Below are 72,089 nucleotides of genomic sequence, written 5' to 3' on the forward strand. Positions count from 1 at the left end.
ATTCCGAGGCTTATTATAGGGATACGTAACAAGCTGTTTTTTACGGTGATGGGTTGTTAGCCCTTCGCCCAACCCCCAAGCTGGAGGACCACCCCTTATCGGCTGTCCACGACTGCTTATTCAATATATTCGCAGCTACCCTCCATATCTGGAGGCCGTCTCCTCTATCCGCAACCTGAGGACGCGCCATGCCGTGGTGATAGGGACCCACAATACATGGTCTATTAACTGTAAGATAAGAATTATAACAGAAATGTAAATAACTATAACCCTAATATACTTTCCAAATTAGATTCTCTACTGTACTGGATATTCAATAATAATAATAATAATAATAATAATAATAATAATAATAATAATAATAATAATAATAAAAATAATAATAATAATAATAATAATAATAATAATAATAATGTTTTATTTTCGCTGGCAGAGTTAAGGCCATAAGGCCTTCTCTTCCACTCAACCAGCCTTAATCAATATAATACATAAATTTAAATTACAAATATTTACACTACACTTAAAAGGTTCTCCAGCAATATTCTTCACTACACATTTATTTAAATTTAGATAAATCTATAAGGTAAAGTAGTAACTTAATTTATGAGCTAATTTAATTCAATGAATTATAATTAATTTAATGTTTGAGATAGCTAGTAAAATGATGAAAATTAATTTAATATAAGCTTACTAGGACTATGTTGCAGGGAGAATATATATATTTCTAGTTCTATAATGAGGATATTAATGTAATTGCCATTAGAGATTTTGTAAATCTATTTAGAGAAATTAATGATACCGGTAATAATAATAAGAATGAACAGATGTTAGTTTCATTATAAGTAACAAATATTAATCAGCAATTCATCTGTTAAGTAAGAATTTACGTAATTTTGACCTAAATGAAGTTATTGTCCAACAACCCCTTATATCACTCGGAAGCGAGTTCCAATTTCTAGCAACTGAAACTGTATAGGATGAAGAATATAACGATGTCTTGTGGTAGGGTATAATGAGTAAATTGTTATGATGAGATTATGATGTTATGAGCATTAGGTAAGAAGAAACCATAACTCTGCAAATTAATATGGAAATAAACATCTACGTAAAAGTAATGTTTGTAAGTAGAGTCAATAGGCATTCATTACGCGTCTTAACTTTCACAGTATGGATAACAAAGAATTGGAACAAACCTGGAACATTTTCTAGAGAAAATCCACTCAGTTTGCTTATGTAAGCAATGTATAGGTGTCAGAGAACATAATGGATGTTTATTTTTCATTGTGTACGTACAGTTATTTATCGTCCACTGCTGTTTAGTAATGGTTAGTATGTCTGACTGTGAAACGAGCGGGCCCGAGTTCAATTAATATCGATTGGAATAAGTTGTATGATTCAGGGTTTTCCACTTTTATCCGAGGTTCCTCTCAACTAATTGAGGCTGAATTCCTGGGTAACTTCCGGCGTTGGATCTCGAACTCACTTCGCCATCATTTATGCAAATGTCCGGGTTAAGTTCACTGTGCAGCGTGCTGTATTCGTACAAGAGCGCGGCAAGCATCATTCACAGCAGGAGTGGTAAGCACAATAAGCCTCGGGCTGCAATGCAAGCTCTCCGGCCCCTCTTCTAAGTGAATTGTGTGCAAATAACTTATCGTAGAATATATCAAACAACTTGAATTATGATTTTCATTGTAGCATCCACAGCGTGTGTGATAAAATATTATAGAAAAAGAAGCTCAGGTGGAACTACTGGAGAGCTGAAAACATTAAATTTGTCAAAACAATTGTCTACGATGGGAACGTAAAAGAAAAGCATAGCGAAGTATTGTCATGGAAACCCCCCTGGAAGGAAAGTTGATGGGGAAACGCACACAAGTAAAGTTGGTTGTAATTTAGCAAGCGGCTCACACTGACCTCGTGCTGGTGTCGGCGAAGGAGTAGACGCGTGGCAAGGGGAAGCCGTTGAAGGTGCCGGCCAGGCTGACGGTGTAGGCGCCGAAGTTGGGGAAGACGAGCCAGTCGCCCACGTGCATCTTGGGCAGCTCCACCTGCTGCAGTATCTGGTCCGTGGGGTCGCAGGTCGGGCCCCACAGGGAGCAGGGCAGCAGTGGACCGCAGCTCTGCAACCATTAGCATGTGCTGCCACCACCTTCATGTTCATCACCAATCTCGCGATCATTATCGTTACTGTAGTTCTGTGATCAATTTCACGATTATTTTTCTTGAACGTCATCGCTGCATCGTCAATCTGATCTCGTTGTCTCATGGGTCGGAAAGAAGGAGAGCGCTTCCAATTTCGCAATTATAAATTTGTCTGTATGGCCTAATTACTAAGATTTTTCTAATGCTGTGGATCTGAAGGAGAATGGATTTAGTAAAGTGCAGAATTATGACTCCAAGAGACACTTACTTACTTACTTACTTACTTACAAATGGCTTTTAAGGAACCCGAAGGTTCATTGCCTCCCTCACATAAGCCCGCCATCGGTCCCTATCCTGTGCAAGATTAATCCAGTCTCTATCATCATATCCCACCTCCCTCAAATCCATTTTAATATTATCCTCCCATCTACGTCTCGGCCTCCCCAAAGGTCTTTTTCCCTCCGGTCTCCCAACTAACACTCTATATGCATTTCTGGATTCGCCCATACGTGCTACATGCCCTGCCCATCTCAAACGTCTGGATTTAATGTTCCTAATTATGTCAGGTGAAGAATACAATGCGTGCAGTTCTGCGTTGTGTAACTTTCTCCATTCTCCTGTAACTTAATCCCGCTTAGCCCCAAATATTTTCCTAAGCACCTTATTCTCAAACACCCTTAACCTATGTTCCTCTCTCAGAGTGAGAGTCCAAGTTTCACAACCATACAGAACAACCGGTAATATAACTGTTTTATAAATTCTAACTTTCAGATTTTTGGACAGCAGACTGGATGATAAGAGCTTCTCAAACGAATAATAACACGCATTTCCCATATTTATTCTGCGTTTAATTTCCTCCCGAGTGTCATTTATATTTGTTACTGTTGCTCCAAGATATTTGAATTTTTCTACCCCTTCGAAGGATAAATCTCCAATTTTTATACTTGCATTTCGTACAATATTCTCGTCACGAGACATAATCATATACTTTGTCTTTTCGGGATTTACTTCCAAACCGATCGCTTTACTTGCTTCAAGTAAAATTTCCGTGTTTTCCTGAATCGTTTGTGGATTTTCTCCTAACATATTCACGTCATCCGCATAGACAAGAAGCTGATGTAACCCGTTCGATTCCAATCCCTGCCTGTTATCCTGAACTTTCCTAATGGCATATTCTAAAGCGAAGTTAAAAAGTAAAGGTGATAGTGCATCTCCCTGCTTTAGCCCGCAGTGAATTGGAAAAGGATCAGATAGAAACTGACCTATACTGACTCTGCTGTATGTTTCACTGAGACACATTTTAATTAATCGAACTAGTTTCTTGGGAATACCAAATTCAATAAGAATATCATATAATACTTCCCTCTTAACCGAGTCATATGCCTTTTTGAAATCTATGAATAACTGATGTACTGTACCCTTATACTCCCATTTTTTCTCCATTATCTGTCGAATACAAAAAATCTGATCAATAGTCGATCTATTACGCCTAAAACCGCACTGATGATCCCCAATAATTACATCTACGTACGGAGTTAATCTTCTCAAAAGAATATTGGACAACATTTTGTACGACGTCAACAAAAGTGATATTCCTCGAAAGTTACCACAGTTTGTTTTGTCCCCCTTCTTAAAAATAGGTACAATTATGGACTCCTTCCATTGTTCTGGTACAATTTCCTTTTCCCAAATAGCAAGTACAAGTTTATAAATTTCGCTATATAATGCACTTCCTCCCTCTTGTATTAATTCTGCTGGAATTTGATCGATACCTGGAGACTTGTACTTTTTCAGATTTTCTATCGCAATTTCGACTTCTGAAAGCGTGGGTTCGGGTATAAATGGCTCAGCAGTTTGTATTTCAATTTCGTCCTGATCATTTCTATTTGGCCTATGTACATTTAGTAGTTGCGCAAAATAGTTTTTCCATCCGTTTAGGACTGATGGAGAGTCTGCAAGCAAGTCACCATTCTCATCCTTGATCACGTTTAACCTTGGCTGATATCCGTTCTTAAATTCCTTTATACCCTTATATAAATCTATAATGTTTTTATTCTAACTATTTGTTTCTACCTCATTCAGTTTTTCCTTCAAGTAACCTCTCTTTTTATTCCTAAGTGTACGACTTGCTTCCCGTCTTTCATTGAAATAATTATCTCTCTTCTCCTCAACTGGATCCTGTAAGAATTTTTATTTTGCCTGTTTCCTTCTTTCTACTACCATGCAACAATCTTCATGAAACCACGGTTTGTTTTTCTTAGTTTCATAATAACCTATGCACACCCTTCAGAATTTAAAGAGATTGTTAATCCAAGAACAGCACTGCGAAATAGAGGACAGAGCACCCGTTGCAGAGATAACGTAGTCAGTATCCGTAAGTCATTGGCTAAACACGTGGAAAATTTAGAAGAAGACTTGTGAATATTCTACTTAACACCTCAACTTTTCCGAAGTACTTACTGATTCCATCATCAGGGAAACAGATGCCACTTAATGGGTCACCTACTCTTTTGGTCCGTTATCCCTGGCTACTGCAAACAACTGAGCAATTCTAATAATCTATTTCTTCTCTTATTTAACGCTGGCCATCAACTAACTACTGACTGAAGTACAACACCAGAAAAAATTGGAAATACGAGTATGTGCATACTGACCAAGGAGAAAACTTGAATATGCTGCAAGCTCATAATAATTTTGAAGGAGAAAAGTTCACACACTTACGTGGTCTATACCGAATGATTTTGGAGAGAGTTCTTCAAATGTATAAGCTAAAATTTTGAAAACCTTTTTAACTTTTTATTTTATTTTATGCTATTCCTTGTTTTGTTCAAGTGATAAAGGTTTTAAATTGCGTTTTAAAAAATCGGCCATTCATTTGAATAACATATCTTACAACTCGTGCGAGAGGATATTGTGCTACTTGTGGAAGATCATCGTGACTTTACTTGACACCGGCAATAACATCCATTATGCGAACGAGGAGTTCTTCTGTACTCTTAACCGCCCATCCATTTCACAAACAAACATCTAAGGGATTGAGATCTGGAAATCTTGTTTGCCAAGAAAGGACACTGCCACAACCAATTCAGTGATTGGGAAATTTGATAATGAGTTGAGCCGTCACATGATTTCATGATACCACATCACATATTGATCGAGAAACGGAGTTGAAAATTTGTGTCCACAATACCATGAGGGTTTTAATGTTTGGGGGACGAGAAATTATTGTTATGTGTATTACTGATTCCTTTATGGGTGAATGTATCTTCAGCAGAGAATAGTATAGAGCAATTCCACGTGTAACTGACTGACATTTACAGTACACTTTCACAGCAAAATGTCTGCCTAACTTGTATAATGGGTTGAAATTAGACTGTGTCACCGCAGGATTTGATAAATCAATCCAAAAACCTTTTTGTACCTTTGTTTTTCATGGATTAAGTTAAATTATGAAGATAAGAAATATTTATGTTATGGGAAACTTGTCCAATACAAAAATGTCCAAAGTGCAAAATGTCCAATACAAAAATGACCAAAGTGCAAGATGTCCAATACAAAAATGTCCAAAGTCCAAAATGTCCAATGTGTAAAATGTCGAAAGTGCAAAATGTCCAATGTGTAAAATGTCCAAAGCAATAATGTCCAATACAAAAATATCCAAAGTTTGAAATGTCGAAAGTGTAAAATGTCCAATACAAAAATGTTCAAAATTTAAAATGTACAAAGTGGAAAATGTCCAATGTGTAAATTGTCCAAAGAATAATGTCCAATACAAAAATGTCCGAAGTCCAAAATGACCAATGTGTAATATGTCCAAAGCAATAATGTCCAAAGTGCAAAATGTCCAATGTGTTAAATGTGCAAAGCAATAATAGCCAATACAAATGCATTATTCTTTAAGCAATAATATTATATTAAACACTCAATATACAACATATAAAACTCCAATACAAAAATGTCCAAAGTGTGAATTGTCTAATACAAAAATGTCCAAAGTTTAAAATGTTAAAAGTGCAAAATGTCTAAAGCAATAGTGTCCAACACAAAACTCTCCGAAGAAAAATGCATTATTCTTTAAGCAATAATATTATATTAAACACTCAATATACAACATATAAAACTCCAATACAAAAATGTCCAAAGTGTGAATTGTCTAATACAAAAATGTCCAAAGTTTAAAATGTTAAAAGTGCAAAATGTCTAAAGCAATAGTGTCCAACACAAAACTCTCCGAAGAAAAATGCATTATTCTTTAAGCAATAATATTATATTAAACACTCAATACATAACATATAAAACTCCAATACAAAAATGTCCAAAGTGTGAATTGTCTAATACAAAAATGTCCAAAGCGCAAAATGTCCAATACGAAAATGTCCAATACAAAAATGCCCAAAATGCAAGCTCTGCTTTAGGCAATAATATGATATTAAAGACACAATACAAAACACACAATACTCCAATACAAAAATGTCCAAGCAAAAATTGTCCAAATAAAGACACGTGAGACGTAACTTGTATTGAATAATTTCGAGGGAAAAATCGTTTCGGGGCCGGACATCGAACCGGGGCCTTTGGTTAAACGTACCGAACCAATTGGATTGGTGTCTGGTAGAGTTCCCGCGTAGCTCAGTTGGTAGAGCGTTGGTACGTTTAACCAAATGTCCCGGGTTCGATGCCCGGCCCCGGAACGATTTTTCCCTCGAAATGATTCAAATCAACAATACAGGGTGTTATACCTGAAAGCTTGATTTGCGTAACTTATATTTCATAACAATCGGCTCAGCCATGCTCGAGTGAATAAGAAACGTAGTAGCCTGTCGTGAAATGAGATTTTAATAATAAAGTACAATTAAAAAATGTTCAAATACAATAAAACCATTTTCAATGCAAAACTGTTCGAAATGAAAATTTAAGGTATACTAGGCCTACTTAAATACTAGCAACAATCAAATTCATCACCAGCTCTGAATTGAAATTCCTGAGGCAATTCCTGAACAATTGAACAAATTAATTTTTAATTCTCGGAAAACAGTTGCAGTTACACATTTTAAATCTCTAATAGTGATGGGTCCAACCGGCTCTTAGGCGCGAGCTAGCTCGTTGCCTCGCGCTCCCAAAAGAGAGTCGTTCAGAAGAGTCAGTTCGTTCGCGAGCTGGTTGATAGCTCCCTCGTTCGCGAGCTGGCTGCCAGCTCGTTCGTTCACGAGAGGCTAGTCAGCTCGCGAACGACGTCGTTCAAGAGCTGGTTGCGTAACATATCGGAACTGTGAATAACAGTGTAATCTATGACATTAGGAGTCAGAAGGATGACAGGGACAATCGTATTATGTTAAACAAAGTAGATGAAAGAACAAAGCCTGCAACATAAACGTTATACAGTTTTATACGTATGTATTTCTACACACATATGAGCCGAGCCCCTACCACGCCGTAGCGGAGAACTGAGAAATATGTTCCCAAATAGAAGCAGTAGAAAGCCGCCATTTGTTAGGTAGAAAACGCGCGGGATTTCGAAACCGCTATTTGAATGCGTGTTATATTGCGTATCCGAAAGCCAAATGTTTTTGTTTAAAGGAACAATACTTCCTTTGCGAGATACCTTTAATACCGTGTTTCTACTGTCAGCAGAGTTGGTAGGTTTTCTGCGAGGGAAATCGGGATCAGAAGCTAACCTAAGACATTAGACTTATCAACAATTTAGCCTATCGTAAGATTTATAGAAGTTTTCTGCACAGTGTTCACGTGCTTTTTAATGTAATAGGCCTATTCACCTCCGTGAGAAACTCTAAAATACGAAGGACACGCAGTACAGTGAACACTATAACAATTTTTTTTCGTTTACTGACCGCGAATAGCCTATGTTTTAACAATTTGCTAATAAATTAATTTTGGAACCGGTACTGCAACAGTTTCACTATCTGACGGTGAATCCATGTTTAAACATAGTTCACTAAACTATAAAACGCAGCAATTGTATGTCTCTGTTATTAGTGTAAAGTACGATATCAAAACGCTATCTTTCTTGCCAGTCAACGCACTTGAAATACACAATGTTTACTAATTGCGAGAACAGCGACTAGGGACCGGAACGGAATAATCAACAATGCTGTAGAACTAGAAGAAGTATTATTTTGCGAGTTTAGTTGCCTTACGGCAATCAGCTGGGCTACCTCATAGACTTCCTAAATATCCGCAGGTTATCTCTATGTTTACAATGTTACCATTTGAGTCAATATATAAATAAAAATTCGGATAATAGGAAATACAGACTAATTTGTTTAAATATGTTCAAGGCTAATATCTGTAAAATCGGGATTTTTGTCAATCCCGACTGCCTTTAAACGGGACTCAACCAGGAATTTGGGAGAATCCCGCCTAAATTGGGATACTCGACAACCCTGGCTGTCAGACATAGGTACTGTGTTCAGACTTGCATCATTTTCATAGGAACTCTGAATGTGAACATTGATAACCACGGTTAATAAAATAATTAATATGTTAACTTTTTAATTCAATCTGCAGGTTAAACTGCTGTATGAAGTCAAAAAAGTAGTAGTAATAATAGCAGTAGCAGCAATAGCATAAGAATATGTTTCATTAATCCGTAACTAAGACAGGAATTACTTTCAAATAGTTATATTAAAAAAAAACATATTTTTATAATTTATCTAGTTTCTGTATGTTTAAGTTCGGTGAATAATTTTATTATTCATGTATGCACTGAAACAACAGCTGTTTGAAGAAAATGGATGATATAGAGTGAGTGAAGGACAATAACAGAGTATAATAACGTAGTTTGAAAGGTAACTACTATCTTCGAAATGAGTTGAACGCACTGAATGATTCAATGTAGGGTAGAAATTCTCTCTGCGGATTGCACCTATCCACTTTCGGTTAAGGGAATCTTTACTCAGAGGAAACTTGAAGCATAAAAAGTCACATGGCAGGTACAATAGTTTGTCTTCTGTAACACAATATGGAAGAAAAAATCGTCGTAGAAATTAAGGATTAACTAACCAGTGAAATATAACATTTCTTCTTTCTTTATCGTTACATCCGTGTGCATTGCTGCAATTAAAAGCAGCACACGAAAGAACCATACTTATTCAGCTCTACCAAACAAATGGCCGCTCGTCGATTGTTCAATTTGGGAATATAACACTAGCGCCAGTGAGCGGTCTAGCTGATATCAGCTGATACAAAGCCGCGTAATGTTAGTTCCACATCCGTCCGCTACTGGCGTATGGCGCGGTCTCACATTCTCTGTCTTTCTCAAAGTAACTGCAGATGTCACGTGATGATGCATTGAATGCCATTGGTTATTCGAGAGCGGGAGTCGTGAGATGAGCTGTGAGCTGGTTGAGAGTTGCGAGCTGAAGGAGCTGGAAGTGCCTCGCGAACGACCAGCTAGCACGTTACCATCTCCAAGGAGAGAGTCGTTCAAAAGAGTCAGTTCGTTCGTGAACGACCCATCACTAATTTCTAATAGTATTAGTTGACTTTGGACCTTAGCAGAGTAAGGTTAGCAGTGAAGTCTCAAAAAGGCCCATCATTACTGCATTACCGTGGATATTTGTATCACAAACATTCTCATTATAACAACAAAATGTACTGGCGTTGTACACAAAGGAATGATGCAATGCACGCTGCACAAGTGATATATAAATCGTGAGGATCCAGAAGTGCGACACGCAATAATAGATGTTACGGCTCTACCATTTGTGCCTCTAGACGACGTGGAACAAACATTTCTCCAGTTATATGATGATCTACCAGATGCAGTTCTTGAGTTTGCCGATTACTTTGATCACACATGGACATTTTAAACTTTGGATATTTTTGTATTGGACATTTTGCACTTTGGTCATTTTTGTATTGGACATTTTGCACTTTGGACATTTTTGTATTGGACATTTTGCACTTTGGACATTTTTGTATTGGACATTTTGCACTTTGGACATTTTTGTATTGGACATTTTGCACTTTGGACATTTTACACTTTGGACATTTTTGCTTCGGACATTTTCATTTGGACATTATGACTGCGGCTCACTGTTGCACATAGTAAGACCTTCATTTGGACTAACCGCTGTACATTGTAAACACATTCCCTCTTTACAGAACTGTCAATTCAGCTTACTTTGCGCAGGGGTCTGGGTTCGATGCTCTTGTAACTGGGTCTGTTGAAGCTGCCGTGCAGTCCGTCGTTGAGGTAGTACATGGCAGATGTCTCTGCAGTCGCGTCTCGCAATGAGTGGATTTGTGCAGCCAAGGTGAAAGCGGAAGCTACGAAGTAGCGGCCCGGCTCGGCGATGATGAGCACGTCTTGGTCCGGAAAATGCTGCGCGAGGCCTGAGTTCACGGCCCGGGCGAACTGCACAAAAGGAGAAACGTGGAACCAAAGAGTTTGTAATACTTACTAGAGACACATACCCGTGAGTGGCAGGCAAGAAAAATGTCACAAATTGAATAAGCTAGCATCCGCCATTAAAGGGAGTGTTTGCGGCGCAAAATTCGAAAACAGTACCACAATACATTGATGTAGCCTGGTGATAGACACTGTTTTAAACATCTTTTACAAAGGATTAGTCGTGATGAAATAAACATGAATGGCAGAGGAGCGCTAGATTTATTAAAGTATTATAATGGTTCATCTTTGGCGATATTCTAAAAAATAAATTAAATCACCCATATACACTCGGGATAAGTATGTGAAATAGTGAATAATGGCAATGTCAGCATTAATTTTCAGTATTACTAGTATTGTTTTAAGGACATAATAATGGATATTTACTGTAATATTTCAAGTGATCTATATTTCAGTCCTTTCATGCAAAGGAAGAGGAAGGTATATGGTGCTTAGAAAATATTTAGTGGTGAAATATGAGATCATAAAAATCCTGGAAACAGATTTAAAATATAATGAGAATAAATTTTACCATAAAACAATCTATTCATTGTGTAGTTGATGACCACCAAGTTAGAGGCCAGTACAGACTTTTTAATACAATTAGTAGCGGTAATAGTAGGCCTAGAAGTAGTGGTAATAGTAGGCCTAGTAGTAGTGGTAATAGTAGGCCTAGTAGTAGTGGTAATAATAGACCTAGTAGTACCGGTAGTGGTAATAGTAGGCCTAGTATTAGTGGTAACAATAGGCCTAGTTTTTGTGGTAATGGTAGGCCTAGTAGTAGTGGTAATAATAGGCCTAGTAGTAGTGGTAATAGTAGGCCTAGTACTAGTGGTAATAGTAGGCCTAGTAGTAGTGGTAATAATAGGCCTAGGAGTAGTGGTAATAGTAGGCCTAGTAGTAATGGTAATAGTAGGTGCAGTAGTAGTAGGTCTAGTTTTTGTGGTAATAGTAGGTCTAGTTTTTGTGGCAATACTAGGCCTAGTAGTAATGGCAATAGTAGGCCTAGTAGTGGTAATAGTAGACCTAGTAGTAGTGGTAATAATAGGCCTAGTAGTAGTGGTAATAGTAGGCCTAGTATTAGTGGTAATAGTAGGCCTAGTTTTTGTGGTAATGGTAGGCCTAGTAGTAGTGGTAATAGTAGGCCTAGTATTAGTGGTAATAGTAGGCCTAGTTTTTGTGGTAATGGTAGGCCTAGTAGTAGTGGTAATAATAGGCCTAGTTTTGGTGGTATTAGTAGGCCTAGTAGTAGTGAGATCTAGTTAGTAGTAGTGGTAATAATAGACCTAGTAGTAGTGGTAATAGTAGGCATAGTAGTAGTAGTCATAGTAGACCTAGTAGTAGTGGTAATAATAGGCCTAACTAGGCCATCAGCTATATTTTCACTAATTACTTTGCATTTAATACAACCAAAAACTAGGAGTACATACTGTACAATACGGAAATTACATGATTAATTCATTTATTGTGAAACAAAACAGTTTTAGACAGATATAGTCTGAGGATATTCTTATGCACTCTGCTATTATAATCCACTGTAATATGATGGCACCTAACCGTTACAGACATTGTTGAAACCAACCTTGTAAACCTGATTAATTTGTTTCTGGAAAAACTTCATCCAAGAAATATTCCAACATTCTGTAAACACATTCAAAGGAGGAACTGCATTTGGAACATTCTTCCAAATATTAAGAGATGCATGCTTTCCTGGGCATCCTACAATAGTAGCTATGTTCGAACAATTATTTGCGGCGCAGTATTTCACCATTTTCTTATTATTTCCCTTCAAGTGTACTTATATTTATTCGCACTCCTCAATAAGCACGAACTGCTTGCACTCCCGGCGAAGCATCAACTCCCTTTAATGGCGGCCGAACAGCGGTTCAATTTTGTACACGAAACTAGCGCCGTTGGTGTCTCTAGTTATATATTACAAACTCTTTGCGTGGAACACGTTAAACTCTGAATTTCATATCTAGTTCACTCTTGGAGTGAGTTAGTGGGGTTTAAAAAGGGCGCGTCAGATATTATGGCTATTTGGGTCCTTGTCTAAAATCCTTCACAAAACAGAAACACATACAATAATAAGTATGCTTAAAAGAAATATAAAACTTTCTCACGGATAAAACGAGGCAAACAAACTCAGTTTCAACAAGATGATGCAGAAAAATCATAAACATGAGCAATTCTCAGACCCTAGTTAGTATTTAAAATGAAACAAAAATAATAAAACAAATGCCACCACAAATAAATTATCTGGCGCATTTCTAAAATGCTTGGATGTAAAAGTCCAAATGTCAATTTTGTTAAAAACATATACTAAACAACACATGTAACCTCTGGATGTAAAGGGTCCGGAGGATAAGTAAAACGTGCCATTAAAAAAATAAATCACCCTGTCAAGTCCTGTATTCAATAAAAAATCTCACAACTGCATTATTACAATTAAAATCATTTCCAAGAGCGTCACGTAGATTCGGCTGAATTCCATATTGCCGACGGTCACGGTCATATTTTCTCCAATGCAATAAAAAATGTTCCACCGTAACTGGAACTGGAACACATATCACACTCTGGCTGAGGCTCGCCACGTAGGAGATGGCCATGTGTCAGATGACAGTGGCCAATCTTTAACCGGGTGAGTAAAATATCTTTGTGTTGTGACGCTCTTGTGGACGAATCCCAAACTCGAACAGTATTCTTTATTATTCCTAATTCTTTCCCTCTTGTGCAGACGATTTTCCTTCCCATTGCCACCATAATGTATGTTTCAGGTAATTTTGAATATCTTGCCACCTCTCACGCCAATACACCTCAGATCCATTTATAGCACCGTCCCTTGCTGCAGCATCCGCTCCCTCGTTACTAGGAATGCCAACATGACCCGGAGTCCACACTACTCCATTCTCATACTCAGAGGTTAGGAGAGTGTGGAAAAATTCCTGGGTTCTCAACACAAGCGGATCATCAGAATTCAGACGCTGCAGGGACTCAACGGCGCTTAAAGAGTCGGAGCAGATAAGGAATCTGCCCCGGGGTTGTCTAATTAAAACAATAAAACTGTATAAAAAGCATATAATTCTGCGGTAAAAACACTGGTGTACTGGCGTAATTTATATTTAAATATCTGTCCATTCGCAACAAAGGAACAACCAACACAATCATTTACTCGGGATCGGTCAGTAAAAACTAATGGATAATTTGGGAACTGTGATAAAAGTTCACTAAACGACAGTAGCGGACGGTGGATTTGAAAGTTGGGGAGGCCAAGACGTGAATGATGAGAATATAAAAATATAAGGCCTGTGACGTACCTCATTACCAAGCACAGAAGCTATAGGTTTTAAGATATTAAAATCAGGTTTTCCAATATATGTTTTAGGATTTTAAATCTTATGTTTAGAAATTTATATGATTTTACGGGAAAAAAAAAAATAAAAATAAGCAACATACTATTAATCTATTACAACGGCTTGGTAAAGATTGCCTCTCTTTAGGACACTCCAAGTCCTAACCTATGAATTAGGTCTTTTTAGGTCATATTGAATTTAAGAATGTTACGCTTTGCTACATAAAACGAATAAGAAAAGCAATATTTCGAGAGTAAGTAGATAGCAACAAAATTGATTCGAACCTAAGAATCCGGGGCTTGCTCATTACTATTACATAGCCTAATTTTACAGCAAATTAACTCGATGTTCCTCTTTCTTCTCAAACCGATCAAATAGGTCACAACATACTGAATAACTGCTACTAGAAGAAGCTGGAGACAAATCTGCATTTGTTTCTAACTATCAATATATTTAAAATACTGTATAAGTAAATACATCTCGTAACACAAAAGAATAAAGTAACAAGAACACCCGCAAACAAGAGAAAATCTAACAACATGAATTAAAACTTTTGCGCAGGGAGAGAAAACTGACAACATGTGACTCAATTTTCTAAAACCAAGAAGAGAGAAAGAGAGAGAGAGAGCTTCCCAATACAGCCGAAACCGGCCGTGACTATAAGCAGTACAGTGTCAGCGGTGGGTAGGACGTCTCCAAATCGGCTCCCCTCGCGCGTTGTATCACTCTTCTAACCAGCTATATTACTGGTTGAACTGCTGTTGTCATGGTTACCGGGGAGTAGCGTTATTTAGCCGACTCCTCTCTCTCGCTCTCGCATAGACACTGCAGGCTGCTAGATGTTGACTATACAGGTTACAGCGCTATCTGTTATTTTTCAGTACGAATTATTTGTACTATCTACAGTATAGCCAGTGGGCATCTACAACCGAATGTGATCGACTTTACGTAACTTACATCTTAGTCGTAGTGAACAGTAAAATATAAAAGGAAAAATGTTCATCATTTACTGTAACTTGTCTGTGATCTTAATTCAGCTGGAATTATTACTGTCATATTGTGTTCTGGTAAAATATTAGGGGAGGCACGGCCTCCCTTGCCTCCCCTGAAAATCCGCCGCTGCTAAACGAAGTCCATAAACAAAAGCTGGCGTAAAATTATTAAAACTTCGGCTGAGACTTACATAATACATGGGACGTCGCATAATCCACGGTGGAGTGGTCGTGTATTCCAGAGTGCGAAATATTGGCAGGTGGATGTGGAGGTCGGAGAGCAGTTCACGAAACCGCACACCTGCTAGAGGAAGTCTCCGTGGATCTTCAATGTATCGGCCATAAATAGACGAATGAAGAAAGGAATCGTAAGAATTGTGGTCGGGCTGTGAGCGGAACTTACCGCATATGAGCACAACTCATTACGTCCCCGATACAGTGATGGCTTACCCGCTTCGCAATACAGGCTCCCTAACCGACTTGTTCGGGATGCCCTGGATCGAGTCGTATCCCATGATGATGGATAGTGTGTAAGAGATGTAACAACGATTTATTTGCTCAGCCATAAATAAAACAGCCGTAATTCAAATTTGACCGGATATGAGCACGCTAAATACGTAAAAACACTATGTGGTCTGCACCCCAGCGAACCCCTAACAAGAAGCGTAAAATCTGTATCGGCTTCTCAAGTGACGTATATGCATCTACCACGTTAATTTATAATCAAAGATAAGGCCCAAAAACCTCGCAGTGTCTGTATATTGCAATTCCACTCCATTAAGATGCAGTTCAGGGTCCGGATGCAGTCCACGAAGGTTATAGAAGTGGACACACTACGTTTTTAGAGTGGAGAATTTAAAGCCATTACGAACAGCCCATTCTGACAGCACGTTGATGACTGTCGACCGATGGATGGAATATATCGGGAGCTGTAATATAAACTGAAGTCATCACCGTATAACAAAGAAAATACTCGGTCACCCACACAGTGGGCAATTCAATTGATCGCAATGCAGAATAGAAGGACGCTTAATACAGACCTCTGCGGATCGCCGTTTTCTTGAAGATGTTCGTTAGAAAGTGTGTTGCCTACTCTAACTCGGAAATACCGCTCTGCCATGAACTTCGCAGTGAACGTTGGTAGAAGTCCCCAATCATGCAGAGTTTGCAGAATGCCTTTTCGCCATGTGGTATCGCAAGGCTTTTCTAAATCAAAGAAGACCGCCACAAGATGTTCCTTCTTGAGGAAAGCATCTCTAATGGCGGTCTTCAGCCGAACAAGACGGTCTGCGGCGGATCTGTGCTTACGAACACCACACTGGGTATTAGTTAATCGCTTTTCCGATTCGAGCAGTCAAATCGGGCGATTGCTTATCATTATTTCAATAACTTTGCATACGCAGCTGTTGAGACGATTTGGCCTATAACTGCCAGATAAAGAAGAACCCTTTCCCAGTTTCTGGATTGGGATTGCAATGGCGGAACGCCATGCAGATGGGAATACACCCTTAGTCCAGATTCTGTTGTATATTGATCGAAGAAAGAATTTTCCAGGTGGGGAAATATGGCGAAGCATGCGGTTATGGATGTTGCCAGGGCGAGGGGACGTGTCAGGGGATGTGTCTTGTGCCTCCTCCAGCTCCTCGGATGTGAACGGTGCATTGTAGTCTGCAGTGGTTCCTGATTTAAAATTTAGGTTCCGTTTCTCTGCAACATGTTTGATTTTCAGAAATTCCGGTTCATAATTGAGTTGGTTATTTGTGTAAAAGTGGTAGCAAATATTTCAGCAATTTCTATGAGAATGGTGGTCGTTACGCCATTCTACAGAAGGCCCGGAATTACAGAACTACGTTTCCGCATTATTCGATTTACTTTGTCCCATTCGATATTAGCTTGACATTTTTATTTTCAATGAATTAACGTTTCAACTGGACAAAATTTTCTTGGGTCGGATGGCGCTCAAATTGGCGTAAGACACGTCTGCGGTCTCGGATTGCTTGTCTGCAGGCATCCGTATACCAGGGGACAGAGAAGCGTTTTGGCCTGCAGGACGACCGGGGGATAGATAATTCCGCTGAGTTTATAACCACATTTGAGGAATGTTCTTCTACGGAGTCCACACTTTCATGTCAAGTATTATCGAATTATATGGCTCCGAAAATCCGACCCAGTCCGCCTTTTTATAACCCAGTTTGGAGAGCGAGATTCCGCAGGACGTAAAGCGGACACACGCATTCGGATGGGTAGTGGTCACTGCCATGTAGGTCGTGAATCACAGACCATTCGAAATGCGTGGACAAAACTGGACTACAAACGGAGATATCTATCATGGAGTATGTACCGTAAGCAAAGGAGAGTTGTGTTTCTTCCCCTGAATTCAGGGTAATTAGATTAAGAGTGGTACATATGTCTGCTATTTTATTTCCTCTGTCATCATCGGAATTTGAATCCCAATTGCAATGTGATGCATTGGATTCCAGATAAGAAGCAGGTACCTGAGACAGCACCGGTTGAATTTCGTTTACTGTGAAAGGAGTATCCTGGGGGCATGTACATACAGACTATTGAAAACTGAATTCTGGTGAGAGTTATTGTTGCGCCTATGCATTGATGAGAAGTGGTAATATTGATGACAGTTGAAAATATGCTTTGGTGGAGTAGGGTTGCACAACCTCTGTTGGCACGAATACCGGCAAGCTGAACGTACCGGTGAACGTACTAGCCCGAAATACTCGGGGAATATTCAGGCCGGAGGTGTCTCCCCTGAAGACATAAAATAGCAGGGTTCTCATGATCAATTGTTGTAGTTCCTTATATCTGCTGCGTACACAGTTGGCATTCCACTTTACAATATCAGTCAACAAGAGGAGCTAAATCATGGTGGTTTTACAGGGGATCTCTTCTTATCTTTTCTATGATTTGATGCCTTTGACTAAGGCTCCTTAGCCCTCGACCTTGGGGGCTCACTCGCGGATCGTCGCACAACTGATCGTGATCTGAATCGAGCACGGGTTCGAGAGCGTGATGTCGACCCGTCACCCGGACAAGGAGTGCGACAACGCGGCGTTCTACCAGGCCTCCAGTCATTGTCTGTCATGACGGTAGTGATCTTTTTTGCAACCTAAAGCCTGATATCAAGGCCACACGTGTCGTCTGACTCTGCAGTTTGAGTGGCAACACACACATACGTCTGGGAAGCGATCTCAATTCACTTCCCAGGTGGAAACGTCAAATTAGTCTTCCTTTCTTTAATATTGAGGCATACGACTTTTCCGTAACCTTTCTTTGCTCATCTAAAATAAGCTTACGCTCCCCGAAAAACGTAATATTTTCTCGCACTCGGAACTCTTGAATAACGTTCTCTACCATTTATTTCGGCAATTTTTAGAATTAGCGGCGTGGTTCCCAGGACAATTGACAGTGCTCGGCGCCGACACATGGGGAATCACCATGCTCAGCAGCGCCGCACTTTGCACATATGATGTTGTTAGTGCAACGTTTTTTTCGTATGTCCGAACCGTTGGCACTTAAAGCACCGCATTGATTTCGGCATATACACACGAACTGGGCCATACTAGTTCCCGACAAGGATGTATTCTGGTAGGACAGGCTTTTCGAAGGCCAAAAAGACAGTGCTCAGGGGAACTGTCTGTCCGTCCCGCTTACGTAATAAACGGAAAGCCTTGGACACGACTGCTCCGCCAGATCTAGTTGGATCTCTTCATCAGACATTTCGTCCAGAGAATCCGTATGAACTACTCCCCGCGTAGTTTTCAGTGAGGAGTGCCGTTCGACTTTAATATGGTAAGATCCCAGCAACTTCGCTTTCAACAGCGTCTCACTCCGTTGCGTAGTCGAGTTGCATTTCTGACCTTCCCAACGAGTCCGTCGAGTGCGCGTCTCACGTAAAAAGGACTGATGTTCTTCACAGTCTTTTCTGTTCCGTCTAAGGTGATACTAATAAACTTTGGAGGCGGCACTTCAAGAGTTACTTTCTCAGGGTCAAATTCCATTGCAATGTTCGACATATAACCACTAGTCTATTCCTGTCTTTTTATTGTGATTTTTTTCTGAGGGAGTGGGAGAAGAGCGCGAGGACATTTAAAGTGGCTCCCTCTACGGAATCGTCGGTGTCAGTCTGCCACCGGGGGGCGAAAGAAAGAGACATCTAAAACTTCTTCGCGGTCTGTGCCGGCTATGAGGACCCCCCACAGCCCTATCTCAAGCAACCCACCTCATGCAAGTTACCCTCAAAGAGGACACTACATACATAATGGCAAGTCTTACACCAGAGTCGTGTCGCAGTTTTATGCCCCTGCCGCGGGAATAACCGCCCGTGGCTCCCCACTCTGCACTGAATACAAGTGCCGGACTACTCGGCTAACTGCTACCTCGCCCACCAAAGCCGGAGCAATCCGAGACCGGGCAGCTCCAGAGGACTTGTGGTTGATTACACTGCGACACGCATTTATCAGCGGTAACGCGTCGGAGAGATTGTGCGCTCCGGCGAGCAGAGTCGGTCACCGGGACGTCTAAATCGCTCCGGGCCCCATTGGGGCTATACATGAGTGTACTTGACCTCTGGTCCGGGCTTGGCACCTAAACTTGCATATAGGGGCAGTATGAAGGGTTCACTATTGTTTCGTACGACTATCCTTTCTCAAGGTTTTATCACTTCATTTTGAAGAAATTTATCAAAAGAAATGAGTATAATAATATGTTCTCAAGTTAGCAAAACAGGTAACACATTGCGATGCATCTACCAGACAGACAACACAAAAAAATTAATCATCAACACAACATAAAATGAGAGAAATCCGTTTCCTTATTAAGATAAAATTGTCACAATTGCATGAATTCGTTGAATGTCCATCAAACCGCATGAAAACATAAGTTCTCCAATTTAATTAGTGTTGTAAATTTATACTATTGAACATTATTTTATTGAGATTGCTGCACCTTCAATCATAGATTTAAACAAGATTTTATTTGTCTTTCTACTACAAATAATTAGGAAAATACGCAATGTTTTCTTTCCTCTAATGAAAATTTTGTCTTACGTGAAAATTTACGTTTTGATTATTTTCTCCCCATATCTGTTTCCATTGTTGATGTATATAGAATTGGTGATTTGTTCTGCGTAGGTGGGTGTATTGTGATTTGGTTGAAGCGTTATGATAGGCCTACTGTATGTCAAAAATATACGTAGAATTCATATTTGTGTACAAAAGAACGTCGAATGTGAATGCCATTTCATAAAAAGATATAAAAGGAAAAAGAAAAGGGGAAATGCTCTTGAAAAAGATAGATAGTCAAAAGCTATCATTATAGTGGATGACGTATCCAGTGAATTTAAGGGTAGGGAGTTCTAGAAGTCAAAGAACTAAGTCAGACTGCTGAGGTATTGGTCGATCGAACTTGACAGTCTGGAGTTGTCTGAGATGAAGTGCAAAGGAGCCAGATTCGCTGGTAAAGAGAGCCCGTAAAGAGTGACTTTATGTAGCTTCATCTCATCCAGTTTTCTGAAGTTCTTCTCATATTTATTTTTAATTTCCTCTTCTGTCTACGTATTATTTGTTTCTGATGATTCCTCAATTTTCTCATCTTCTTTTCTCATCTTGGAACCCGGCATTCCGTGAGGAAGCATGTAACCGGCCCGCAGAATTGCTTGCTGCACTCGCCTGTTATTTCAATTTTGTGTGTTTATGAACCTACATAATCTATTTGTTACTGACGTGAGCCTATGAACTAGTGGGCCTATCATTTATAAACTCACAGATCATTTATTTCCTCATTCGAATGTAAAGCATTCGTTCCTTCGCTTGTATCTCATATCTTATCAATAGTTACCTGGTGCAGTGAAGTCCCCTCGTCCCCGGGGAAGCCGCCCCCGATATCCAGCACGCGCATGCGCCATCCCTGGCGCCGCCCTTCCTCGAACACGTGCCTGGCGGCCTCTATGCCGCTCTCGTAGGCGAGCGGGCTGCGGGAGTCTGAGCCCAGGTGGAAGGAGACGCCCACCACGCGGAGCCCGAGAGCGCGGGCGGCCCTCAGCAGGAGCGGCGCCTCCTGCGGCGAACAGCCGAACTTGTGGGAGAACACGACGCGGCAGTCCGTCGGGGCGCAGCGCAGCCGCAGCAGCAGCCTGCACAGCCTCCCGGCATATTATTAGTTATCTCTCATAATTTCTTACTACCTACCAAATTTTGTCGTCATTCGGATTCCGGAACATTCCATCGAACGCCTTTCACCCACTATCATTTTGAGCACTTTCTTGGTTCAACGACATTTCGTCCATAGATATATCGGTCACTCACAACGGCGTCCAAAAGAATGTTAGTACGCGTGCATTTCGTCCAATTTTTTGCCCGAATCATTATACTAATATGGATGATCAATTGTTTCGTGTACTGTATTCAATGTTTCTAAGATTCACATAACCATAATTATTGTAAAACAATAAAAAGATAATGGAAAACTAATTTCCACGGCAATTAATGCTTATTAAAGTCTTCAAAATTGTTCGTTGTGAGTCCTGACACAAATCACGAACACGAAACGTGACAAGGATATATTCCGTTTAAATAACAATGTAAGCGGTTCCATTCCGGAGCAGAAATTTAACGAAGTTCTATGGGCGATGTGGGAACAAAGAAATTTGCAATGCACGTTTTAGAACATCTAGAAAATATTCTGATTTTAAGCTTAGGTAGACGCTGGCTGGTTGTCTCAACAATCAAAGGAGCCACGGCAACATCCAAATGAGCCTGCAACTGTTTTTTAATCAGTTCAGTCGAAGTATTTAGGTGTACGAAGTTGTAAATCTGCTTCATTTGAACGTTTACCTGCGTGTTGTGAACAGAGCACAGAACCGAAACAGTATTCCTGTTCCAAAATCGTTGCAAAATTGTTATGATTCTGCCTCCCTCTACTTACACAAACTCTGGGTGGCCAGTAGTTGTTAAAATATGAGGATGGAAATGACGATCCTAATAGAATCTTAATAATCTATACTTCTGTAAGTGTAAGACATCTATACAAACGTATATCCGTGTTTTGGCGACGCGATGTTTAAGACAGTGACTGTTGTATGAGTAAAATTCTATACATTGCGTCTGAGATCCTATTATGCATTGTCGGTAATGAGAAATTATTCCAGTATACTTCAGAATTTAAAAGCAGTGGCACATGGGATGGGCTCAAATTTAAGAACAAAATTTATCGTCCTGGTCTCAATCAGTCCGATAAATGGCGCTGAAAGATATTTTGAAAACTGCTTTGCCGAAGATTGCCGTTCCATAGTGAGGAGGGTATTTGACGTCACGCACTAAATTTTGATCGCAGAGAATCTTTTCTGAATGGTGATGTCATATGCCTTGTTATTCGAAGCCCTCTGGTTCTTCTCCTTATATGTTTAAAAATGTGGAAGCGGTTTCTGCTCAGTTATAGGGTGAAAACAGATTAAACGTAACGCTTCCGTTCCTGCTTTGTGCATGATGTCGTACTGATGAGAGGCGTGGCAAAGAGGTGGGCCGTTTTAAACTTTAAGACTGACCTGAAATACGCTAACGTCGTACGTATACAACAGTGTTATATTACATTATCTACAAACGTGGACAAATTATTAGCAAAATTGAAGATTTTTACAATATATTTTTACAAAATTTAACTCTTCAATTTGGACTACATTGGATATTTTTGCATATTAGCAAAACTGAAGGTTTTTATTATATATTTTTACAAAATTCGATTCTTCAATTTGGAATACAGTTGACATTTTGGGTATTTTCATATTATTAGCAAAACTGAAGATTTTTATGTTATAGTTTTACAAAATTTGACTCTTCAATTTAGACTGTAGTTGACATTTTTGCTAATTTATAAATTATTAGCAAAATTTAAGATTTTTATCATATATTTTTACAAAATTTAACTCTTCAATTGAAACTAAAGTTGACATTTTTGCATATTTCTGTCTATTGTAATGATAGAAATACGCAAAATTGTCAACCGTAATCTAAATTGAAAAGTCAAGTTTTGTGAACAGAATTATCATAAAAATCGTCAATGTTGTTAATAATTTGTCCACGTCTGTAGAATAAACCATACTGCACAGGAGCGGAACCTTGCTCCTCAAGAGTGTCATGACACGTGATCCCACTCTAGTATGACCAGCAGGAGTACTTGGTTTCTGCGCACTTAAATATATTTGTTAGCGGGCTATAGTAGACTGCTGTCATGATCTTCAAGACAACATATGTAAGGGCCCGCATAGGAGAGCGATACCTCCAAGATTGTAGAACGTCTACGACTAAGTTATCAACTGACTTCAGTGCACATATAATTACGTAGAAAATTGGCACACATTCCATTGCAATATCTGCAAATTTTTAGAAAATATACAAAATGATCGGGAAGATAACTAAATAGCAATTGCGCGTTAGAGTTCCTGCAAATATCAGAAAACGTATAGAAAAAATAATATAGATTGGAGAAATTGTTGATCACTTTAAGACATACAGAGTGTCCCGAATTGATGTATACACATTTTGAAACACTATTTCTGAGCAACGAGATGAGACAGAAATACTATTTTTGCGGTTTTGTATTCCTTAAGCCCGTGCACGTTCAAAATGGCCCCCTTCCGCCACAGTACACTCACAACAACGACATTCAATAGAGCGACATACCAACTGGATTGTTGCTAATGGAGAATCGTTACAGTAATGTTCAATCTGCCCTGTCAGCTCGTGCAGTGTTTGTGGTTTTCTGGCGTATACTGTGTCCTTTAGAGCTCCTCATAGGTTGAGGTCTGTAGGGGTTAAATCCGGAGATCGAGGCGAGAAGTCCTCAGCACTTCCTCTTCGTCCTATCCATCTCTGATTGAGTGTGCGACCGAGAAAATGCCTCACATTGACATGAAAGTGAGCTGGAGCCCCGTCTTGTTGAAAGTAAAACCCATTTTCATTCTCAAAGAGGCCATTAAGACATAGAATTGCGTTTTCCAACATCTGCAGGTATTTCTCACCCGTGACAGATCCTTCGAAGAAGTACGGCCCAATTATTGCTTTGGAAGACAGACCACATCACAATGTTACTCCTCGAAGATTGACGGCCTTTTCTTGAATAATGTGCAGGTTTTCGTTAGCTCAGTACACACAATTGTGCTGGTTAATTGTGCCATTAAGGTTAAATGTGGCTTCATCTGAGCAAACAATTTTCCCATTAATCAGACATGTTCAAGAACCAATCACAAAATTCCAGTCGCCTGTCTCATTTAATAGTAATAATAATAATAATAATAATAATAATAATAATAATAATAATAATGATTTATTTTAGCTGGCAGAGTTAAGGCCGTAAGGCCTTCTCTTCCACTCAACCAGCTCAACTCATTTAGTGAGTGGACAAATCTTGCAAAATGTAAGGCTTTCATTTTTGAGCTCGCAAAATTGGATGAACATTGGATTTGCTGATACCAATGTCATGAGGGCATTGCCTCATTGACTTCTTTGGGGATTGTGCAAAAGCCTGCATGACTGCATCAACACTCTCGTTATCGGTGGAACTTCTCTTTCTTCCGCACCTCACTTTCAACACATCTTGCACCGTTCCGTCGACTTCAAACTTGTCTAGGATTCTTGTGGTAGTTCCTTGTTGGTGGTTGTGTTCCAAATTAAACCTTCCACCGTCGTTGAACCTCAACTACATTCTCCACTTTCCAATAACGTTTCAGTATCCACTTACGTTCATCGAACGATAATTGCTCAGCGATGTTTGTTTATAAACATGAACATGTTTCCATGCTTTCCACTGCCTCCTGAAGCATAAATCGCAAAAATCGTAGTTCTACCCGATTTCTATGCTGTGAAGTAGTAATTCAAAGAGGGTATGCATGAATTTGAGACACTCCGTATAAAGATGAAAAATAACGTTGATATAGCCTATATTTGAGAGCATTGAGCTGTACTATTAAATTGTATTCAGAAACAGAAGTTTTTTTTTATTTTATTGGGTTATTTTACGACGCTGTATCAACATCTCAGGTTATTTAGCGTCTGAATGATATGAAGGTGATAATGCCGGTGAAATGAGTCCGATGTCCAGCACCGAAAGTTACCCAGCATTTGCTCGTATTGGGTTGAGGGAAAACCCCGGAAAAAACCTCAACCAGGTAACTTGCCCCGACCGGGATTCGAACCCGGGCCACCTGGTTTCGCGGCCAGACGCTCTGACCGTTACTCCACAGGTGTGGACGAAACAGAAGTAGATCAGCAAGAACAGTAATGTCAGTACTACAGAAATTGTACGACAAAGAAATGTATCCGACTGCAATAAGCTTTTGTAATTAGTCACATAATTAAATTATATGCAGTAACCTATTGGCATAATTTAATCATTGATTATAGTTCACGTTAACACTTTGTTTGTTAAAAAACATAAAATTGTTAAAAAAAAAGGTATATACCTTGGACAGACTTCCCGTTTCGACGTGATGTTACGTCTTCATCAGTGTCTCCTGAACTACTGGTGATCATGAATTCTGCTATGTGCATTTGTCAGTTGTAGGGGTGGGAGTGTGTTGCTCTTATGGTGGAGGCTGGTTATGACGTATCATGACATCTAATAATGTGTTTCAATACCCACACATTATTCGATGTCATACTTGGCCCCTTACCCCGTAATTCGCTCCCCTCCGTGTCATACAGCGTCTCCATATAAGATTCGTTTGTGTTGTGTTCGAAGGAAAGACTTACTTGGCGGTCGGGAATATGCTGTGGACCTTCTTCAGCTCGGCCTCGTTGTCAAAAGTCATGAGCTCCACGCCCTTGATCCTGGCGTGGCGCAAGTGGCCGGCAGCCTTCGTCGTGTTAGAGAATATCACGTTGCTAGGCGACACGCCTACAGACAGCACTTGCTGAATCTCGGCCTGCAAATCCACGTTAAGGAATAGTTGAATCAGTCGAAATTATTTGTAGATTTATTCGCTGCGCGTGCTTTAATTTTCGTTGTCAGAAACCCGAAACAAAATTAATTTTTCAGGAATTTGGCGTATCAAATCTAGAACAAATTTATAAACAAACATTGCTGATTTACTTCCATAAAAACCACAATAAATTTAAATTTGATCCTCATGAATACCAGACGAGACAAAACTACAGTTTCTTTCTAAATACTCCCAAATGCCACACAACTGCTGGATTAAAACACAGCAGAAATTTTGGACCCAAAATACATAATACATTAATTAGAGGTTACCCTGAGCTAAGTACACTTAACACACATTGATTTAAGAAACAAATCAGATTAATTATTTAATTGTTTAAGCTAATTGAGTTAAAAATTGTTACTCTAATATTCATGTACTTTTGTATTTTCTATTTGTATATAGACCCTGTTATTACATACTGTATGTATTTTACCATTTATTAATGTGATTGTGCTCAATGAACTCTCGTAATTTTGTGATATATTTTGTATAACTGATCTGAACTGCGCCCGAGCACGAGCTCCTGCTCTTTCGGGCTGCAATGCCTAATGTAGCTCAAGTGTATAGTATTAAATAAATATTATTATTATTATTATTATTATTATTATTATCATTATTATTATTATTATTATTATTATTATTATTATCTACTTCTTAACGTAAACGATGAATTTAGACTCTGCTGTAGAAATGTTAATATCCTTTTTTCAGAACCATACATTAACAGTGATTTATTCTCACAGTATCACGATTGGATTTCTTTATAAGTTTGTCATTGTTTAAGGCCACGAGCAGACCAAGTAATGTAATGTGTGACGTAAAATGTAATGTGAACCGAATTTGAATGCCATAGAAAATTGTTACGCTGAAAGTAAGCGAACATTCCGTGGTACAGTTACCATTCCCATTTCTGTCTTCGCGGTCTTGTATCACAGACGCAGTGTGAACTAACCGACGAAGCAGTTGTTAGTTGGAAACAAGAATTTATAAAGAAAGGAGGTAATTCTGAATTTATATTGCGTTTGATATCACTAACTCGACAATACAAAAGTATTTCATTACATCATTGTTGTTAATTCAATGATATCGATTGAACTAAATATAGTGAATATGCCAATGATATGTATAGCTTCCGTTGTTTGTAGAGTGACACATAGCAGGCTGTTTCTAACTAAGATTAATTAAAATTGGTGTTACATGATGTCATTAGAAAAATACCCTGACTGCGTTCTTTAAGCTTCAGTAACTGCCTACTCTTTCTTTGTAGAGTCCATAAAGATCATGTTTTCTTCGTCTGTAGTGATCATATGGATAATGTTTTCATATTTCCAAAGAAGTTCACAGATAATGCACTTCGCACATACATTCTTTAAACTTCAATATTTGCTTATTATTCACTTGCAGTGATCATAAGGATAATGTTTTCCTATTTCCAAAGAGATTAACAGATAATGCTACTTCGCACATACGTTCTTTAATCATTCTCGACGACATTCCTATTTTCCACAGCTTGTCCAACAATGCTTTACGTTCTATCGAATCGAATGCTTTTTTAAAGTCTACAAATGCGCAATACAGTTTTCCCCTCTTCTTCTGTATTTCTTTTAGCCTTAATCTGTCCAAAACAAATATGTTATCTGTTATACTGTAACCCTCTCCGAAACCAGCCTGACAGAGAGCCTATCATATTGAGGTATCCACTTCCTCAGTCTCCCATGTATAATTTTGCAGTAAATGTAAGTAGACACTTCATTATTAAGTATTTTAGTTCTGTTATTGTTTTATTACATAGGGCAAGCAGTAACCAATGTGATTACATGAGGTGGAGTCATGAATTGCGTTCATTAGAGGCGTAATGGTATAAGAAATTTGGCGTGGGTCGTTTTCGACTCTATGGGCACATAGGGAACCTTTCGTACATTTTGCTAAATTTTCTAATAATATTATTACTGATAATTATTGTGAGCAGATTTTCTTTACTTTCATATTCTCTATGAAAATTTACGAAACTTTTACGATTTATAAATACGTGAAGTAATTTTTTAGGAAAATTGCTATCCCGCTAACACAGCTAATAAGCAAACATTCTGATGAGGGCAGATAAAAAAGTTATTTTTTTCTTCCATCCTGTTAATAATGTCAAAAGAAGTGCTTATACAAATTTTGGCCACTCGACCGCAATTACGAGACCGTCCAGAAAATGATAATCTCTGGGGCCCTTTGCAGAGAAAAAGGACAATTGCATGGAAAGATTTATTGAAGCAGATACAGCAATTGTTGCGCCATTTGTCAACATATCCCCCACTGGAATTGAGACATCTGTCATACTATGGGATCAATTTTTGTATCTTTGTGTCGTAGAAGTCAGCCGCTTGGGATCGGAAGCAGCGTTTGACAGCTGTTTACACGTCTCTCTCGATCCCATAATAACAAATATCTCAATTCCGGTGGGAAATATGTTGTAATATAGCGCAACAATTGCTTTGTCTGTTCCAATAATTTTTTCCAATGAAAGCATATATTGTATTTTTAACGACCCCTGGCGAATTTATTAATTTTTTACGGCCCTCGTAATTGCGGTCGAGTAGCCAAAATTTAAAAACACTTGTTTTGACATTATTAACATGATGAAAGAAATTAATTAACTTTTTTAACTGCCTGCGTCAGAATGTCTTCTTGTAAGACGTTTGTTTCCCCTTACTTTAGAGATAATTACGACATCTCACAAAAAGAGTCTTACCACTTTCGAAATACTGGAAGAACTTGAGACAGTATCTTCTCAGGAAAATGTTTCAAATTTTGATGTGGTTCTATAACCTCATGAAGATGACGGTAATGAAACTGGAGGTGATTCGGTTGACGAAGATTGTAACAATCTCTGTGCCATCGCCAACTTGAGGCTCCAGCTGAACTTTTTGTCAATAAGGAGTCTGTAGTTTGCAATGAATTTGTTCATTACAAAGATTGCGGAAATGAGAACGTGGTAGAAATACAACTGTCTTCCTGGGCCTCCTCTGTAGAAACATAAGAGATAATTGGAGGGAAGCGTAAAAAAGTGGGCCTTGTCAAGATTCCTCCTCCTTCCTGAAGTGCTGCTGATGACTCAATGAAGAATGAAGTCTTCTGCCTTATAATATGTTGAACAAACCTTCTTTTGTCGCTCATCAGAAATGTTTTCAGTGCACTTAAATCCACACAAATTACAATTTAGAGGTTTTAGGATTATTAGCATCTTGTTATTTTTTTATTTTATATTTCAAGACATCCCTACGTTAATTTTTTCGCATTGCGTTTCAATTTGCTTGGATTTCTTTTTCTCCATCTACTTCCACTTTCTTGAGTTGGTTCCCCAAGTGCCGCATATTTTTCATTGTCTTCTGAATACTCAGAGGTAGGATGTTAATGAGAATCTAAATCTGCAAAATAACTTCCGAATGCATTATCAGTTTTCTCCAATACATCTCTTTCACTTATGACTGATGAGGTTCCTCCTGGTAAATGATAATTTTTTTTATTGCATCCTGATTAATAATTCTTGTTATAGTAAAGTAAATCATCATGTTTATTCTAGATGTTATGCATTATTTAATTTATTTTGCCTTTCTGCAGTCCCACTCATTCAAGACGAGCAATTCCATACTTCTGGCTACACACTTCTCACAGTTCTATTGTCAGATCATATCAATTTTAATTTATTAATGAAACATTTCTAATATAAATTGGAATATCCACAATAAAATGTTTAATATTTATTCCCTTGTTATTAGGTGGTTTACGTTTAGAATTTATTGTTTTGGTATTTTTTAATGTTACAATATGTTATTTAACCTTCAGACTACCAAGCAGGGTCAGAAGAGACCCCAAAGCAATTCTTTTTATTATTTTCATGTGAAAACGGTGTCTGTGCACATTCATACTCCTTGTTATTGTCAGATTTGTTTATTGCGTCATGTCTGTCATGTTGGTTACGTAAGTATTCCATCCCTGAGAGAATAATATTTATTTTTATTCAGTGGGGTCACTGTTGACCCCTCTTGGTAGTTTGTGTTGTACAAAACTTTTGTCATCTGTTTATTTTCTTTGCCCATTGTTGTTGTTGGTAAGCCTTTAAGGCATCTCAAATCGTTTGTTCATTGGTCCATTGCTGTTGGGAATTTGTCTTTACTTTTAGTTCAGTAGGTTATTGGTTTAGATTGAGTTGTACACGATTACTCTTCTCGATACACAAAAATGTCAGGAAGGAATATATATATATATATAAATCCATGGCGCTACAGCCCTTTGCAGAGCAAAAACCGACCAGCCTGCTGCTGGTCTCACGTCCACATGCCGAAGCAGAGGTGGACGATCATCCAACCAGAATGGAGGTATCATGTGGTTAGCACGATGATCCCCCCAGCCGTTATAGCTGGTTTGCGAAACTGGATTTTCACTACCTATCGTAGTTCCCCAAGTGCATCACGATGCTGGGTGGGTACTGGTCCCATACACTGGCCGAAATTTCATGAGAAAATTTCTTCCCCCATGAGGACTCGAACCAGCGCGCATTCCATAACGCGAGTCCTAGCCGGGATGCCTTAATGGACCTACTGGATCCCAAAACAAGATTTAAAAATGATTAGATACAGCATAAAAATAACAACTTCACGTCAAAATGTTAAAGTAATTATAGTAATTATTTGTCTTGACTATCATGTATATTTTAAGAATAGTCACTTACTAGCAATCGCTTCAGCATTTTTCTGCATAGCTAGCTGCAATAATTTTCTTCCTCTTGTCATATAATAGTTCATGTTTATGAGAAAAACATATGCAATCAATGTTAATCACTAGCATAGATCACTGTGTATAGGCTAAAATCATTCTGCCTGCAGCCTACATATATCCTGAAAGTGATATTGAGGTGTACAGGCAAAAGGTATTAAGCGCACCTAATACTCTTTTTCTGTCAACATTTTGTTTGTAATGGACTTAATAATTTGTGAAGGTTTCATTACTAAGAAACTGTAAGAGTGAAGACGTAATTCGTTTTCCTAGTAGGCAAAGCACAATTTGTTATACAATAACTCATTTTTCGCATTTTTGGACTTAATATCTTTTCCTTGTAAGCCCACGAAATAGTGTCAGATAAAAATATCATACATTTGCCTATAAATGGTTTTTAGAGAGCCGGAGGTTCATTTCCGCCCTCACATAAGCCCCGTCATCGACCCCTATCCTGAGCAGGATTAATCCAATTGCTAACATCATATCTCATCTCCCTCAGATCAATTTTGATATCATCCTCCCTTCTACGTCTCAGCTTCTCCAATGGTCTTCTTCCTTCACACCCCCAACTAACAATCTACCGTATTGGTCCGAATATAAGCCGCACTTTTTATTCAAATTTCAAACTCGAAAAGTTGGGGTGCGGCTTATTTGCGCGGCCGATAAATTTAAACTTGAAATGTGGCGCATGTTGCTACCGGTAATTTTATCATTTTGAAATGGAGCAACAATGCCACGCGCTCGTGTTTGAAATTGTCAGCAGTCGTATGGTATATGACGCAACAATGTACCAGTCTTCATATTACAGTGATCGTACTCTTTTGTATGATAGGACAGATTAAAACAGTTTGTACGTAGCTACGGGTTCAGCCATGAGCGGAAACGTAGAAAGAAAAGCTTCAACAAGCTTGGGAATTCGGCGCAGTTATGACGCTAGTTTCAAACTTGCAGTTATTCGTCATGCTAGGAGTACGTCTAATAGAGAAGCCGGCAAAAAGTTTAGTGTGGATGAGTCTAATGTGCGCTGGATGGCAGTGAGGACGACGTACTTTGAGCGGAGAGTGATGAACGAAGTGACAGTGATGAAACAAATACCGGTACCGGTAGTAGTGAAGTCAGCAGTGACATTGGAGAAGACGGTGATTAGTTGTACCGGTATTTTTGGTGATTTACCCACGTAATACCATAAATGAAGAAAAAGTGTTTAAATAGTGTAAACAGTTTTGTAACTGGATAATGTGACAGGTAAATTTCACTGCACTCAATTTTCCTTTTTTTCTCATTCTGCACTCAATTTTTCTTTTTTTTTTCTCCTTTCCCCCTAAAATTAAGGGTGCGGCTTATACTCGGGTGCGGCTTACACTCGGGCCAATACGGTATATGAATTTCTGGATTCACCCATACGTGCAACATGGCCTATAATTTACAAGTTTTGACAACTGATGTCAATTAAACTAATCATTTCTGATGTACAGGTAAGGTAATATGAAATAATTGTCTCTTAATTTCTACTGTAGTCGTTTCACCGACTCATGCACTGCCTGTGTTTTGACCGTACTAAGTTGTGTAATTTTATTGCATATGTCGCTCATTAAATACAACAACGTCATATCTCAAAAATCACCATTTTCGTGTTATTCACATGGTTCAGTTTGTTTTCTTGTAGTCTTTCAACTGCAAGAACGTCACACCTGAATTTTGATTACTTCGCCTCCAGAGAACAGTAGTGTCATTCTTGTGCCAAGGCAGTTCCGTTTCTTGTTAGCAGCAATGTTGTATTATTTCAGTTGTGCGAATGATGCTGCGCAAGAATGGTGTTGCCTTGAAATTCAGAAGTGTCTTATTGTGTTAGATGAAATTTCGAACAAAACTGAGGAAATTTTTTTTTTATACACTATATTTTCATATTCCGATGTTAGTTTTTGATTTTGTGCCCTTTAAAAGTATGATATTAAAACGAAGATAACTGTGTATTACTATATTATTCCCATAATAAACTAATACTTATCATTATTTATATATCTTCTCTGAACATATAAATAAAAATAAATATTGAAAATTTCTTACAATATGGTGCATGGAGCATTTTATATCAAACGATATAAAGTTTTATAAAATTATTAATATTTACAGAACTATTGTACTTAGAAAGTTGAAACTTGGTATGTCCATTACTAATAACATACTTAGTATCCATGATCAATTTCAAACAAAGCGGATAAATTTTGTGGATTCTGAAATATTCACCTCTGCCTCCCCTTAAAAGAAGTAACTATGATTATTTATACATGAATAACGCATTATTAAGACTTATGACACTGCTCAGCAAACACACTAACTAAATTCGCGACGGTATTATTCTGAAATATGACATTCTTGATCTGAAGAATCAGTTTTCTAAGTGTACTATTTCATCTTATGACGTTATTGTCAGTGAACCTCCTTATGTACCTCGACTATCCATGATGTATTAAAAGGAAATGTGTCGGTGTTATTGCGAAGGGTAGTTCGAAAGTGTAAAAGTACCTTGGCTTATTTGTAGTTGTGTCACTGTTGTCAGAAAAGTATTATCATCATTTTGATATAAGTTACTTTACTTCACACAGTCCCCAGTGATTTTATTTTGCTTTTTTTTTTTTCTTGTTTTTTTTTTTTTTTTTCGTACAGGTTATGATATTTTCTCGAGGGATAATGTTAGTTTTATTAGTTATGACAGAAAACGAGCGAAATGCTGATAATACGTCTGATAGTCCGAATCAATGCTTGGTTGAAGAACAGCATTCAGTTGTCGTGGAAAATGGGCCTGCTAAGCAAATGCAGTCGGAGGGATTTGGTTTGCAAATTTTTTAGTATTAAAATTATTATGATTTTTCAAAGTCAAGTTTATTCGAAAATGTTGTTGGATCGAGACTTTGGTTATAATAATGTTTTAAGGTAATACTACCACTAATCAAAACAAACCAGCCCTTGGTCATACTGAACATTGGGTAGCGGGAGGGGCGATTGAATATTAGTGAAATCATAATTCGACAATTCTATTTTTTATTTTTCCTACAGATAATCTGGTTTCCAACATTCCACCTCCTGTCACTACTGTAAATAATTCTTGTTCACAAATGTCCAGGTCTTCATCCTGCATGAATATTTATCGTTTAATTCTTCGTCATCCTTTGACGATACAGCTTCTGAGGTCTTTGACGAATCTTTGGATGATGTTACTTACGAACCAAAAAGTGACGGAGAAGTAGGAAGTAGTAGTAGCAGTGAGGATAACAGTCGTACTCGAATGCAGGAAAAAACTATTTCTACGTTGTTAAACAGTTCTGTGTACTCGAATTCAGTACCATGAACAGTTCAAAAAAAGTATCCAAGATGTGTCCATTATGGTAAGACCCGTGAGAAAAGGCATAAAACGCAAAAGGAACGTTGACCAGTGGAAATTGAATATTCTGAAAAAAAAATTCAGAAATAGTGGACGAGCATATGAAACGCATTCAAAAATAAAATTATAAGAGAACAAAGAAAAATTAAACCACTATGTACACAGACTGCAAACTTCAGTGTTCGAACGTGTTTACAGATGAAGAGAAACTTCAGTTATTTTCAAAACATTGGTCTCTAGGGGACATCAACAAGCAAAGGGAATACATTAACAATTCAGTGGAAGCTATTGTTCCACGACATCCTTATAACCGTGTTGGGGGCACGAGGAGTCAACGACAACATAATACTTTCTATTTCAGAAAAAATAATCATAAAATCAGAGTCTGTACGGTATTTTTCAAAAATAGCCTAGATATTAATGACCGTCCAATTCGGGCAGTTAAAAAAACGGAATAAGGTAGCTGGCACAGGTATTGAACCGAACCTTAGAGGGAAACACGAGAAACGTCGAACTCTCGAGCCAGCTATACATGAAGGGATTCGAAAGCACATAGAATCGATTCCAAAAATAAAGAGCCATTAAAGTGATAAAGAATTCTCCATGTTCCATATTCTATAAATTATCATATAAGGATAACTTCGAAGAAGTAACTGTAATAAAAAACAACAAACTTCCTGACAATCTTACCTTCAAACCTGCATTCTACATTAAACCAGGATTAGCTTCAAAGAAGAAAGAGGATCTTATGGAATTACTGAAAAAGAATTACATTTTTAAATTCTATTCCTAATTCTATACCAATATGTAACGGGCCCGTAACTTAATCAGACAAAACTTTTCGAGATAGTGATAATAGTTATGTCTGGGTTTTAGTTTCTTGCTTATTCCTCGAAATTTACGAGATGGATTTGAAGAGAATTTAACCATTTATGTTACGAATGGAAAGTATGTTAAAGCAAAGGAAATACTTCAGTTTTTCATTATACATAGTTCTGATTACTTTTCAGTAGCATTTAAATGTTTAATTGAATCCTGTATACTAATTGAATCCTGTTTAATTGAATCAGGATCTCACTTTGTTTAAGTTATGTACTTATCCTTTCATTTTCTTACTGTACCGGTATTTCAAGTAGATAATTCCGTTATGACGCAAAAATATTATTGTTTTCTTCACTGTTAAGAATGGCGCATTTTCCGTTATGACGCAAACTTTAATTGTTAATTGTGTTATTTTTACTGACGACACTGTCACATTTTGAGTTATGTCACTGTATGAAGATAATTTTTGTAGCAAGGATGTCACAAGTTGTAATGTTAGTAAATAAACAGCTCTAAAAATATGCATATTGTTTTTTTTAATTAATTCTATGTTTCTATATTAAAAACAATAAGTTCCTTCATCCAAATATATCCCTGCCATATTTTAAAAGCATTTCTTACTATAGTTACAGAGAAATGAAATCTTTAAATTGCTCTCCTGAAAAATCGTAATTTTTTAGATATGACGTTGTTCTATTTAATGAGCGATGTATGGACAAGAATTGGAATAAAGCTTGTTACCATGGATGCGCAGTCGAATCCCACTCCCAGGGCTGCTAACGTCTGCAAAACTGCGGGCGATGAGTTGCACTTAACAGCTGTCCGACCATAGAACAAAACAATTGTGACGATTACACGACTACTTAGCAAATACATAAATTTGTTAAGCTTGTAAATTGTTTTATCTACCTATTTTGACGGAGTTAAAACCATCAGACCTTGTCTTTCACTCATTGTGAAAGAAAAAAATTAAGATATGTACAAAAGTGCTTACATTACATTCAAGTAATTTACATTCAGTGTAATATTGATATATTAATTGATTGATTTATTTATTTATATTTATTTACTTATTTATTTATTCATTTACTTTTAATCTGGCGGTGTTAAGGCCATCCGGCCTTCTCAACCACAACACCAGAATACAAATAGGCATATAGGGGAGAGTTGGGTAGTATCGGACATCGGGTAATATCGGACAGTGCGTTTCTTTCATCTACCACCATATGGTAGATATGGTTACGTTTCTCTATGCGACATCACAGAAACGTAGCCATGTCAATCAGGTACTATCATCGTGTGGTAGATGAAAGAAACTCACTGTCCGATATTACCCGATGTCCGATACTACTCGACTCTCCCCTACACGAAACAAATGCAGAGAGAAAAAGGAAATAAGAAATAGAAGTAAAATTATAGACACAAATACAAAAATCACAAATACAAAAATAATTATATATATATATATATATATATATATATATATATAAGAGTCCACACCTGTAGAGTAACGGTCAGCACGTCTGGCCGCGAAACCAGGTGGCCCGGGTTCGAATCCCGGTCGGGGCAAGTTACCTGGTTGAGTTTTTTTCCGGGGTTTTCCCTCAACCCTACACGAGCAAATGCTGGGTAACTTTCGGTGCTGGACCCCGGACTCATTTCACCGGCATTATCACCTTCATTTCATTCAGACGCTAAATAACCTAGTTGTTGATACAGCGTCGTAAAATAACCCAATAAAATAAAAAATGAAAATATATAAGATGGTTATAATTAAACTGACGGTGTTCAGCGTGGCACAAGACGGAGTCTAATGACCGTAGGGGTGAGAAAAATTGTAGATATTTTAATTAACCAATGCGCTCGCGAATTATACAAAAATAATTAGTTCCAAGTCTCGCCACCGGGTGTAATTATGGCGCTGTAAGCGTGTTGATATTGTTCAAAAGATAACCATAAACCCAGGAGGTATAATCATCAATAGAACGGCACAATATATGGCATATGCAGACGATATTGTTATCTTATCACGCAATGTAAGTACAATGGATGAAATACTCAAACAAATAGAAGCTGAAGCAATCAAAGCCGGTCTGGAAATTAACAGTGATAAAACTAAATACATGTATAATATGAATAATGACAATTCTAATAAGATTAATTTAAATGATACTGGTTTTGATAGAGTCTCCTGTTTTAAGTATCTGGGTTCCATGGTGAAAGACAATAATGATGTTATGACTGATATAAAAGAGCTGGAAATCGAGGTTTTTGGGCATTGAATAAAACTATGAAGTCTAGGTGTATCTCAAGAAAAGCTAAAATAAGAATATATAAAACTATTATTAAACCAATAGTAGTATATGGAAGTGAAACCTGGACTCTATCTGAAAGGGCAATTAAGATCTTAAATGCCTAGGAACGGAAAGTATTACGGAAAATCTTTGGGCCTACTTATGAGCAAGGGTTTTGGCGAATTAAAACAAATGCTGAGTTATATGAATTATATAAAGATAACAACATTGTTGTTGACATAAAACTCAGAAGGTTAGAGTGGCTGGGACACGTAGCCAGGATGGAGAACAATCGCACACCCAAAGCTCTACTAGATGCATTACCAGTAGGAAGAAGGAAAGTCGGACGACCTAAATTGAGATGGCTGGATGACATTCAGGCTGACCTAACAAAAGTTGGAATTAGAAGATGGAGAACACGAGCATTAGACAGGAGTGATTGGTCGGATGTTCTGAGGGAGGCTAAGGCTAAACTATAAGGGCCGTAATGCCAATGATGATGATGATGAAGCGTGTTGATTGCGTTAGTGAAGTGAATATTCGTTGAAAATTTAGAAGGTTAAACTTTTCCTTGTGAAACGCAATGGCTATTGAGAAGACAGACCGTGCACTGCTAGTGAAGTTTTTTACCAGAATAGCAACGCTGAATATCGCCGACAGAAACAGTTGGGAAGAGGCCAATGTTAATTAATGGGCTGCCACTTTGTAACAATGCCATATTGTATTGTTTGCCCAGAGAAAATACAGCACGGCGTTATTACAAAATGGTATACGTGAGTGAGTGTTTTCGTAAAATACTGGTAGCATACAGTATAGTATAGTCTAGTATAGTATAGTAATAATTATAGTAATAGTAATATTCATAGTCATACTCATGGTTATAGTTACAGTTACATTTACAGTTATTAGTATAGTAATAGTTTAGTATAGTATAGTAACCTATAGTGTATAGTGTATAGTATACAGTATAGGCCTAGTGTACTGTGTGGTATAATACAGGCTACAGTATAGTATAGTATAGAATAGTATAGTATAGTATATTATAGTATCCTATAGTGTATAATGTTTAGTATATAGTATAGGCCTAGTGTACTGTGTGGTATAGTATAGCATACAGTACAGTATAGTATAGTATAGTATAGTAAATATAATAGTAATAGTAATAGTGATAGTCATAGTCATAGTTATGGTTATAGTTACAGTTACAGTAATTATTATAGTAATAGTATAGTATAGTATAGTATAGTAGCCTATAGTGTATAGTGTATAGTATATAGTATAGGCCTAGTGTACTGTGTGGTATAGTATAGCATAGAGTATACTATAGTATAGCAATTATAATAGTAACAGTAATAGTAATAGTCATAGTCATAGTCATATTTATGGTTATAGGTGCAATTACAATTACAGTAATTAGTATAGTAATAGTATAGTATAATAGCCTATAGTGTATAGTTTATTGTCTATAGTATAGTCCTAGTGTACTGTGTGGTATAGTATAGCATACAGTATTGTATATTATAGTATAGTTTAGTACAGTATAGTAATAATAATAATAATAATAGAAATAGTCATAGTCATAGTCACAGTCATAGTCATAGTTATGGTTATGGTTATAGTTACAGTTACCGTAATTTGTATAGTAATAGTATAGTAAAGTAAAGTAGCCTATAGTGTATAGAGTATAGTATATAGTACAGGCCTAGTGTACGTGTGGTATATTATAGCATACAGTATAATATAGTATAGTATGGTATATTCTAGTATAGTAGAGCAATAATAATAGTAATAGTAATAGTCATAGTCATAGTCTTAGTTATGGATATATTTATGGTTACAGTAATTAGTATAGTAATAGTATAGTATAATATATTTGACTATAGTGTATAGTCTATATTATATATAGGCCTAGTGTACTGTGTGGTATAGTATAGCATACAGTATGGTACAGTGTAGTATAGAAAAGTCTAGTATAGTATAGTAATAATAATAGTAATAGCAATAGTATTAATAATAGTCATAGTTATGCTTTTAGTTACAGTTACAGGTACAGAAATTAGTATAGTTATAGTATAGTATAATATATTAGCCTATAGTGTATAGTGTATACTAAATAGTATAGGCCTATTGTACTGTGTGGTACAGTATAGGATACAGTATATTATAGTATAGTATAGTATAGTATTCTATAGTGTATAATGTATAGTATATAGTATAGCCCTAGGGTACTGTGTGGTATAGTATAGCATACCGTACAGTACAGTATAGTATAGTATAGTATAGTATAGTAATAATAATAGTAATAGTAATAGTCATAGTCATAGTCATAGTCATAGTTATGGTTATAGTTACAGTTACAGTTACAGTAATTAGTATAGTAATGGTATAGTATAGTAGAATATAGTGTATATTATACAATATAGGCCTAGTGTACTGTGTAGTATAGTATAGCAAACAGTATATTGTAGTATAGTATAGTATTATAATAATAATATTAATGGTAATAATATCGGCCATGTGTATTGTGTGGTATAGTATAGCATATAGTGTAGTATAGTGTTATAATAATAATAGTAATAGTAATAGTATCGGCCATGTGTACTGTGTGGTATAGTATAGCATATAGTATAGTATAGTATTGTAATAATAATAGGAATAGTAATAGTCATAGACATAGTCATGGTTATAGTTACAGTTACAGTTACAGTAATTTGTATATTAATAGTATAGTAGAGTATAGTAGCCTATAATGTACAGTGTATAGTATATAGTATAGGCCTAGTGTTCTGTGTGGTATAGTATAGCATACAGTATAGTCCAGAATAGTATAGTAATAATAATAGTAATAATAATAGTTATAATTATAGTCATAGTAACAGTCATGGTTATAGTTACAGTTACTGTAATTACTATAGTAATTGTATAGTATAGTGCAGTAGCCTATAGTATATAATGTATAGTCTATAGGTTAGGCCTATGTACTGTGTGGTATTTTATAGCATACAGTTTATTATAGTATAGTATAGTATAGTAAAGTATTAATAATAGTAATAGTAATAGTCATAATCATAGTTATGGTTATAGTTATAGTTACAGTTACAGTAATTAGTATAGTAATATTGAAGTAGAATGTAGTAACCTATAGTGTATAGTTTATACTATATAGTATAGGCCTAGTGTACGGTGTGGTATAGTATAGCATACAGTATATTATAGTATATTATAGTATAGTATAGTATATTATAATATAGTAGAGTATAGAATAGTATATTATAATATAATATAGATTAGACAAGTATAGTATAGTAATAATTATAGTAATAGTTGTAGTTATATGCATAGTCATAATCATAGTTATTGTTATAGTTTCAGTTACAGTTACAGCTACAGTTAGAATAATTAGTATAGTATTAGTATAGTATAATATAGTAGCCTATAGTGTATAGTATATAGTATAGGCCTACGTTCTGTGTGGTATATTATAGTAAACAGTATGGAATAGTATAGAATAGTATATTATATGATATTATATTATAGTATAGTCTAGTAGAGCATAGTATTAATAATACTAATAGTCATAGTCATAGTCTTAGTCATAGTCATATTCATAGTCATAGTCATGTTTATAGTTACAGTTACTGTAATTACTAATTACTAATTAGTATAGAATAGTATAGTAGCCAATAGTGTATAGTGTATAGTATATAGTATAGGCCTAGTGTATCGTGTGGTTTAATATAGCTTACAGTTTAGTATAATATAATATAGTATAGTCTAGTACAGTATAGTAATAATAATAGTTATAGTTATAGTTATAGTCATATATATAGTCATAGTTATAGTTACAGTTACAGTAAATAGTATAGTAATATAGTAAAATAGCCTATATTGTATAGTGTAAAGTGTATAGTGTAGGCCTAAAATACTGTGTGGTGTAGTATAGCATACAGTATAGTATATCATAGTATAGCATAGTATAGTATAGTATAGTATATTATAGTATAGTTTAGCAATAATAATAGTAATATATATAGTGATAGTCATAGTCATAATCATAGTTATGATTATAGTTACAGTTACAGTTACAGTAATTAGTATAGTAATAGTATAGTGTAGTATAGTAGCCTATAGTATATAGTGTATAGTATATAGTATAGGCCTAGATTACTGTGTGGTATAGTATAGCATACAGCATAGGATAGTATAGTATATTATAGTATAGTAAATTATAGTATAGTATAGTCTAGTATTAATAATACTAATAGTATTAGTTGTAGTCATAGTCATAATTATGGTTATAGTTACAGTTACAGTTACAGTAATTAGTGTATTAATAGTATAGTATATTATAGTATAGTAGCCTATAGTGTATAGTAAATAGTATAGGCCTAGTGTAATGTGTGGTATAGTATAGCATACAGTATGGTATAGTATAGTGTAGTACAGTATAGTCTAGTATAGTATAGTAATAATAATAGTAATAGTAATTATCATAGTCATATTCATAGTCATACTTATGGTTATAGTTACAGTTACAGTTACAGTAATTAGTATCGTAATAGTATTATATAGTATAGTAGCCTATAGTGTGTAGTGTACAGTATATTATATAGTATAGGCCTAGTGTACTGTGTGGTATAGTATAACATACAGTATAGTATATTATAGTATAGTGTAGTATAGTATAGTTTAGAATAGTTTAGTCATGTATATTATAGTAATAATAATGGAAATAGTTATAGTTATAGTCATAGTCATAATCAGTCATATTTATATTTATATTTACAGTAACAGTAATTAGTATAGTAATAGTATAGTATAGTATAGTAGCCTATACTAAATAGTGTATAGTCTACAGTATAGGCCTACTGTTCTGTGTGGTGTGGAATAGCATACAGTATAGTATAGTATAGTATAGTATAGTATAGTGTTAATAATACTAATAGTAATAGTTATAGTCATTGTCATAGTCATATTTTTGATTATAGTTACAGTAACAGTTACAGTAATTAGTATAGTACAGTAGATTATAATTTATAGTGTATAGTATATATAGGACTAGTGTACTGTGTGGTATAGTATAGCATACAGTATGGTATAGTAAAGTATAGTGTAGGAAAGTCTAGTATAGTATAGTAATAATATTAGTAATAGCAATAGTAATAATCATAGTCATAGTTATGGTTACAAATGCAGTTACAGTTACAGTAATTAGTATAGTAATAGTATAGTAGATTATGGTAGCCTATAGTGTACAGTGTATACTATATAGTGTAGGCCTAGTGTACTGTGTGGAATAGTACAGCATACAGTATAGTATAGTATAGTATACCATAGTTTAGTATAGTAATTACAGTAACTGTAGTATAGATTAGTCTGGTGTGGTATAGTAATAATAATAGTACTATTTTTAGTTATAGATATAGTCATAGTCACAGTCATAATTATAGTTATAGTTATACTTACAGTTGCAGTTACAATTACAATAAGCAGTATAGTAATAGTATAGTATAGTATAGTAGCCTATAGTGTATAGTGTATACTATATAGTATAGGCCTAGTGTACTGTGTGGTTTAGTATAGCATACAGTTTAGATTAGATTAGATTAGATCTTTATTGGCCGAATAGAATTACAAGCATTCATGACGTCGTCAGTACACAAGAAAAATGACATAACATACAATATAATACAAAATTAGACTTAATTCTAAATAAATTTAACAGTTTAATATGATAGGACAAGCTTGATCTTCAGTCTCCACTGTTCTATCTAGTATCTTCTCTTTTTGCTTTTCCCTGTCTTTTCTTCAACTGTGAGTTACCTGAAGCATAAATGGTCACGGGCAGTATCAAGAAACGTTAAATTCTAAAATTTTAAATTTAGATATTCATTTGTGCAAAATGGCATAGGTGTCAATAAAATGTTCTTTACCTCTTTTTTGAATTTTCTTATGTTAAGTTCTTTGATTTTCTGTGGAAGTTTATTATATAAATTGCTGCCTCTATGTGATATGCTGTTAAGACTTCTGGTAAGCCTGTGGTAATTCAGATGTATGTTTTGGGATGTTCTGGTGTTATACTCATGATATGTTGAATTTGTTTTAAAGGAATCTATGTTTTGATGAATAAAGCACACTGTTTCTAAAATATATATGCAGGGTACAGGTAAGATTTTTAGTTCTCTGAAAATGTTTATACTTTCAGTCCGAATAGGAACTTTTTTAATGATTTTGAGTATTCTTTTCTGCAATTTGAGGACTTGTGTCACTTTTGGTGAAGATCCCCAAGTAATAATGCCATATGATAGTATTGAATGAACATATCCAAAATAGACTGAAATTAAAAGATCCATGGATGATATCTTCGCAAGGACTCGAAAAGCATAACATAAGCGACTCAGCTTCTCAGTTAGATGTTGTATATGCTTTTCCCATGTTAGACTGGAATCTATCCATATACCTAAAAATTTAGAGCATTCTACTTCCTTAATTATGGTATTACTAAGAACTATGTGAATCTGGTCAGTTGGATATTGATTGAAAGATACATAGACAGTTTTATTTACATTTAATTTAAGCTTATTATTTGCTAGCCATTTGTCTAGTTTCGTTGATGTTGCATTAATTTTCATTTGCAAGTTCTCTTCCTTATTATCACTCAGTATTATGTTTATGTCATCTGCAAATAAGACAGATTTCCCTTCAGTTATATTTAACGGGAGATCATTTATGTATAGGAGAAATAATATTGGACCAAGAATTGAGCCTTGAGGGACACCATGAGGCATAGGAACGGATTTTGATTTTACTGAGCCAATTTGTACAACCTGTTCCCTATTGCTTAAGTACGAGATGAACCAGTTCCCTGCTAGTCCCCTTATGCCAAACTGTTGTATAGTATAGTAAAGTTTAGTCTAGCATAGTTTAGTAATAATAATAGTAAAAGTTATAGTCAAAGTGATAGTCATAGTCATAGTCATAGTTATATTTATAGTTACAGTTACAGTAATTAGTTTAGTAATAGTATAGTATAATATAGTATAGTACCCTATAATGTATAGTTTATAGTATATAGTATAGTTAATGTTCTGTGTGGTATAGAATAACATACAGTATAGTATAGTATAGTATAGTATAGTATAGTATAGTATTAATAATACTAATATTAATAGTTATAGTCACAGTCATACTTATGGTTACAGTTACAGACACAGTTACTGTAATTAGTATAGCAATAGTATAGTATAATATAGTCGAATATAGTGTATAGTATATATAGGCCTAGTGTATTGTGTGGCATACTGTGGAGGACTAGTAACTGTGTCCGTGTGAGAGGGGTCTGCCGCAACCGCGGGGAAGAGGGTAGGTACTAAAGGTTCGGGATGGGAGTGGCCTTTCTATGACATTGACAGACAACTACCAGTTCTGAATATATATTGCGAGAGTGCAGTCAACTTGAGTTTACAGTATTCTTTACATTGTTCAATTCAGAACTTCCTTATACAGTAATTACAGTAAATCTGTGTAATTCAGTGTAGTGCATATATCTAGTATAGGATTAGTATAGTGTAGTGTAGTGTAGTGATAAAATAGTATAGGATGTGTATAGCTATAGTATAGGAATAATAGTGCGAGATTATAGAGCAGTGATATTAGCAAGAACGATAGTCTTAAACACTTTCGTTTAGTATGGCTAATAGAAAGGCAAACACAACTATTCATAGTGAAGCAAGTGAAATAATAGCTAAAATCATAGAGAAGTGCGATGAGGAAAGAGTGCAAAAACATTTGAGGATTCCTTTAAATAAATCAACTGAAAGAGCGGCCGAATACACTGGAGTAGGGTATAGTACAATAAAGAAGATTAGGAAGGAACATAAGATAAGAAAAGAAAACAGTCCGGATAGACTCCTGAAATCGCCAGGAAAGAAGAGACGAATAATATCTTGTAATATACTGCATGTAGACGACTTCGACAAGTGTGTTATAAGAAATACAATACAAGACTTTTATATTCAAAAAAAGAGAGTGCCGACAATACCTAAACTTTTGACGGTAATTAAAGAAAAAATCAATTTTCCTTGGGGCAGAAAATCACTAAACAGAGTCGTGAAAAGCATGGGGTTTAGATGGAGGAAATGCCAGTCAAAACGAAAACTCTTGGTAGAAAGACCGGATATTATAGATTGGAGGGCAAACTATCTGCGTAAAATGAAGAAGTATCGAGAAGAAGGACGTGAAATTGTGTACGTAGACGAGACGTGGGTCGATAGCAATCTAACTCACCGAAGATGTTGGCAAAGTGATGACGTAATGGGAGTTCAGGACAATATGAATTCGGGGAACAGACTGATAATACTACATGCCGGGGGCGCAAGTGGTTTTCTTGCCGGTGCAGAAGTAATATACAAAGCTGGCTGTACAACAGGAGACTACCATGGGCAAATGAATAGCGGCAATTTTCAAAAGTGGGTAGTTAATCAATTTATGCCAAATCTTCAGCCAAATGCTGTTGTCGTTTTAGACAATGCACCATACCATTGTATTCAGGTTGATAAAGCGCCATCACCCTATGCCCTCAAAGGGGACATGATAGAGTGGCTGAGAAAGAAAGGAGTCGAGTGCAATGAGACAATGCGTAAGAACGACCTTTATAAACTGATTCTTCCACTGAAACCAAAGGAGAAGACGTACAGAATAGATAACATGTTGTCAGGTAGTGGACATGTTGTGATACGTCTTCCTCCATATATGTGTGATCTAAATGCCATCGAACTCGCATGGTCGAAAATCAAGAGAATTGTAAGGGACACGAATGTTACAGGAGATTTGTCTTTAACAAAGCTGCGCGAAACTACGAAGAACGCAATACAGGAGGTAACACGACAAGATTGGGCAGGTTTCTGCCACCACGTCGCCAATTTAGAAGCAGAATACTGGGAAAAGGACGGAGTAGTTCCAGATGTAATTGACCAAATATCAATCAACTTGAACACTGTTAGTGATAGTGAAGCCGGGGGCAGCGATAGTGAAAATGGCAGTTCATCTTCTGAAGAATCCGAGTGAAACGCGACTCCGTCTGCATCCCACTGCAAGCCTAGGCGAAGACAAGGTAAGAGGAAATGTTTCTTGCACGCATAATAGTACGTTTACCAATAAGCTCAACTCCCCCCTCCCTCTTCGCTTCCCTCAGAAAACCTTTTCCTCACCAACAAGACCGCGGACACAGTTAACAGTCCTGTACAGTAGTATAGCACACAGTATGGTATAGTATAGCATGGTATTGTAAAGTCTAGTGTAGTATAGTAATAATAATAGTAATAGCAATAGTAATAGTCATAGTCACAGTTATGGTTATTGTTACAGTTACAGTAATTAGTATATTAATAGTATAGTAGAATGTAGTGTATAGTGTATAGTATATAACATAGGCCTAGTGTTCTGTGTGGTGTAGTATAGCATAGAGAATAGTATGGTATAGTATAATATAGTATAGTATAGTGCAGTATAGTATACTATATTATAGTATAGTATAATATAGTATATGTAGTATAGTATAGTATTAATAATACTAATAGTAATAGTTATAGTCAGGGACATAATCATAGTTATAGTTACGGTTATATTTACAGTTACAGTTAGAATTAAGTAAATAGTATAGTAATAGTATAGTATAGTAGCCTATTGTGTATAGTATATAGTATTGGCCCAGTGTAATGTGTGGTGTAGTATAGCATACAGTATGGTATAGAATAGTATAGTCTAATATAGTATAGTAATAATAATAATAATAGTAATAGTAATAATCATAATCATAGTCATAGTCATAGTCATGGTTATAGTGACAGTAATTAGTATAGTAATAGTATAGTAAAGTAGCCTATAGTGTATAGTGTATAGTATATACTATAGGCCTAGTGTACGTGTGGTAGAGTATAGCATAAAGTATAGTATAGTATAGAGTGGTATAGTCTAATATATCAGAGTAACAATAATAGTAATAATCATAGTCATAATCATAGTCATAGTTATGGTCACAGTTACAGTTACTGTAATTAGTATAGTAATAGTATAGTATAGTAGCCTATAGTGTATAGTGTATAGCATATAGTATAGGCCTTGTGTACTGTGTGGTATAGTATAGCATACAGTATGGTATAACACAGTATAGTATAGTAATAGTAATAGTAATAGTCATAGTCATAGTCATGGTTGTAGTTACAGTTACAGTAATTAGTATTGTAACAGTATAGTATAGTATAGTAACCTATCGAGTATATAGTCTATAGTATAGGCCTAGTGTACTGTGTTGTATAGTATAGCATACAGTATAGTATATTATAGTAGCATATAGTGTATACTATATGGCATAGGCCTAGTGTTCTGTGTGGAATAGTGTAGCATACTGTATAGTATAGTATAGTATATTATAGTATAGTATAGTATAGCATAGCATAGTATAGTATAGTACAGTATAGTGAAGTATTGTATAGTAATAATATTAGTAATGTTAATAGTTATAGACACAGTCATAGTTATGGTTACAGTTAAAGTAATTAGTATAGTAATAATATAGTATAGTAGCCTATAGTGTATAGTGTGTACTATATAGTATAGGCCTAGTGTACTGTGTGGTATAGTATACCATACAGTATAGTCTAATATAGTATACAGTATAGTATCGTATAGTATAGTATAGTATAGTATAGTATAGTATAGTATGGTATAGTCAAGTATAGTATAGTTATAATAATAATAGTAATAGTCATAGTCATAGTCATAGTCATAGTCATGGTTATAGCTATAGTTACAGTTACAGTAATTTGTATAGTAATAGTATAGTATAGTATTGCAGCCTATAGTGTACACTGTATAGTATATAGTATAGGCCTAGTGTACTGTGTGGTATAGTATAACATACAGTAGAGTATATTATAGTATAGTGTAGTATAGTATAGTATAGTATAGTTTAAAATAGTTTAGTCATGTATAGTATAGTAATAATACTGGAAATATAGTTATAGTCATAGTCATAGTCAGTCATATATATATATATATATATATATATATACTGTAACAGTAATTAGTATAGTAATAGTATAGTAAAGTATAGTAGCCTATAGTATATAGTGTATAGTCCACAGTATAGGCCTACTGTTCTGTGTGGTGTAGAATAGCATACAGTATTATATAGTATAGTATAGTATAGTATAGTATAGTATAGTATAGTGTTAATAATACTAATAGTAATAGTTATAGTCATTGTCATAGTCATATTTTTTATTATAGTTACAGTTACAGTAATTAGTATAGTACAGTAGATTATAAATTATAGTGTATAGTATATATAGGGCTAGTGTATTGTGTGGTATAGTTTAGCATACAGTATGGTATAGTAAATTATAGTGTAGGAAAGTCTAGTATAGTATAGTAATAATATTAGTAATAGCAATAGTAATAATCAGAGTCATACTTATGGTTATAGATGTAGTTACAGTTACAGTAATTAGTATAGTAATAGTATAGTAGATTATAGTAGCCTATAGTGTACAGTGTATACTATATAGTATAGGCCTAGTGTACTGTATGGAATAGTAAAGCATACAGTATAGTATAGTATAGTATAGTATAGTATAGTATAGTATAGTATAGTATAGTGTAGTATAGATTAGTCTAGTGTAGTATCGTAATAATAATAGTAATATTTTTAGTTATAGATATAGTCATAGTCACAGTCATAATTATAGTTATAGTTATACTTACAATTACATTTACAATTACAATAAGTAGTATAGTAATAGCATAGTATAGTATAGTATAGTAGCCTATAGTGTATAGTGTATACTATATAGTTAATGCCTAGCGTACTGTGTGGTATATTGTAGCATACAGTATGGTATATTATATTGTATAGTGTAGTAATAATAATAGTCATAGTCATAGTATTGGTAATAGTTACAGTTACATTTACAGTAATTAGTATAGTAATAGTATAGTAGCCTATTGTGTATAGTGTATAGTTTGTAGTATAGGCCTTGTGTACTGTGTGGTATAGTATAGCATACAGTATAGTATAGTATAGTATAGTTTAGTATAGTATAGTATAGTTTAGTATATTATAGTAGTAATAATTGTAATAGTTCTAGTCAGTCATAGTCATAGTCATAGTCATATTTATAGTCATAGTCATGGATATAGTTACAGTTACAGTTACAGTAATTATTATAGTAATAGTATAATATAGTATAGTAGCCTATAGTGTATAGTTTATAGAGTATAGTATACAGCAGCGGTTCCCAAACTTTTTCAGCCACGGAGCCCTTTTTGAAGCAAAGGTTTCTCTTGGAGCCCCAAAAATTTTTTAGTTTTTAGTTATATCTTGTTGTGTTTTATGAAGCATATTACACACGATACGTATATGAAAGTATGAATAATAAGATATATTAATAATAATGTGAAAGAGTACTGGAGATAATGTTATTTAAATCTACAAAATCATCCTATAACAACTAGTTAAAATATTTAAAAAATGTTACAATGTTGCATGTACACTCGAAGTTAATGTGAAGAATGTGCGTGTTTCTTGCGGCAGAGTTTGTCACTGTCCGTTGTCACAGAAGTGAGTTTGAAGACGTGTATCGTCTTCTGTGTCCAAACAAGCTCGATTTTTTTTGTAGCCGTGTACCTCGACAAGGCCGATTCATAGAGATACGTAGTACGATAAGGCAGTAAGATAAATTTAACTTTTGAACTTAATATCAAAAGATCCTTCCCTAACTGAGCCCAAAATTCCGGAAGTGGTTTGCTTATAAATGATGCCTGACACCATGTTTATGAGGACCTCATATTCTGCCGCGGTGAGGGCTGCTGGTTTTGACTTCACTGGAAATGGATCTACAAACCAATCATATTTCTTTCGAATCGATTCCAGAGTGTCCCTTGGAAGTATGAATTCTTATTTTGAAGCAAATTGTCAAGGTGTTATTTTATTATTGCTACTAGTCGTACCCGTGCGCTCCGCTGCACCTGTTAGAAATAAATATAAAGTAATTACGTAATTAAAATAGGACGTTTGATCCAGGGAACATTCGTGTTTGTTAGAAGGATAAATCGTTTAATATGTTACTTAATTGAAATTGTATTTAAATAATTAAATTGCGATCATTTTGGTCCAGAGACCACTCATTTGGTGCAATGACAATTCCTTTAACATGTTTCTTATTTGTTATTACACGCAACTATAGTTTAATGAAGATTGACATATCATTTAGTTTTAATGTGTATACTTTATATTACTTGCTATATGGTTCCATTGAATTATGGTAATAACTTAATTTTAACCCTTGTTTTCTACGTCTTCAGTAAATGGCGCTTGGCCCACTATGGTTCTGAAACCTTCAAATAACTTAAATAGTGATACAGCATAAACAGTGATATGTAATTATATTTCTTTCTTTCGAAAATGTAAGAATTCACGATCTCCTATGTACCATTGCCATGGAATGAATAAATGTGTTTTTTCTTCCTACTCAAAAATTTTATATTTTGCACATGGGAATTACTGCAGGAACAACAACGCTACAATCTGAGGCATCGGTGAAAACGTATTGTATTGTTATTTTAAAAGTCTATCAGACCTACCAAATTTGGCATAGAATAAAACTTATCCGAAATCATTTTTAAAGAAACTTTTGTTATGTAACATTTTTCACAAAAAAACAATAATAAGCGAGATATTTCGATTTAATTCAGGCCCCGTTAAATGAAGTATTTTGAATGCAATATAGCCTAAAATCTAAATTACAACGAACTTAACTTATATTTCAATTTTCATCGAAATCCGTTCAGCCATTATCGCGTGAAAAGGTAACAAACAGACAGACAGACAGACAGACATAGAAACAAAAATTTCAGAAAAGCGATTTTCGGTCTCAGGATGAATAATTATACATGTTAACACCAATTATTTTTGGAAAAGGGAAAATTACCAGAAAATTTTCGGCTACATATTTATTATTATATTACATAAAAAGTGCGTTGATAAGGGATGTACTCCGATAAGAAAGTATTTAATTTGTTGTGGGGGTTCTTGAATCTCAGAAGCAACAACCTTTACAACAGCGCAACATAATCTGCTTGGCTCATTACCCAATTTTTTTTTGCATTGCATTTATTGCATATATAGTCTATTTTATGTATTTTAACACGATTCAATTGAGCATAGTTAAAATTTGAATTATAAAATAATGGATTGCTAAGCTAACGTATTATTACTGCATACTAAATCAATACACTCTCGTTGTTCATTAATTCTCTGAGATTAAAATGAGTGTGTACATAAATATTATTTTAAGAAATATAGAAAACGAATGTACAAAAAAGCCTATCAAATTTTCTGTGCATAGGAATAGTTTAATAGCTTTCGATTGTTGCTGTCCAAGGCCCCTTTTTCGATTGTTGTTGCCCAAGGCCCCTTATAGACGAAGTCATTTGTTATTTCATTGCACCGTCTTAGATGGCGTTATTTTAATTTTAAAAATCATTTATCTCATTAAATATCAGTCCTATCAAAATTTGGTAAAGAATAAAACTTATCGGAAATCAGTTTTAAAGAAACTTTTGTTATGTAACATTTTTCACAAAAATCAATAATAAGCGAGATATTTCGATTTATTTCATTCAGGCCTCCTTATAACCCCCCTTTTAAATAAAGTATTTTGAATGCCATATAGCCTAAAATCTAAGTTACAACGAACTTAATTTATATTCCAGTTTTCATATAAATCGGTTCAGCCATTATCGCGTGAGAAGGTAACAAACATACAGACAGACATAAAAACAAAAATTTCAAAAATGCGATTTTCGTTTTCAGGGTGGTTAATTATATATGTTAGGACCAATTATTTTTGGGAAAATCGAAAATTACCAGAAAAATTTCGGCTACAGATTTATTATTAGTATAGATGAATGAGTAATTTATTGTTGTGTTATTTAATTCTAAGTTTGAAATCAATTATTCTCGACGCTTTCTATGTAGAATGCTATGTTTTTCTTCAGCGCGGCGATTTTGTCATTAGCATCGAATATAGTCTTCCGTTTACCTTGTATGAATGTGTTGAATTAGTTAATTAAAAAAAAATGTCTGCCAAGTAACATAATTTACACAACCATTCCTGATTACTCAAATGATCTGGTAGCAAATTGTTTTGGTCATACGAAAGTAAAGAAACTTCCGTTCAAATTTCAAGTAAACAGGACAGCGCTTTATCACGCGACAACCATCGCACTTCTATGTGTAATAACAATAACTTGTGTAGGCCTATACCTCCCATAACTTTGCACAGAATACTGAGTAGCCTACACTGCAAAGATCGTGCCTTAACAAAGTTGATAATTTTGACGACGTTGTGTAGTACTTGCTTTAATAATGCTGGAATTTTTTTTCGTTGCGAGAGCGTGTTGGTGTAGTACATAATGACTACTTGTGTAGTTTTTTTTTTTTTTTAACTTTCTTGATCCTTGCAACAGCGCCAGAAACAGGACCTACCATGGCCTTTGCGCCACACGTCAATGCAATTGTCCCAAGGTATCAAGTCTTTAATGAAATTTCAGTACCGCTTGTAGAGGATGGCAATGGCTTGCAGAACAAAATATCTTCATGAAAGGATCTGACAATTCGTACAGCACAAACGTCATTAACATAGCTAATCCAGCAACGTCCGTTGTAGCAAAAATTTAATTTGACTGATACGGAAAATTATAATATTTTTAACGTCGTTTGATAGATTCTCTATTCGATTACGCACACTGGAGGGCAAGTTAGCAGTTTAATCGTCCACCATGCACTTCACTACCGTCACTAATAGTGATTTCATAAGAGTTTCAGCAAGAGTGAGGTTTACCAGCAAAAGCCAGGTCATGACTAATCAAGTACGAAGCTTCCAGTGCTTTCTCGTTATTTCTTTTACATGAGATAAAAATATTGTCTGAACTGCATAGAGTTCGTCAGTTTTCTTTTAAAGTACCTAGTGTGTAGTTTCATTTATGAAGTCAGGATGCGTTTCGAAATGCCGTCTCTAAGCTTGACAAGGAACATAGAATTATTGGGCAAAACTTTGTTACATATATCACACTATGGACGTCCATCAGCTAACTCAGTGAATCTCATGTCCAAATGTGAATCATAATATTTTCGTTTTTTAATTCCTTTCAATAGGCCTACCTCTACACTAGACATCGTAGACTCTGAAGCAGGATCATGTTCAACATATTCCGAACTCAATCTCAAGTAATTCGCATTATCTTCTTTTAAAGTAAGGTTACAGCAGTTATTATATCCCTTTAACTGAGCACTGGCTGATAGCTGATGATTCTCGGGTATTACGGAGCCCATCTTAAGCCACAGTTCCATTTAAACGAAAGTTTAGCTAACACTTCTGCAAACATATCGGGGGTCCTAAGGAAGAACATTGTAACTGACAAAATGAACTTTTGCAGTAGAATTAAAAACAACTTCGGATGGCTGTGAAAAATCAGTTTACCTTAACAGAATTGTAACTACATAACTACAAACAGGAATGTATATAAATATTTACAAAAAGTATAGTAATTTGTTTTACAATGCCACTGAATTTAATATTATTCATCACAGCCGTGATAAATGCCAGGAATATGGGGTGTATTTCGTCACACTGATAGCAGATCGATGAATACTTTACTTTGGGAGATGGGTAGTGGAGCAATGTAATCATATTTTGGATTTATATCCTTCCAAGTCCTGAGTTTGACGTTGCGTTTTATGTCAATGCTACTGTATGTTCTTGTCCATCAATATAATTGTATTTTTTAAATATTTTCTTGCTTAATTCAGGAAAAATTTGAATTTGCTTCACTTTCATCGAAACACTTGTTCATTTTCTTCTGTCAAATTTCAGTTGTCCTTTTCGTTGGCGATTAGAGACTTCAAGTTTTTAAAATCGATTTGTGCTATTTAAGTTACCTCTTAGGGTTTCCACTTGCTTTAGCCATTTTCACTAGCATTATCCGTAGTTCAGAGTGAATACTGTTCGTCCTTTTTTTCTTCGTTCATTTAAAGGATGGATTTAATCTGCTTTATTCCAAGAGTGTTCTTTTTTCGGGAATTTATCCTGAACAGACATATCATAATACTATTGTCAAATACAATGTGTTGTAGAAGTCTCTTATCGTTATCATCAGAAGTATCTTGCTCTGGTGCCATTTCCATTTGGTGCAGGTCAATCTGTGATACAAAATGATAGGATGCTAGGACTCACGTTACGGAATGCGCGCTGGTTCGAGTCCTCATGGGGGAAGAAATTTCCTCATGAAATTTCGGCCAGTGTACCAGTAACCAGTAGATCTATTATAGGCGCTTTCATCTAGCAAGAAAACTCAAACTATTTTCTGAGAAAGTATTTTCGCTTGGTGAAAGTAGTTTGCGTTTTTCTCGCTAGAGACTAGATGGAAGCAGCAATTTTTGTCATCTTCATAACTGCCTAGGACGGAGCCCCTGAGAATCACTCGCAGAGCCCCGAGGGCTCCGCGGAGCACACTTCGGGACCCGCTGGTATATAGTATAAGCCTAGTGTTCTGTGTCGTATAGTATAGCATACAGTATAGTATAGTGTAGTATAGTATAGTATAATATAGTATAGTATAGTATAGTATAGTAATAATAATAGTAATAGTCATAGTCATAGTAAGTCATAATCATAGTCATAGTTACGGTTATTGTTACATTTACAGTATTTAATATAGTAATAATGTAGTATAATATAGTAGTCTATAGTGTATATATATATATATATATATATATATATATATATATATATATATATAGTATATAGTATAGACCTAGTGTACTTGTGGTATAGTATAACATACAGTATAGTATAGTATTGTATAGTATAGTATAGTATAGTATAGTAATAATAATAGTAATAGTAATAGTCATAGTCATGGTCATAGTTACAGTTACAGTAATTAGTATAATAATAGTATAGTATAGTATCGTAGCCTATAGTGTATAGTATATAGTATATAGTATAGGCCATATGTACGATGTGGTATAGTATAGCATACAGTATGGTATAGTATAGTATATTATATTATATTATATTATATTATATTATATTATATTATAATATAGTATAGTATAGTATAGTATAATATTAATAATACTAATAGTCATAGTCATAGTCATAGTCATAGTCATAGTTATGGTTATAGTTACAGTTACAATAATTAGTATAATAATAGTATAGTAGGATATGGTATAGTAGCCTATAGTGTATAATATATAGTATAGCCCTAGTGTACTCTGTGGTATAGTACAGCATACTGTATAGTATAGTATATTCTAGTATAGTATAGTAATAATAATAATAGTAATTCTATTAGTAATAGTTATAGTCATAGTCATAGTTATGGTTATAGTTACAGTTACAGTAATGAGTATAGTAATATTATAGTATAGTATAGTATAGTATAGTAGCCTAAAGTGTATAGTGTATACTATAAAGTATAGGCCTAGTGTATACTGTGTGGTATAGTATAGCATACAATATAGTATAGTATAGTATAGTATAGTATAGTATAGTATAGTATGGTATAGTATAGTATAGTATAGTTTAGTGTAGTATAGTATAGTATAGTATAGTTTAGTCTAGTATAGTATAGTAATAATAATAGTAATAGTTATAGTCTTTCATTGCAAACCCAGCATCCTCCAATTTTGCCCCTCTTATTTTACCATCACAAGACTCATCATGTTATGCTTGCAATTTCTTCGGGAAAGATAAATGAGGTAGCTTCCCGTTGCTTTCAGCACCTCTCTCTCTCTCTCTCTCTCTCTCTCTCTCTCTCTCTCTCTCTCTCTCTCTCTCTCTTTCGCGCCTTAAAAATTCCAGGAGCTCCAATGTGGAGATGAGGACAGTGGATTTGACTAATTAGACCCTCCAGACTTAGACGAAATTCACTACAATGTTCAAATGTCAGTTCTATTATGGTTTTTGACCCAAGCAGAGATCGGTAAACGCTGATTAGCCTTTGCTTCACTTCATACAATAGTCAAAATAGTCGTATGCATACGACTATAGCCATACATATGGAAACCCTGAATACTACTGTTACTGCAATTGGCTGTTGTACGTTATATTATTATTCTACAATAAACCTTATAACAGGGTAATATTGTAGTATATATAAAATCTAAGGGACTGATTGAAAAATTGAAAAATGCTGGGTTTGTAGTGAAGGGAGGAACACTATGAATGAATAAATGCACGAACGAACGAATACACCCCACCGCTGTGTTATAAGTTATAACGCTTAGCATGACTGAGCGTGAAAATAACCGGTCCAGAGTTGAAACCATGTTTGGTTTTTTCCCGACGTTTTCCCCTCAACCAATTGAAGCAGAATTGCTGGGTAACTTCCTGCGTTGGACCTTGGATTCAACTTCATTATAATATCTTTAATAGTTTCAGTTCGACCAGAAGATACAGCAGACGTAGTACCGTGATTTGCATACAGATGGCACCTGTGTGAGGAAGCTGCATGACCATAGACTTTCTTTTAAGCCTCACATGAATAAAATTGCTGCCAAAGGATATGCTATGTTTCAACGTTTGTATCCTTTATTCAAGTCGCCATCGCTGAGTTTGTGGACTAAGAAAACTTTCTATATAACAATAATCAGAGCTAGCCTCCTATATGCATATCCAGCTTGGTCATCTGTCAGTGGGTCTCTACTGAGAAGACTGCGTGGTGTACAGAGAACAGTTCTGCGCACAATTGCTGGAGCTGATTACACAACATCCAATAAATTTTTACATGAAGTTTTGGACATAGCATCAATTGAAGAGTTTTCGGAAATTTTAAAATTCAAATTTATACAAACATTGAAAAATCATCCAAATCCTCTGCTACAGAAGTTTAATCATCAAACATAAATAATAAAACCCAAGTTATACCAGCCATATCTTTTACAAATTCATCATGGTTTAACATCAAGGACTGAAGAACTAGACTGAACAATTTCAAAGTGTTATAAATTAAAGGAGGAGTCAAAAGCAAGTCAGCTTGATCTCCGGTCATATAAACTTTCAGTGAAACAAGATGTTGGTTGGTTGGTTGCATCGCAGGAGACGAAGGGTCTTTCATAGCGGGCTGCGTCAGACCAGGGAGTTGTGTAGCAGAATCGACGGATGGCACTATGGTGACTCACGATATCGACGGCAATTCGATCATCAGGTCAATATAGGATATATCAGGACGTAGTACGTAATTTGTGAACAGATGGCATCGATCTGAGGAGGCTGCAGAATACAAAATGTTTCAAAAGTCAGGAACAATGGTGATATTCTTTCAACAGGATCGAGGCGAACCCAGACACTGCAACGTACATTGCGTACTTTTACGTGAACGGTGAGGTCAACACGCAGAACTGGCGATTGTGGAGTGACTGAACAGATGCTACCGTCCAAGATGCAGGGTGTGAATAATATAATAGTGCGGTGTGGAATATGGGTGGGAGGATCGTTGGTTCGTTTTTTAACGAAGGTACCCTGATCGACGAGGAGTACAAGACTGACTCTCTTAGAAGAGTGTGTCTTGCCATCAGTTCTGAAAGAGACGGCGAGTTGCCTACAATGTTTCTGCAGGGTGGTGTTTCACCGCATTATGGTTTAATCGTACGTCAATGGCTTGATGACCAGTTTCCAAGAGGTGGATAGGTCAGCGAGGCCCCGTTGAGTGGCCGCAATGTCTCTTAACCCCACACCAAAGGATTGCTACGTATGAAGTCATATGAAGGCAATGGTATAAATCCATCAATCTCCGCTATCTACATCATATGAAAAGAAAAATAAATACCGCCTGCTGTAGGCCTACTCCTCCTCGTCTTCTGAAGAAATAGGAGCGTTGTTTCCTTTAGAGGGTCGCCATACTAAACATATCGTACAAGCAATACACGCTTAAGTAAACACTAAGGGTGGTAAGCATAGACATTTCGCTAGCCCGCGCTACGAGCGTGCTAAACTAGCCCCGGCTATCGAGCGATTACTTGTACAGGATTCATATCATATCATATCATATCATATCATATCATATCATATCATATCATATCATATCATATCATATCATATATCATATCTCTAACACTGGTTTATGAATAGGAAAAACGTTAGTTCGCTGATCATTCACCGGAAGTCCGCGCTAAGAATGTCTATGAATATGGCCCTAAGGTTCCTGACATTTGCCTCACTTCATATTGACAGGGAGGCGGAAGGGCTTTCCTGTTTACGGTGATTCCATAGTCCCCTTCGCATCTTACGTTTACACGTTAAGGAATATCTTATGCAAGACTCCGCTATATTCTTCATTTGCTTTTGTTTGTTCCATTTTCTGTATCTTTATATAGGCCTATCAAGTGTTTTAAATAATTATTTATAATAAAAGTGTATACCTAGCAGGGGTAAATTAGGTGCAAAATAACATCCTTTCCCTAGTCGTGTGGATCAGGCGCTGCCCAAAGTGGACATGGACAAATTCACGCTATAGGAGATGGTTTATTGTGTTAAACACAGCACACGACTTACGAAAAATAATTTAAAAAAATTGAAATAAATCTGAATACTAAATGGCAATCGCAAATCGTCCACTATCAATGCTGACTCGCACTGTTTTATTAATTTCTGTGTGTTCGTTTTGTAATAATTACCGATTTAAGTTGGTTAAAATTTTATTCGGTAATTTTAAAGATACAATGAAAAGGTATGATTGGTGAAACTAAGGCTTAAGGGGAGGTTGTAAGCCCTATCCTCACCGTGTTAAATTTAGCAACTTCAGGTACACTTATCTCAGAAACTATTCAATCTACATCTATGAAAATTTGCACACCTGTAGTTGTGATCTTCCTTAACCTACCGACTTTTTCTTAATTTATTAGTTCAGCTAAAAATAAAAAAAATGTTAATTTTTAACCAAATCAGCTTACAACCTTCCCTTAAGTACTTCCGGTGATTTCGGAAGTGAAAATCCTTGAATTTGTAATGTTTTTGCAATTGATCATATGTGCACGGCATAGGCCTAACCTAAACTGTTGCAGATTCGTATATGCAATGCGTTTCCATCATTTGTTTAAAACTCTCTTTACTTCTTGTTAGTTACTATTTTAATATTATATAAACAGTTTACTGAAAACGTAAAAATGGAATTATGTAAATATATGGAAAGACTCGGTAATTTAATTATCACTAAAATAATTTATCCAATAATAATAAGATGAAGTTCAAGAGATACTAACGCGGCACACGGGAAATGCCATGAAATCACTCCAACGAAGTATGAAGGCACTGTGGGACCTGTGTCCACATTTCCGACCAAATTATGTCCTTTCTTATAATTAAATGAAGAACAGACCATGAGGGGGATTGTTACGCGGTAATAAATTAAATATTCGCACATACTGGGCTGTGTTTCCACACCTGTAAATGTATAATAAGCATATTCCACAATATGATTCCATATTTCGCAAAGCTATTGCGTTTTGCGTAATAATTCATGCCCGCACTTTAGACAAAGCTAGCGAACATGTCACTGTGGACACGAAGAAACCTTTTCTGTAGCACGCAACTTCCAACTTGATTATTTGTAAGTTCTAAGGTACAGGAATCTGTGACAGGTTAGGTTATATTAGGTTAGATTAGGCTTTTCATATGCCTTGTGTATACGAATCTGTAACAGGTTAGGTTGGGTTTGTTTAGGACTTTTGTATGCCTTGAATATACTAAGTGAAGTATAATGTGCGATTCACGTTTATTTTGAAGTGTTCTACCTCTTTATTTAATGCGTTAAGTAATCACTTTTAGGTTATCGGTACAGATCAATTATTTCCACTTTTTACCTACTTTCTAATGTTTACAAATCAATTGACGTCCTATACCAGTGGTCGTCAGCACTCGCTGAAATGTGAAAAGGGTAAGGGGAGCCATCCCGTGTGCACCGTGGTGCAGCAGGAAAAGGTAGAGGGCATACCCGCTAGCAGCTACGAGTGCACCATGGTGCACTGTGTTTTCCGCGGGTAAGTGACGCTAGCCCCAGGGTGCTCTGTGCTGACGACCGCTGTCCTATATGAATTCTTCACATTCCAAACTACCTTCCCACTGAAAATTAGGCTGTTTCACTTTTTTCGTCAATAAAATGGTCAGTGTCGAGAGCTATAGATAACCCCTCGGAGAATATTAAGAGAAGATGCCTCTACATATAGGTCCTACAGAAATTCTATGATTTAAAGGCAAATATAATGGATCAATTTTTGGCGAAAATGAGATTTTTCTGTATGTTGTGCATCCTAATGTTATCTTTATTGTGGCAAAATATGGCATGCGTATTGTATTTCTATAGTATTCTCTCTAACCAATTATTATGAAACATGGTATGAACTATGATTTTATACAGTCGTTTAAAATTTAAATTATCGCTCCTGAAAGACTACAAAAAATGACATATTTTGTCTTGGAACAACAGGATTCCTCTCTAAGAACAGGTATTTGTAACATATTATTTTCCCTGGTTGATATAAGAAGTTTGTAGTCGGTTATTTAACGGCGTTTTATCAGCTACAAGATTACTTAGCGTCGAAGACATTAGTCACAATGAGATGTCTTTTAAAGAATATGGGGTCGAAGATTCGCCATGTGACTATCTAACATTCTGCTTACAGTTCGGAAAAACTTGAGGAAACAAAGCCAGTTATTCAGCTGAAGTGCAACTCCACATCAGTAGGGAAGGGAACGTGTGATTAAAGCAGTGTTAAAGTACGGTAGTCTCTAAGAATGGCTCTAATATTCCTGCTGATCACAATGATGCTGTTGTGTAACCACCGGACCAAGATCCCTCCTATTGAAGTCAAAGATAGCCTATACCTACAGGAACAACAGTGTTATGTAATACACGCAGTTGCAGTATGAGTGTGTAACCTATAGTAATAAAAAACAAACACTCAACATTTACTTTGACATAAATTCTAAGAAAGAATTCTATGGAATAGTCCGAATTCAAGTTGGAAATATGAACTAAAGCAGTTACGTGTAACGCTTGAAACGTGTATATACAGTACATATTTCTTCCCCCATGCGTAAGTATTTTACCCCTATCGTAAATAAGAAATAGACACAGGTCTGTCTATAACACGTTTCTTAATATAATAATAAATATACATAATACACACCAAGCTTCAGCTAGTAGCTTGAACGTACAGTAAGTATTACAGTGATAAACGCACAACAAAAAGATTTTTTTTTAAATTTGGAGGTTAAACGTGATAAAACATAAAACTTATTTTATTAACTATTTTAAGTATCTAAACTGTCTTTGCTGTAAATCAGGGATGTTTATTAATGCCCACAGGAGCAAACGCGCGCTTTAGAGCCCAGGAGAGCCTGAGCGCTTTACAGCGGAAAGGAAAGAGACAGACGAAAGAGGTGGTATATGCCGCTTGGTCGAGCTATATTCAGGGATGGCCAGCACTGATTCAATGGATAAAGGGAAGAGAACTTATTAAAACTGTATCCATGTTAATTTTTAGATTTTCCTGAGAAGTATAAGTGCATTATAAGAATGTAAGTTTTAATTTTAATGCTCATTTTTCACAAGTTTGATTTTTTTATTCAAAAGAAATATTTTCTCAACTTTTCGTATAGAAGAGTGAAATTTCCAGGTATAGGCCTATTTATTTAGTAGCCTTACAGAATGTTTTCGTAAATCTAGTATACCGTAAATACGTATTACTGAAGATAGTGTATTTAAATTTTGAAAATATTCGCATGGAAATTGTTTGTAAGGAAATGAATTAACAAAGCAACTACTGTTATGTAATAAGCAAAACATACGTGCCCTTGTCTTGTAAAAATGTCAGCTCTATAGCTTCAACAGATTTCGAGAAAATAATTTAATATTCTGATGATACGAAGTTGCTCACAAATATCACCTTAAAAGCATAATGCGATAAGAATTTTATTATGTAATATTAGTTACACTTAAAACAGATACAGTACCTAGGTAACTTAGCTTTGTACTGTAATATTGTTTTGATTAGTTTATTGATTACTTTTGTAAGTCTAAAGATACCATCAATATAAATTCCAACTTATCATGTCATTCTGAATCTCTTTCTTTGGAATATCACTTTCTTTATGAAAGATGTGTTTCATCCACTTAATACAGTATAATTATACTACTATGAAATTTAAGTGAATATTCCTTCTTAACTCTCTATTATGTTATTAAGATTTAAAACGCAAGTGCAATATTAAGAAATCAGTATTAGTACTTTTGTTTACAGACAATATAGATAATATTAAAGAGAAAGAAGCCATATAAAAATAACGACATAAAACTTCACGTTCCGTTTGAAGTTTGTGCACCACTGTTTTCTTAATCCAACAGGTTGCTTATTCATATACACAACCCTTCCTCTTTCCATACTTAGCGCTTGCTGCCCGCGCACGACGTCAAGGTCAGAAAAATGCGCTTGCTTTGACATCACTGCTGTAAATCATCAGTATGTAACTTACCGTTATGTTGCACCGTTCCCTTCGTAATCTGTTCCTAATCTTCAGGTTTACACCGAACTTTAATTAAACTCAGTCCACAGAAACTATTTACATGCACACAACAGATTCCAACGAAGGAATACTGTCAAGGAAAACTACGCACTACACAATAACACTGGTAAACAATCTTGAAGACAGATGGTCGTGATTTTAGGGTATCAGCGTAACTACTGTCACGCGCTAACCGTTACTCCACAGGTGTGGACTATATATATGTACAATGAATTCAAACTTTATTTATGCCCCCTTGAGAAATTCACTCGCGTTCTATCATATTAACACGAACGTTTTGTTCAATAGTAATATTGTAAAGTCACACACAGTTTAAAGACAACGAAACTGACGCAGAAAAACATACAGGCGACTCCACGAAATGCAATGTTAGCAGATGAACACACAAGACGCTTCCCGATTGTGAACGCACGCACATACACACGTGTATGTGGTGCAGCGAGCGTGAGAAAGATAGACAAGAACAGATTTTTCTGTCCATGTGCAGGTCTATCTAGCTTCATTTTCTTACATTGCGAATTTTATTTTCCAACCGCAATTCAGTCTTTACTTTCTTGAAGGATGACTGAAAATCACATTTTCTGTTTCTGCTTTTTACTAATTCAACACTTGTTCTCTACGTCTTGTCTCTAATATAAGGTATATGTACACCTTTACATACAAAAATTTTTGTTTTGTAAACTTTTGCTCTGTAAAATTTTTATACAATTGAGAATGGTATCAGAAAGAGAATGAAGTGAACAGATCCCTTGAAATAATGTCTAAATTGTTTTTAAAAATTATTTTGTTTATGCTTTTGACATGCAACTTGAAACATGATAGCTCATGCAGTTTTTAAGACAGAGCCACAGTTTTTTTTTCACTGTTTTATAGCTAAAACTATTCTTTAGTGCCTGACATAGAGCTATTTTTTATTTTTATTTACATTAATTAAATATTACCATATATGTAATTTACAATAATATTTTATGTTCCATAAATCATGTAAAAATCCATAGATAATTATTAATTATATTAATGTTATTTTACTCATTGTCAGGCACTAGGGGACATTTCAAGCTTGAAAATGACACCAATATCTTCTTGGTATCAGCATATTTGGCTGAGATATCATGTTTGAAAGAATTAAATATTCTAAAATTACTACTTACAGGAAATGAGTCACAAACTTTGAGAGCCTAGAAGACTCCATCTCGTTTTTCCAGAAATTGTTAAAGTTATATTTCTTAAAATTTTCACTAATCTCCCAACTATTATACATATGTGCAGTATGTGGATAAGCTTAATACAGTCTGCAAAAATGTATGGTGGGGTTTCATGGGATTACTCCAATATGCTTTTATTTAATTCAGTAAGTCGGTCTCGGTAGCGCAGTTGGTATAGCGCTGGCCTTATGTGCTTGAGGTTGCGGGTTCGATCCCGGCCCAGATCGATGGCTTATGTTAGTAGATTTACTTGCATGTAAAAGAACTCCCCTGGGACAAAATTCCGGCACACCGACGACGCTGATATAATCTCGGCAGTTGCGAACGTCGTTAAATAACATACTTTTGTTTTAAATTCTGTAACTCAGAAAGATTGCCTTCTTCTGTTGTTCGCTCTGTCAGTATAGTAAATTGATTACTTCTCTTGCTTTTGCCTTGCTAATTCACAAACTAAAAACGATTGTGTTCATGTATTTCTATCTAATACCATTGTTGTTGTTGTCGTTGTCATAATAAAGCCATTGTAGTTAAATTAATCATTTTTACTTAGAAGGAACGGGAGTACCTCGAGAAAACCCCTCTGCAACGTCTGCTTTGTCCACCACAAATTCTATCATGATCTCCCGGGGGTCGAACACAGGTCGCTAGGATGGAAGACCAGTCCGCTGGCGGCATAGGCGCGGCGATTGACAAGGGAGCACACTCTACCTGAAATTTTGGAGATGCTGAGATACATAAAAAATAAAGATAACCTGTAAATATTATCTACAAATTTCAACTGAAATACTTACGGAAACAAGTTGTGTAAAATATCGCTGATTGAAGTTGAGGAGCCTTCTTTCCAGGGCTACGACTCCACTCTAGCTCCGCCTTCTGTTCGTCTCGACCCTCGTACAGCTTGAAGTTAAACCAGCTGCAAATTTGTTATTGTGAGAGATGTAGTCGTAAAAAAATTAATACTAAGCCTCTTCACGAAAAGTGTATTATGAATATAATAAATAAATAAATATTATTATTATTATTACTACTACTATTATTATTTGTTAGTGATTTACTAATCCATACTTACACTAAGTCGAGTAAGACAATTTAATATTTTCATTCATTCAGCCTTTCATAGTTGTCTGCGCAAAGACAGGTCTTTCACTCCAAATCCAGCTTCCTTCAGTCTTTCCTATTTTCTGCCTTCCTCTTCTCTCCGCATATGATCCACATAATATCGTAATGTTGTCTATCATCTGATATCTTCTTCTGCCCCGAAATTTTCTCCCGTTCACCATTCCTTCCAGTACATCCTTCAGTAGTCAGTTTCTTTTCAGCCAGTGACCCAGTCAATTCCTTTTTCTCTTCCTGATCAGTTTCAGCATCATTTTTTCTTCACTCACTCTTTCCAACACAGCTTTATTTCTTATTCTGTCTGTCCATTTCATACGCTCTATTCTCTCCATATCCAAATTTCAAGTGTTTCTAGTCGGTTCTCTTCACTTCCTCGTAATGTCCATGCTTCTGCCTCATACAATGCCACACTTCATACAAAGCACTTCACTAATCTCTTCCTTAGTTCTTTTTCCAGAGGTCTGCAGAAGATGGTCCTTTTTCTATTAAAAGCTTCCTTTGCCATTGCTGTTCTCGTTTTCACTTCCTGGCAGCTCATGTTACTGCTTATAGTACACCCCAAGTATTTGAAGCTGCCCACTTGCTCTACTGCCTCATTGAGAATTCGCAAGATTACCTTCTTTATTTTTCTTCCAATGACCATGCTCTTCGTCTTATTTGCATTAATCTTAATTTCATTCTGCTCACAGCTGTCATTTACCTTCAGTAGCATATCCCTTAGTATCAGCTCCTCTTCTGCTAAAAATGCTGTATCATCAGTAAATCTTACGCACTTTATTCATCTTCCTCCTACTATCACTCCTCCCATGTTCTGAAAACAGTTCTTCACTAAATCCTCCAGTATATGTTGAACAGGGTAGGTGATAAAGAGCATCCTTGACGTACTCCTCTCCCTATTTCACTTCTTTCAATTACTATTTTAAGAAGTAAAAATAAAGAAACAGGGCGCTCACAGGTTGCAGAGAAAAGTACCGGGGCGGCGCTTCATCGCACCCTGACTGCGCCCCTGCAGTTATTGTATAACGTTGTTACACTTGTATTGTGGTTGGTAAATCACGGAGTGGTTGAAACACAAATTAATCGTGCACCAAGCACACCGGATTAAGGCATTTCAACACTCTTCTCGCCCACATTGCTTACACTGCTTGTTAGAACAAAATTCTGTGGGGATTTGAAACACCGTTCGTTGCTCTGGTAGCCTATGTGTTTTGTTCACCGGCAAAAAGTCCTGTAAATTGCTTTCCATAATCGGACACACGACCGACCTGTTTGTAGCATCGTCAAATCCGTCTCGAAAACTGTACCTGCAATGACGGAAGAGTTTTGCCGTTCCCTTGGGTCACACACGCCTCTTTCAACATAGTGCTTCTATATACAGTGTGGCTTTTTGCTAAGTTCTATTCTCTGTTTTTAAGTTATATTATAGTTTTAACTTCTGTTTTTAACTTTATATGCCAAGTGTTCACTTTTTATAACATATTCTATTCGACCTACACGACCTGAAGATGCCAATCAAAATTGGCGAAAACGTTTGTTTTTAAATCTGTTTAAATGTTGTTATAACTTGTTTTATTGTGTTTTCATGTTAAGTATTGACTGAATAGAACTCATTTATCAAGTAACACTGAACTTAACGGAACCAATATGCCTTTAAAATTATTTATTGCGCTTACGTCCAAGTTAAGTCTAAAATATTTAGTTAATAAGTCTAACACAACGAAACAAGTGCCACTTCCATTTTCATAATTTTCCTCTTCCACACCATAGAAAACAATTTTATTTCTTCTGCTTTCAATTTCCCATCTTTTCACTATTGCTTTTAACACAACCTGCTCTTGAATAACCTCTTTTAACTTATTTTCCACTTCATTATACCTATTAACTAGTGTATCTAAGTCATTTGAAACTTTTTTTAGTAGAACACTTGCTTTCTGTCTCGTTTCTTTCATGTAGTTTATCCATCCTCTTTGAAACACTTCATCACTGTTGTCTCTTCCTTCCCTAGAGCCTGGCCCAGGGTTTAACTCCACATTTCCAATAATTAATAGGATTGATAAAACAGACGCGGTCAGAAATATATTGTATCTATCTATCTATCACTACAGCGTTTTCACATTTTGTATGCCTGTGGTAATGCCCTGCATTATAGCCTCTCATCCGCGCTCTGTAGGAAACTAGGTCGTCACCCATAACTTCTTCACACACGCTAACCTACTTATAGACACTGTTTACCACTCGACCGCTCTCTACGACTGCACTTTGTGAACTGGCATTCGAATATAAGACTATTTCTTTTTTTCAATGAGGTGTTTTTATGAGCATCCCTTGCCCATTTTATTAATACGGCAGTTGATTTGTTAATTCTTTTCAATGGAAAAGCCCGGTCAAAAATATATGTAACAATGTTTATAAATGTGTCTGCCTTTTTCTCAATGTCACTTTCGTTTAATACTTCATTCCAATTATCCTTAGATAATAAGAAGTTAAATTGTTCAATATTTTCAGCATTATAAATCTTTTCCATATGCAAATGTTTTCATTTAGATTATTTTTGTTTGTTTTGGTATAGGTACATGTAACAGGACTGCATTATGGTGAGATAATCCTAGATCTATGTTCTCTGTGTTAAATCGATTTATTACTAAATAAAAAGAAAGAAATGGCGAAAGAAGAGATGCAGCTCTTTGCTTGTTTCATTCTTGAACTGAAACAACCCAGAACTCACCACGTGGAGGTGGCTGCATGTCGAGTTCCGCCCTGCCCATCCCAACCTCCCTACCTTGTGGGCAAGTCCATTTCATTATTCATTCTTTGTTCTTTCAATTATGTTCATACTCTTCGACTTGAATCAGTATTTAGATTTCCACTTCATATCTTTTTTGTCTCAATTTATGAAAATCACATTATTAAGATATTCCAGTACAATATAATCAATTACTGTATATCAGTGCAACAAGATATATGAAAAAATGCTCGATGTCATTCTTGTCGTCTGTCATTTTTTTCCCTTTTAGCTAAAGTGTAGGATAACTTTCGGTATGATGAATAATATTTTGTGACAAGAATTTAGTAACTTCTATTTCTTGTTTCTCTATTTTATGGCTTTCTCTCTTTCTTCCATTTCTTCTCAATTTTTTTATACGTATTGAAGTTTCTCTCTTTCTGCTCTTGAAATACTGTAATTAAATAACATTTTAATTGGAAATTGTAAAGAAATATGGAAACAAACATGTCAGTATCCACTGTCAATATTTCTAGCAATTTTTTTTTCATTTCAATAACGATTTATTCTCTTAGGACGTCAAGTGTGTATCCGGGTAGGAGAGGATCAATGGTTGCCAGCAGCAAGTCTCTCAAATTCCTTTGCCAACGATCCGCCTACTGGACTAGGATCTATACCTTTCCCATCGAAGGCAACTGCTGAAAGTAGGACGCCGTTAAACGTAAAGTAAAGTATTATTTCGAAATGGTGAATTTTCCACCACACCTGAAGAGACGTTGAAGCACCTCCACATTTTCTGCGAATTTTTCAGCAAATTCTTTTCTCGGCATGTGTCTTAACTATCTGAATTGTGAAGACTTCCCAAAATATATGCTTCCCTTCATATGCTGAAGTTATTACATTTATATAATATATAATTTTATAGATTTCTTCCGTCTGCCTTAGAGGTGTACATTTTTACTATTTTTTTTGTTACATTTCAAACATGATATTTTCTTTCATTTAAAGTAAGCTTTACGTTATTTAATGTTCTCGGACATAGTCTTAATACACTTTATTGTCCTTTTTCACACCACTGTTGTTCTTATTACTGATCCAGGTCTTCGTACTGTACAAGATAATAATATCAGGAGTTATTTTCAGAGTCTGTTATATTGAGGCGATGAAGATGTCTTTCCATGCTGTTCTCACTATTTGAGGATATGAATAAGGCGACTGCGTCTCTTCTTGTATTACGACTAACTTCCATCCAGAGTTCACTTGCCCTCTCTGTTAAGTCACATTTTCGTTGCACATCATTGCAGTGTAGTCCAACTTCGGTTTTGTTACACGTTTAATAAAGTATTGTGAATTTTTTCTTTCAGCACAATTGCAAGCATAAAAATTAGAACGATTATTCAGTGACAGATGTTCTTTCTTAAATAACTGGAATGATGCAAATTTTCGAAAATTAATATTCTGATGTATATTTTGTATCTAAAATTGTTACATTCTTGTAATGTAAAAGATTATTGAATATTGTAGATGGTATAATAAAATTTATTGTTATTTAAAAAATTACGATTTTATCCTTCATCATGTTGTTGCAATATCAAAGTTTAAAGTTTTCTTTGCGATGGTGTAAGCCAAGAAATGATGAACTATTTTCAACGTTGTATATATTGTGAAGTGTATGTCTTTGTAGGGTACAATTTTAATTCTGTTTCATACTTTAATTTCCGTTATTACATCCATATAATATTTCTTCAGTAAAATAAATGCTCTCGAATACGAGATTATTAAATTTGTATAATATGTAATGAGATTTCTTCAAATCATTGCTCAAAATTTAGAGAAACAAATGTTTTATGTTATAAAATTGTAGTGACAGATGTTCTACTATTCGGTGAAATAATTTAGAGAAGCAAATTGTAGACCATTATTTGAAGTTAGCTGTGCATTTTACTATGGATTATCCATGTGAAATTGAAAGGATTAGATTATTTTCTTTATCGATAATACAGTCGCATCCAAAGAAACTACAGACTATACCGAATTCGACGATTTAATTTTAATTTAATAACATCTTATCATTAAGTACATATGGTAAAATTAAATAGTACATACTACAACTGATGTATTAAATTTGACTATATATACAGAATACAGAAATATAATTACAACAGTAGAAATAGAAATGTAGCTAATATAGATGTAAATGTAACGCATGCGTAATAGGTACCAACTACTTCTAATCTAACGATCTCTATCGGTCAAGATATTCCGAGAGTATTATACCAGGTGGCCCATCTGCGCCGTTTTAAAAACTATTATTGAAAACCCATCAAACAGAAGAGCACGAAACGAGTTTTGCATTACAGGAGCAATGTCTTCATGAAATCAATGTGATGGCGATTGTCGCTGGTTTCTATCCATGGCTAAATATACTGAAAGGGATTTATAGCTTGTAATTATTGTGATGATGATGATGATGATGATTATTATTATTATTATTATTATTATTACTATTATTATTATTATTTTTATTATTATTAACATCACTTTCAAATCACTGCCAGTAAAGCCTACGAGCTACAGCTGCATTTTGCAGTGTTTCACCAAAGAGTAAAACAATGTCTGTGTACCAGGAATACTGCAGTTATCATTCATTAGTAGCAAAAGAGGAACGAACTAAATGAAGCGGTTTCATAACCCTGTTATTACTGTAGTTGTGCTTGATGTTTGAAACAGTGGACACTCGAGTCAAACACTTGCATTTGTTTTGGGATCCGTTCTCTAAGCCTCTAGGCAACTATTTAGCGTTTAATACCCGAAGGGAAGTGTAGCTCAACAAAAGACGGCGCAGATGGATCACCTGGTAGCTATGCCACACTAGCGTTGAAATGAACAATGCTGTACATACGAAATTAGCCAAAATTGAAGTCAAGTGGTCACTTAAACAAACTTACATTGCAAGACACTTCTTTCGACGTCGCAAAAAGTTTTAGAAGCTTAAGAATAACATGAAATGTCAGTGATGATTTTACATGATAAAATAGTCTGAAGAGTCGATCGAAAGGTAGAAATTAAATAATCCACCATAACTATGAATTGTACAGTTGGCTGACAAATAAATATCACATCACATCGCATCACATCACCATGATAAATAAATAAATAAATAAAGAAGCGAACAAACAAACACACAAAAAAACCAAACAAACAAATTAATAAATAGATTAATATATAAATTAATTAATTAAATAATAAAAAAAATTAATAAATAAATATAAATAAGTAAATTAATTGATTAATTAATTAATTAATCAATATGTAAATTAATAAATTAATAATTTAATAAATGGGTTAAAAAATTAAACAAAATTAATCAAGTAATAAATAAATTAATTAATAGATAAATTCATTAATTAGTTAATTAATTAATATAAATATATAGATATTAGCAAGTAAATAAATTAATTAAAAAGTAAATTAATAAATGAAATAATTAATTGAAAAATTTCTACATGGATAAATATATAAATAAATAATTTAATAAATTAATAAATACATTAATAAGTAAATTAATAACTAAAAAAAATATAAAGTAAATAAATAAATAAGTGAATAAATAAATAAAATAAATAAATAAATATATTCATTAATAAATTCATAAATTACTAAATAAATAAATAGGTTAATAAAGTAATAAATAAATAAATAAGTAAATAATTAATTAAACAAATATATACATATATATAAATAAATACATTAATTAATTCATAAATCAATACATAAATAAAATAATAAATTACTCAATAAGTAAGTAAATAAATAATTTGGTAAGTAAATAAATAAATAAAAAATTAATTAATCAAGTAATTAATTAATAAAATATATAAATATATAGGTAAATCAATAAGTAAATAAATAAGTAAATAAAGCAGTAAATAAAAATAAGTAAATAAATAAAGACATAATTTAATAAATAAATATAAATATAAATATAAATATAAATAAATATATAAATATATAAATTAGTAAATAGATAAATAAATAAATAAGTTAGTAAATAAATACATAAGGAAGTAAATAAATAAATTATAAAATATAAATAAATAAAAAATTAATTAATTAATTAATTAATTAATAAAAAGATAATAAATGAATAAATATGTAAGTAAATAAATAAATAAAAAAGTAAATAAATAAATGAAAATAAATAAATAAATACATATATGTAAATATATATAAATATATAAA

The 72,089-nt window shown here is 35.3% G+C and overlaps 1 protein-coding gene across 1 annotated transcript; it reads right to left on the reverse strand.

The window, feature by feature from the left end:
* Positions 1-1,907: 1,907 nt before the first annotated feature.
* Positions 1,908-31,137, reverse strand: LOC138715759 (ornithine decarboxylase-like). Its single transcript, XM_069848806.1, has 5 exons — positions 31,084-31,137; positions 25,658-25,830; positions 20,751-21,045; positions 10,289-10,522; positions 1,908-2,123 (listed from the first exon to the last, which is right to left on the reverse strand). Exons 1-5 carry the CDS (start codon positions 31,135-31,137, stop codon positions 1,908-1,910), a joined length of 972 nt encoding a protein of 323 aa, XP_069704907.1.
* Positions 31,138-72,089: the final 40,952 nt, after the last annotated feature.

The sequence above is a fragment of the Periplaneta americana genome, chromosome 15, assembly GCF_040183065.1.
Source record: "Periplaneta americana isolate PAMFEO1 chromosome 15, P.americana_PAMFEO1_priV1, whole genome shotgun sequence".
Lineage (NCBI taxonomy): Eukaryota > Metazoa > Arthropoda > Insecta > Blattodea > Blattidae > Periplaneta > Periplaneta americana.

What these genes read in the sequence shown, in the direction of transcription:
- LOC138715759 (XM_069848806.1), bottom strand. Translation starts at nt 31,137, where the DNA reads ATGTTAGCAATTGGATTAATCCTGCTCAGGATAGGGGTCGATGACGGG. An exon ending in AGCATATTCCCGACCGCCAA is followed by an intron (nt 21,046 to 25,657) that starts GTAAGTCTTTCC and finishes GAGGCTGTGCAG; the next exon opens with GCTGCTGCTGCGGCTGCGCT. An exon ending in AGGGGACTTCACTGCACCAG is followed by an intron (nt 10,523 to 20,750) that starts GTAACTATTGAT and finishes CCTTTTGTGCAG; the next exon opens with TTCGCCCGGGCCGTGAACTC.